General features: G+C 44.3%; 2 protein-coding genes across 2 annotated transcripts in view; one reads left to right on the top strand and one right to left on the bottom strand.

The window, feature by feature from the left end:
* The first annotated feature begins 12,246 nt into the window (after positions 1-12,246).
* On the top strand, positions 12,247-64,510 carry FSTL1 (follistatin like 1). Its single transcript, XM_028110708.2, has 11 exons — positions 12,247-12,354; positions 12,511-12,567; positions 45,661-45,765; positions 47,793-47,922; positions 49,227-49,259; positions 50,597-50,727; positions 54,479-54,597; positions 55,927-56,039; positions 56,366-56,476; positions 58,872-58,948; positions 61,826-64,510. The coding sequence occupies exons 1-11, from the start codon at positions 12,352-12,354 to the stop codon at positions 61,868-61,870; spliced, it is 924 nt and encodes a 307-aa protein (XP_027966509.1). The 5' UTR covers positions 12,247-12,351; the 3' UTR covers positions 61,871-64,510.
* A 6,115-nt stretch (positions 64,511-70,625) lies between these two features.
* LOC148165012 (V-set domain-containing T-cell activation inhibitor 1-like) overlaps positions 70,626-71,720 on the bottom strand; it is a 16,361-nt gene continuing 15,266 nt past the window's right edge. The window contains exon 5 of the mRNA XM_088022926.1: positions 70,626-70,825. Coding sequence (XP_087879052.1) covers positions 70,626-70,825 — 200 coding nt within the window. The remainder of the gene's footprint in view (positions 70,826-71,720) is intronic.

Here is a 71,720-nt window from a genome sequence, read left to right as displayed (position 1 = left end):
TCACTTATTTGTGGAACCTAAGGAATAGCAGGGAGGACATTAGGAGAAGGAAGGGAAAAATGGAGGGGGGGGAATCGGAGAGAGAGAGAGATGAACCATGACCAACATACGGTGTTGGTGACCAACATAACATAATAAAATAAAATTTAAAAAAAAAAGCTGGAAATAGCCCCAATACTAAAATTGGATAGTCCCAGACAACACTTACCACTTTTACTGTAGGAAGCTCACTAGGGAACAATCATTCCAGAGTAAGCATTCTCATACCTCTTAGCACTATCTCTGAACAGCCCCAAATACTTCAAGTACAACTGAAAGGTCACATGCCAGATAAAGAGAGGTTATCCTTTCCTTAAGAAGGTGACAGTGTTGGAACAAAACCATCCTTTCTAATCACAGTCCTGTCTCAGCCAAGGACATGTGAATGGGAGTCTCTGAAGTATTTAGCCAGGTGGCAGGTGGTGTATTCCCGACAGTACCTGCGCGTTCAAGGGGCCTGCCACAAGAACATCCGGACTAAGCAGTGTCCATGGAGTACACTTCTGATTACCTCATCCTTGCAGACTCCCAAAATGTTGACTCAAGATATATTTAACCTACAGACAAGTTGATAAATTCACTCTACTCCTACCCCTGAGCCTGATTTGGATGCATGGGTTGAATATTGCCTACCACTGAAACCATAAAGATGCTTCAGTTCACCTTTCCAGTCTGGTTTGGGGCTGCCAAGGCTCACATTTTCAGGGGCTGTTCTCAGCTTCACAGCCCCTGCTGGCAACCTTGTGAGGAAGAACCCTTGCTCCAGACCATCCTGGCTTCATCCTGCCCGGCACTGTATGTGCCAAGGACATGAGAGTTATGCCATCAAAGATCATCACTCTCTTGATATCCATCTCATAGGAAAGGAAATAGTCCCAATATATCAAATCTTTCCCAATGACTCCTTGTGACCCAACCACACAGATAATTTTTAAAGTGTTTCTTAAGCCTATTTATGTTTTCTATTTTTGAAAGAGTGGGGTGTGTCCTGAAACTTCCTTTCTGCAGTGTAATAAGGTACTATTTCTTGTTATTGACCTAAACTATACTCTTCCAAGTGTCCTTGGATGCCTCTAATACAACTATTGTCATTTTTGTTGTCAAATCCTTTTGTAGAGGGAATATTTACCTTGGTGTTAGCTAGTTTTATTCAGACTGCTTGGAAAAGACACACTCCTATTCATGAAGAAAATGTGTTCATTGCAAGGATATGGTAGAATTATCCATCCTGATGGTGTACCATCATCCATCTTGACCATAGACTTCCAAGACTGAGGAGCATACCAGGCTTCACAGAGACCTGGAACTCTAACTCAGCATTTGTTCTCACTTTGAGCATTAGTTACCCAACTTCCCTTTGTCCATCTAGCATTCATTATTCTAAAAACAGTAGCTTGCATCATTTTGTCACCCCGCACTATGGAGCTCCCCTACTGGTCAGGCTCTGTGAACTTAGTCTACATTATGTCTGACTATACCTCTTAGCTTTTGACTCAGGGAGAAATCCCTTATTCCATTATTCACGGCCAGGATAGCAGGATAGACACATGGCCTATAAGTATCATTTGAAAGAAAGCTGGGGGCATGAAAGACATTTGAGTCTGCATGGTGTATCTCCTAATTTATATTAATAAGTTCTGCTCTATAACTTCATGTTTTCTTTAATGCAGAAAATGCTATGGCCACTGGTAAACCATGGAAATTAAAGAGCATAGCAAGCCTGAGACTTCTACCCTTAGAAATCTCTGACCGGAAGCGTGGTGCATGGTTGAAATCAGAATGCTTAGATTTCAGGAAGGGATCTCACCATCCCCAGAAATAATGAGTATGGTTCATTGTGCCTAAATTGTGCAAAGAGGTATGGCTTATGCTGAACACTTGCTTTCCTTTTAGGAGTCTGGACTTTTAGTATGGATGAGGCAGAGTGCCTACATCACCGCCCCAAGAAAATCCATGGGCCCCAAGCCTCTAATGAGCTTCCCTGGTAGACAACATTTCACACACATTGTCTCAGGTAGTAACTGGAGAGATTAAACACATCCTGTGTGAGTCCACTGGGTGGCTGGATCACTCTTGGAAGCTCATGCCTGGTTTCCTCTGGTCTCTGCCCCCACTTGCCCTTTTCTTTTTATAGTTGCTGCTTTGAATTCTCTCATTGTAACAAATCATGACCATGAACACATGTATGTGCCCAGTCCCGTGAGTCCTTCTAGCGAATCCTCGAATCTGGGATTGGTCTCGGGGATCCCCAACGTGCAATCAGGTCCAGAGATTTTCATTCACATTAGAGTAGCACCATTTGTTCACATAAAAAATAAAAAAAAAGAAAAGAAACCATAAGTCTCTTCCTTGCAGAGATATCACACCCTCCTCCTCTGTACATCCATTACAGCTACTTAAGTCAGTAAGTTGAAAGAGTCAGCTTTCTTTGGAAGTAGCTGTAAGTGAATAAAAATTTAATGAGGGCAGAGAGGAGACATTGAGGGGGTAGGCCCAGCTGGAGCGGGTGTCCAAGCAACATCTCCGGTAGGCTCAATCTGAGTGGTAATTCAGCAGGTTAATGGCAGCATTCTATTTACTATGAAAAGCCAGTAAAAATAAGCATTTTCTGCCACGTCCACACATTCTTAATGAGCCAAATTATTCTACTGCATGACCTTCATATGCAGGTCAGTTCCTTTAAACAGCTGCATTTATTCATTTCCATTTTTAGCTTTTGCTGGTACATTAAAAGTAATACCTAGGGGTCGGAAAGAAGCCCAGTCACTGTTCAAAAGTGCTTGATTTACTCCCAGGGAGCAGCCCAGGCCCTGGGAGAATCTTAGTCAGTGAGGTTTTATGATAAATGTCAGTGATTATGCTGATAATAGAGTGTTCCACCAAAACTAGTCAGGGGAAGCTATTTTCTTTTCAAAGTATAAAAAAAAATTAAAAAGCATAAACTGCCTTCTGCAAAGCCTGTGGCTGGTGTATAAGCATCCTGCTTCTTCTCCCAAAGGTGGGAGATGAGAGAGAAGAAGAGAGAAAGAAGAGGGGGGAGGGAATTAGAGAGAGGGCGACTAGAAGGGAGAAAGAGAGGGACATGAAGTGGCCAGAGAATGAGGAACGACTCTCTTCAGCCTTGGGTTCTGGCCATGAAAACACCTCTCCCCAAGGACCTTCTCAGGAGAGCCCCAAACACTCCATAACCTGATGCTGCCAATTAACTTTATGGTGCCCCGTGGGGCCCCTGAGGCCACCCTCTTCTCCAGCCTAAACTAGCTCTATTCTGACAAGAACCTATAGGGACTGGGCCCATCCTTTTAATGAAACATGCAGCTTTTCCAGTCTCCACATAAATTCCAAAGGCAGTTGTTTACTTCTATGTCTGGATTAGAGGAGGGAACAGCCAGAGGAGGGAATAGCCAATGTCCCACATCTCAGGGACAAGTCTGTTTTTCTTTTGTTCACAACCCTACACATCCTCATGGTGTCCCAGGCTGGGAAAAAGCCCTGGAATCTGGCCAACTGCCTTGCAGTGTGTATTTGTTGTTTTAGTCTGCCCAGTGCTCCTTTTTTGGAAAAACCTCCTCCCCCATACCATGTGGTTTGTGAAGCTATCAATCAGAGTATGCTGCTTGTTAGAGGGGTGGTATCATGAACCAAACACAGCCAACCACAGGACCTCTCCCTCGTCAATATGCTTTGTCCAAGGAGGGTGGGAGGAACAGGACACAAAGAGGACCAATCAGAATCCTTCCCTGGCTTGGATGTATGGACCTTGGGAAAATAAACGCTTTCCTCTTGCCAAGGTTCTAAAGCTGGGAGGATGCAATTTTGGGACTTGCACTAGCCATCTCCTCAGCCATATGGAGAAACTAAAACTGCAGAATAAGCTGAGAGTCTAATGAGAGAGGGAGAAAAGAGAGAAAGAGAGAGAACTTATAGCATTGAGTCCTGTATTCATTTCCTGGCGCTGCCGTAAAAATATTACATTACAACATGGTGGCTTACAACACCAGAAATTTCTTCTCTCCCAGTTCTGGAAGCCAGAAGACTCAAATTAAGGTGTCGGCAGGGCAGCGGTCCCTCTGTAGACTCTGGGGGAGAATCCGTTTCTTGCCACTTCCTGCTTCCGGTGCCTGCCAGCATTCTCACGTGTTCCTTGGCTTGTGGCTGCCCAACTCGAGTCTCTGCCTCAGTCTTCATGTTGCCTTCTCTGTGTGTGTCTCCTTGCCTCTTCTGTCTGTGGCTAATATCCTTCTGCCTGTCTCCTATAAGGATGCATGCGATTGCATTTAGGGCCCACTTGGATAATCCAGGAGAAGCTTCTCCTGTCAAGTTCCTTACAAGATGTGCCATATAATATTCTCTTCTTTGCTTGTAAGGTAACATTTGTAGGTTCCAGAGATTAGGAAGTGAATATCTTGGCAAGGATGCAGTGAGCACATTTTTAGCCTACCATAAATCCCATTTAAGTCCCTGAGACCTTAGTTCCTGCAGATCTTCCGTTAACCCCATATACCCTCACCAGCCAGTAAGTTCTCTCTTGGCTTAGGCTAGGATGAGTTGAGTTTAGTAACTTGCATTAAAGATGTCTTAAATAATACACATGTCCATGTCTGCAGCAGGCTGGGGAATGGAGGAGGCAGCCCCATGCAGTGGACAGAATGTCTGCTATTCTGCAAGCGTTTGAGGAACTCATTTCCTTTCTCCAGCTTTGATGATTCATAACTCTTAAAAATATTAGACTTAAAGGACTGTCGTTTATGTTATTTTATTGTTTTAAACACTCTGTAATTATATTATTGGCTCAATGATCAGTTGGGATTTTTTTCAATTGTGACCCAAAGCACACAAACAAAAAACAAAAACCAGCTTAAGAGGCTTGAGCAAAAACAAGCAGACAACAAAGCTAAAGAGTCTGAGACCAATCAAGAATAGCTCAATTTGAGGCCCTGATGATATTATTGGGCCCCCTCTCTAGGTTCTGCCTCTTTAGAGTTGGCAGTATCTCTGGCCCCAGGAGGGGGCCTCCTGCAGCTTCAGACTCACACTGCCTTATACTTAGGCCAATGGAAGAGAGGGTTAGTGTGCCTATTGGATAGAACAAAAATCTTGGAATTGGATCTCATTGGCCCATAGGTCAATAAACACATAAATATTTAATAGATAGTCTATTCCCCCACGTTGGTAAGGAAAGCATCTTGTCACAGGTACTCTCGATGATTAAACAAAATGTCGTAATGAATTTGATTAATGTCACAATGAATGTGATTAGCAATAATAAATATTGTACTCAATTCTAGAAGTGTTCTTTTGGCGTGTGAGATTTGGCCTGACTTCTGTCAGATACCTACTCCTGAACTGCAACCGAGGGAATGAAATGCACTGATTGACTTACTCTAGATCACTGCTTTACCTCTAGGGTGGTGTTCACCAGATAAAGAGTGGAAGAGGAATGGGATCTTAGAGGGAAACTATATGATTACCCAAAGTGAAGTGAAAACATGCTGACTGCAAAAGGAGTAGATGTGTGCTGAATATCATGAGGATTTCATCATATAAAATTTTCATATTTATGCAAATTAATAGGCCTGCCAAACTCATGACAAGTAGATTGATTATTATACATCATAGTTTTGTCAATAAAACATGAAATTTTATACTATGAATTATGGAATTTTCAGAAATTAACTGGAAGGAGATTGTGTGGATCTAGCTCCTTTAGACAGAGCAGAATAGGCATACATTTAAATTACACATTGCTCTGTATATGTCAAAAAACATGTAAATATTTGATAAATACTTTATTTCCCTAAGTTGCTGATGAAAGCATCTTGTCACAGGTGTTCTCTATGATTAAACAAAATGTCACAATGAATTTGATTAATGTCACAATAAATGTGATTAAAAGTAACAAATATTCTACTCAATTCTGGAACTGTTCTTTTGGGCCAAAGTGTGAGATTTGGTTTTCTGTGGCAATGGTATTCAAATTTGATGGTCACATACTTCCACCAATAACAATGAGCAAATATAGTATCCATACTATAAAACATACACAAAATATAAAATAACAAAATGAGTTAAAGGTAAAATAATCAACATTTTAATAGCATTTCATTTTGCTTATTAATGGTCAAAAAACCTTTTTTGCTCTCACTGGAAAAAATAGTAGATTTAGTGAGAGTGATGTTTTTATTTCATTTGGAAATATTTGCTTAACTTTTTTGTGACAGAATTGAAGGTCTAAGTCTAGTTTATTTCGATATTTGGTTTTATGAGTGTCAGGGGTAAAAAAAACGTTAATTCACTGTAATAGATTGAATTGCATTTCCTCAAAATTTGTATGTCAAAGCGCTAATCCCCAATGTGGCTATATTTGGAAATAGGGCCTTTAAGAAGGTAATTAAGGTTAAATGAGGTCAGAAAGTTAGAGTCCTAATCCCACAGGACTGGTGTTCCTGAGAAGAGGAAGAACTACCAGAGATGCATGCACACAGAGAAATGGTCATGTGAGGACACAGTGAGGAGGTAGCCTTCTGCAAGCCAAGGAAAGGGAGCTTACCCGAACCCAACCCAGCCAGCACCTTGATCTTGGACTTCCAGCCTCCAGAACCATCTGAAAAATAAATTGCTGTTGTGTAGCCAACCAGTCTGTGGTAGTCTGTTACGGCAGTCTAGCAGACCAATACACTCCAAATATACATAGAAATTTTGTCAAAATTTATATTAAATGTCTAAGACTTTCTTGCACGCATGCTGTTTTTCCCTCTCTCTCTCTCTAACAAATAAATAAATCTTTAAAAAATGATATGGGAAGTAAAATGATATGGGATATGAAAATATTTTATACCACACTGACTGAGGCTCACAGATTACGTTGGGACAGAGGCCATAAATGTTGTTGAACTTGAAGACAAATCTTTGACAAAGAACAGCTCTTCCAAATTTGTTGTCTTTTTGTGTGATAAGTAGAATGCTACCTATCAGATTTTTTTAAAAAATCCACGCACAATCTACCACTTCAAGGAAAATTTATGATGCTAATAATGAGTGACAATGTAATTGCTTTTAAAAATAAACTTGTGCTGTGGAGAAAGTATTCTCAAATTGGATATTTGGAAGTATTTCATCATTAGGTGATTTTGTTGTCTAAAACAATAAAGATGTGGTATCCAAAAAACTCTCATATATGCACATTTTAAAACTTCAACAAAAATTTTGTCTGTTCAAAAATCTTCCACCAAATAGTTCCAGTGGTTTATTTACTTATTTGTGAAACATTGAGAGAAATTTTGTGAAGGATCGAAATGAATATTACATATCTTCAGATATCACCAAGAAAAAAAAGTAGGTATTTGTCTTTATATTCTGGATAGTTTCTAAAGTTCTTGTCAAACCTAAGTATTTTTAACTGATCTCTCAAAGCATACTTAGGATGAAGTTATTACTAGTAACGATGAATGTGAACCAATATTTCAAATAGCCTTATTGTTACTTCTGAGGTTTTTGACTGACTTATTGTCGGATATGATCAAGTTATTGCTTTTACTTTGTCTATGTGAAAGACAGCACTTCCCAGAAGTAGAAAACATGTCAGCTCTGCCCTTTCCTTGTTAATAGGAAAAAGCTGTATCCTCAATTTATGGTTTCAAAGCTAAAATGTTTTTAATCTAGTTTAATTAAAACTAAATAGTATAATATGTAAATCCATTTAAGTGGGCACACTGCAATATATTACAATATGTTAAAAGGAGCTAGCTGCTGTCAGTCCCTTTGTGTAGGAGAACACCCACTCTCCTCATGGTACTTGGCAATGGAGTATAACTCATGACTGTCTGACATATGGATTAAGTATGGGCGCCAGAGTCTATCTACTTATTTGCAAAGTCAATTTCTATTTTTGGATTGGAAATAAGTAAAAATAGAAGTTCTAATATTCTTTTCTCATGCCTTCTGGGGAGCCTACATCCCACTTAGGAGCATACTGGTTTCATAGTGTAGATTGGTGATTTGTTGCTGCAGTAGACATTGTTTAGCTAGTCTGAGCATTCAGTCCCTTCTTTTCCTGACATGAGGCTGATTTTCTTTTGGGTCATCCTTATTGGCTTAAGCCTATCAAGCCCAGCCCAGCCACCCAGTCACAGTGATCAGCATGAGGATATCAAGAAACTGGATTTAGGCTTTAAAAAACACAAATCCCAGGACTTTGTAGCAGCTCCCAAAAGAGGCTCTCTCCTTCATCCAGATGGTGTGGTCCAAGGGCATGAGGAGGCCAGCACTACAACCAGTTTCCCACCCTCAGAGCATAGACTGGAACTCCCAGGAGCCACTGAGTGAAACCCAGGGATAAAATAAGATTGCTTAAGGTAAAGGTGAGAGATGGCAAGAAACTGGATCCTTGGTGACCTTATTTGAGCTCTTGGATGAAGTCTTTCCTGAAGCCAAAACTACCCCCTGGATTTTTTAGCTGTATGGCCAATAAATTCCATTTATTTAAGTCAGCTTCTCTATTACCTGCAACCAAAAAAATTCCTCACTGTTACGGCTGTCAACTCCTTCATGCAGTTTGTTTTGTTGTTATTGTTGTTTGTTTCGCTTTTTGTTCATTGTAGAGAGTTACATTAACCATTCTGTAGCACAGAGTTACCATGAGTACCTGCAAGGACCTTCTATTGAGCACACAATAATTATAAGCTTGTGTACGAGGCATATTAAAAGTACTTGACACATATTTACACATTTAATCTGTACAATATCCCTACCCTATGAAATCAGTACTATTATTATCCTCACTTCACAAGTGAAGAAACTGAGATGCAGAGAGGTACATAGCTTGCCCAAGGTTACATAGTAAGTAGGTAAGCCAAGATTTACTACCAAGGCAATCTGGCTTCTAAATCCAGGCTCTTAATCACAACAATACACCAGAAAGACTGTACTACTCACACACTAACATTTAGCATTGTCCAACTGTCTAATTTTTGCCTCTGATGATTGTAAAGTATTGTTAACCACTTAATGTATAACCTTGGACAAATTATGTAAAATCTCTGGGTCTCAATTTCCTTACCTGTAAAGTGGAGGTAATAAAATAATACTGATTTCATAGGCTCGTTGTGCAGTTTAAATAATACCAGTGATTTTTGAGCATCTATTTGTTGGTCATTTGGGATTCCTTTTTTGGGGAACGGCCTGTTCATACCCTCTGTCCATTTTTCTCTAGGGTTCACAGCCTTTTTCTTACCGATTTGCAGGAGTGACCTTTATGTTGCACTTATGAGTTCCATGTCAGTTTTAGATATTGAGTATCTCCTTCTAATCTATCATTTTTTCTGTGGTGCCCTTGAGTGAACAAGAATCTGTAATTTTGATAAAATCAAATCCATTGATTGTGCCCCAAACATAGAGAGAATAAAGATAAACAAACAAACAAAAAACAAAACTGTTTATGCCCTCAGCATCTTAAAATCTAGCTGGAGAATCAAAAACAACAACTATGTGAACAAGTGTTAAACATTGCACAACAGTATGCAATAAAATGCCAAGTTGTAAGGCTGTATAACCAACTGTTAACCTTGGAAAAGTATCCAAGTTTTTCTGAGCTTCAGTTTCCTTATTTGGGAAATGGAAGCAATAAAAAAAAATGCCTTTCAGTTTGTTGTGATAATTAAATAAAACAAGACATGTTGAATGGCTCTGTAGTACCTAGTACACAGTACCAACAGCAACTCAGATGCAAAGCAGGGTCAATGAAATAATGGCTACCATTTATAGAGGTCTATTACTTGTCGGGCACTTTCTATAACCTACCACATTACACTTCACAACCCTCTGCAAGACATTATCATTGCTATCTGTCAGGTGCAGAAACCTAGCTTCAGAGAGTTTAAATAATTTGATGAAGGTCACACAGCTAGTAAGTGGTAGTGACCGCATTGAAAGCCAGATTTGTTAGACTTTAAACCTCAGGTCCACTATGCCAAGTTATTGTCAGAAATGGTGCTAGAGAAGCAAAGAAACTTCACTTTGGTCCTGGAGAGAGAAAGACAGACTTTGACTTTGAATAGATACAAAGAGGAAGACAGGAAAGGAGATCATGCCAGATTCTGAAGGGGTGCGGTTGATATGTGAGGGATAAAAAGTATTTTGAGTTATTAGAGGGCAGGAGCAAAACCTTATACCTCACATTTGCCTTCGATCCTAGCGCAGAGCCTGGGACAGAGGATGGGGAGGACATCTATTCCCTACTTTTCTTTTTTCCTTATCCAGGAAGCAGGAATGAGTTGTCTGACTGGTGAGCTTGAAAGAGGAACTAAGTATGTGTCGCTCTGACCCCTCAAGTTTGGGGAGCTCACCTGCCCTTGAAATCATGCGTTTTCTGCTTTTCCAGAAACTGTAAAAGTGCAGTCAATTTTACAAAAGCAGATTTTCACAAAAGGGATCCCTCTGCATCTCCAGCCCTCTCTATCAAGTCATGGGAAGTGGGGGGCGGTTCTGGCTTCCCAGTGTTACACAGCAAATTGTCCAATTCCTCTTGGGACTGCCAGGTACTACAAGAACCATTTAATATGTCTTATTTTATTTAATTCTGGGGTGAAGTACATGCAGATCCATTGTCCTCACAGATATAATCCATGGCCACCCTTCCAGTGCCCGCTCAGGACAAAGCTGAGATTTTCCTTTCCGTCAGTCCGACTCCAGGGGCTATCTCAATGGATCGCGAACCTGCGTGGGGAATATGGGTGCTATCTGAAACCCTCTAGAACCACAACAGTAGGCGCTCAACAAAGCAATGAATATGAGAAGTTCAGAGGACAATGACAATACTGGCTTGATTTGAGCAAAGGGAGGATATTAAGTAGTTGAAGTGCGGTTAGATAAATAGGTTGGCCCCAGTAATGGGAGACTTTGAGGAAAGGCTGAGAATTTAGATTCAATGTGGAAGAAGAGTGCTGAAAGTTACTGAGGAGGGGAAGAGCCTGAGGAGGACAGTGCTAAAATCAGGTAGTGAAAAGATGGCAATGGGTTGCAGTGGAGACTAGGGGAAGAGAGCCTGGAGCTGGGAAGCAACCAGAGGTGGTTTTCAGAATTCTGGAATGAGGGAGGATGAAGGTCTGGCCTAGGGAAGTGGAAATGTGAATGAGGTGAAGAGATTCATGTGAGATCTCAAAGGGAAAACTGCCAGAACACGGTGAAACCGGGGTTTGTGGGGAAGTGGGGAAATGTTTTGATAGCACTCCTCTGAAAGAGGTAGATGAGCAGGCCTGGGAGCTGGTGAGAAGCGGGGCTCAGCCTTGGGCATGTTAAATCTGAGGTGTCAAAGGGATTGTTCTCAGCACCAGGGACACCAGACACAAGGCAGGAAAGAAGCCACAGCTAGGAGTTTGGGGAGTTAACACCTTCAAAGAGGCAGCATACGTTGAGGGCCCCTGGGAAGAAGTTGGTGGAGATGGCAAGCAAGAATAGGGAGGGGACCTGGGACGACCGGGGTGGGAGCAAGGGCACAGGTGATGGGGGGGCAGAAGAGAGGAGGGGGACACCGCTCCTGGACCACAGCGAAGGAGGGGATGAGGTTGCTGGCAAACGCTGGAGTCAAGATCTTCTTAGCAGAGGGGGGCGGCTCCCACCTCTCCCAGAGGAAATTCACGGTTGAACCCAAATCAGCCTTTCCCATGCTGGCTGGTCTTCCGGGCCCTGCGCCCACTTCCTCGCGCTCTGTCTGCCGTGACGCCCTGGAGTCTGGGCCGTGAGGGTCCCTCTGCACCTCCGGCCCCCTCTCCATCAGTCGTGGGGGGCGGCTCCGGCTCCCCAGGCCGCAGGGCGCCCTTTCCTGCACGTTCCCGCCCCACACCCGGCCGGGAGCCCCCTGCGGCACCGCCCACCTGGCCACAGCCGCAGCCCGTGCCCACGGCCCGCCAGGGCTGCCGCAAGCCAGCGGGCCCTCCAGGGGGGTGGGGTTTCGGCCCCCCCCACACCTCTCCGCCTTTGTTGCAGCGCCCCCCGGACACCCCCTTCTCTGTCTCTGCCTCCGCGTCCCGGAGGCCTGAGAAGAGGGGGGTTCGAGCGGCGCCAGGACGCACGCGGGCTCCCGAGCGAGGGGCGGGGAGGACCGAGCAGAGCCGCGAGCGGCGGGGGCCGCTGCTGCAGAAGGGGAGGAGAATGGGGAGGAGCTGGGGGGCAGGCAGTCGGGGAAGGAGGGGTCTTAAGGGGCGGCGAGCGCAGGTCGAATTTCCTCGGAGGCTGCCGAGCAGCGGAGCTCCCACCTTCCCTCAGAGCTCGCTGCAGCGGCCCTGCCCCGCGCCCTCCGGAGACCGGGACGGGACCATGGTGAGAGCTGGGCGCGCGGCGCGGGGCGCGGTGGCCCGACCCCTCCGGGTGGCCGAGGATGACCGAGCGGAGGGGGCGAGTCTGCGGGACCCTGAGAAGTTTCCGGGGTGGGCGCGGGGCCCGGAGCCTTCAGTCTCGCTCTCCTCTCTTCCGCAGATGTGGACACGTTGGCTTGCGCTCGCGCTGGTGGCGGTCGCCTGGGTCCACGCCGAGGTAGGTGAGCGGCCGAGGAGGTCCGAACTCGGGCTCCGGGGCCATTTGGGTGTGCGCGCGGGACAGGCAGGGAGGGCGTCCTGGGGATGTTCTCCCGGGGTGGGACTGGGAGTTTCCATGCGTGGGGTGAGGGGGCGCTCCGAGCACAAATGCTACTTGCGAAACTTAAACCTCCAAATCAGGAAAAGTAGTTTGGGCCATAAGCTGGAGCCCCACCGCGGCTAATATGGAGGGAGAGTGAGGAGGGGGAAAGAGGCGAGCTGGGCGGATTGGGACGGAGGCTGCGACGAGAGCAGCCGCTGACTTCAAAAAGGCGCCTTTGAGTTCTTTCCTTTACTTAAGAGGAAATTAGGAATAGTTGGGGGCTTTTTCCTTCCAAGGCTGGCTCCTCGGGGAAAGGGGAGGGGAGAGATTCTTCCTTTAGGGCGGAATGCTTTTTTTCTTTTTTTATAAAGTAAAATTGATTCCCAGCATTTTTTTTCTTTCTTTATAAAGTGGCCTCGGATTTTGTGTTAATATCAGGGCCATATAACAACCTCTTTAAAAGCTCAATTTTCCCTTGATCCGGCGTTGCGCAAGTGTAAGAGATCCGTTGCTCTGCTCTTTGGGGGCTCCGCGTTTCCAGTCAAAGTATTTCAGCGCTTTTTTTGGTAATGTTTTCCTTTCAACTCCAGTGACCTTCCTGAGACACTACAAACAAACCAACAAACCCTTTACTCACAAACCCCTCCATTAACTCAAAGGTTTATGGACAGAAAATAAACAATTCCAAATTCCCTGGGCTCTAGTCTCCAGAAGAGCGAGGTCAGAAACCAAACATTTGATAATTATGGCAGGAAATGTGGAAGGAATTAAAAAGCATGAGGGAGAAGAAATGGAATGTACATTACAAAAGAAATAGCTCCCTGGTGGGTGGTTATTCTCCCTTTTTGAATTTTTTTTCTTCATATTACAGTTTAGCCCCACCCTTTGCATCACAGCTTGAGTCTGCCCAGAAAAAAATCATAAAAGCATGCAAGGTCTTCATGAGTTAAAAAAAAAAAAATACACATGTATTACTTTCAACTCATACATAAACTCCCCTTAATTCACTACTATGTTATTGTTTGCACTGGAAACACAAGCTCACAATGAAATTTAAAAAATAGCTAATATTTACTGGATATCTACTTTGTGTTATAATGAAACCCCCACTTTAATGAAGGGGAAACTGAGTCAGAGGTTATGTAATTTATCCAGTGCCCTAAGCTGTTAAATAGTAGGAATAGGGATCTGAACCCAAACAGTCTGGCATCATACCCCAGGTTCTTAACCACTATCCCACAGAAGGCATTCACATTTGGTACACTTCTTACATAGCAGACATTGGACTGCATATGTCATTTCTTTTCAATCTTCCCCAACCTTATGAGGTCAGTTTTATTATCCCCATTTTACAGAGAAAGAAAGAGGTTTAGGAGATAGATAAACTGCCCAAGATTACACAGCTAGTTAGTTCTGAAGAAGGATCTGAATCCAGCTCCCTCAATGTTTGGGGCCCATCTTGAACTCCAGATCTGCTTCTCATGTGTTTTGTTTTCCAGGGTTTGATTTTGAGGGAGGGATCTCTCTTCACTGGCTGATTTAGCCCTGGCTAAGGAACACCCTTCCATCCCTGCTGGGGCCCTCAAACGGCAGCTGCAGTCCAATGATGGATGAGGTGAATCCCTGGTTGGTTTTACGGCAGGCTTAGGAATTGCCAGCTAGTGTGTGAAATCACTCAGTGAACTGGAATGCAGATGTGAGGTATGAGGAGGCTCTTGGTTCCCGCACCAGGAGACTGAAGGCTGAAGGCTGAAGGCCCTGTGACCCAAGGTCCAGGATCTATTCGAGGAAGCCTGCGCTATACCCCTCCCCCCAACCAGCATTGCAGGGAAAAGTTTTGCTCTTATAGGAAGCTCCCCCAGCAGCAATTTCCTGCTTTGGGTAGAAGAGCAGAGAGTTCTCCCACCAAATTCCCAGACAAAATCAAGAGGTTCTGAGGCATGAAAACAGAGAGTTGGAGCAGAAAGTAGGCTGCGAACTCAGGGTACCTGAGGAGTAGGACGAGTAGGTGTGATCATGGTTACATTTCAGGGCTCCAGATTATTAAGGATTATCTTTTTTTTTTTTAAAGATTTTATTTATTTGAGAGAGGGGGGAGAGTAAGAGGAAGGGACAGGGAGAGAGAATCTGAAGCAGACCCCACACTGAGCGCAGAGCCTGACATGGGGCTCTATCCCACTACCACAAGATCATGACCTGAGCTGAAACCAAGAGTTGGACACTTAACTGACTGAGACACCCAGGTGCCCCAAGAATTATCTTTTAATCAATCCAGTCTCTTGATGTCTGGCCTGAGTAACACGTGGCAAGTTTTTAATCCATGTTTAATAATAATATACCTCTAATTCTTAATAAAAAGGTAAATTAACCCTAGCAATTCATATATTATTTTAAGTCTTTTGTCTTATAATTGTGCTTGCAATAGAATTTTTTTCCTTGCTAGCTATAAGAACATACAACAAACAAAGCCAAATAATGATATTTATAGCCTTTATTGACATGAATCCACTTTAGTAGACTTTAGGGCTATAGTTGTACAAATATTGTTGAATATTTTTAAAAATGAAATTTAGAAAATGAACTTAGTTTTCTTGGTGCTTTTTGGTTTAATACAAGTATTCAACTCAACATATTTTTTAGATATGTGATTCCCTGACAAATCATGTTGATATTGGAAGGAGCCAAGCCTTTGCTATAGTAGACCTCCAGAATCAGAGGTGTCCCAAGCTTGGGAAAAGGTGGTTGTCATCATTATTAATACCAGTCTGTAAATACTATTTGGTTAGGTTCGAGAAACTATTAACAAATCTCATTAAGGAAAGTGTTATATTTCAAATGTTTTCCATGGTCTCTTTCTCACTTGGCACTACTTGCTTTTTTGATTGTTTCCTCTCTTTCTTACTTTCTCTTTGTCTTAATACTCTTTATCACCAATGTATGCCTTCTGGCAGCCCCACCCCAGATTCTGCCCCGTCCACCTGAGCTCACTCATAGGCTCCTTTACAGTCTACGCTTGAGAGGTGGTATTGGGGAGTGGGGCACAGATCTGTTGAAGAGCATATATTAGCATCTGTATGGGTGAGGAATGGGGGTGGCAGCAGCTTGAGGGAGTGCTTCAACTAACAATTACAAGGCTACCCCTTTTCTAGTTCTGTTGGGAGGGGGCTGTGTGGACTTGCTCCTTCTCCTTCACCCATTCGCCTCCCACCGAGAATTACCGCAGTTCAGTGAGAGGTGTGGACAGAGGCTAGGAAAGTTTGACAGTCCAGGCATGAGAGCATGTGCCCTTGAGTCTGAGTAGGTGGATCCAAGTCCACTCTAACATGGCAGGCTGGAGGGGACCCTGTGGCCCAACTGCCTGCTTCTGAAAGACAGCCTGGCAAGCACCTAAGCACACTTCTGCTCTCCCTCGGTGGTTGTGTCTGCCAGCACTTGGATTGCCAGCATCCCAGGTTTATAGACTCACCATGATAAGTCACATGTGCAGGGGACTGATGCACAAGTCAAAAACTCACTCCAGTAAGGAAAAACTTGACCTACGAACTGTGAGTGCATCACTTAAGATGATAGAAGAAGAAGAAGAAGAAGAAGAAGAAGAGGAAGAAGAAGAAGAAGAAGAGGAAGAAGAATTACCCAGAGAGACGAGAGGATTATTAGGTCATTGTCCCTCTGAAGCCACATTTCTCATTTACGCCCTATTATCAACGTACAAGTTAATCAACTGCTAGGAGTTTTATTGGCTGATGTGGGATCTTCTCTATATCCTTCAGAATTATTCTAATGGTGGATTCGGGGAGGACCAGAGTCTGACCCACATCCTCTGACTCCTCCTTGGATCTGCAGCAGAACTAGGATTTTAATATCCATCTTGTACATTAACCACTAAAATAATATCTTGTTTATCCATTGGCAAATAAACTACTTGCTGTAATTCTCAAGACCATTGTCAGAAGTTAGAATGTTAAAACATAGCAGGGCCTCTGCTGAATAACCAAAACAGATGGGCAAGCACCCTGCACACTGAGGCCCCTGGCCACTGAAACTGTCTTTAGAAAGAGGACATGATACAATTCCCATAGAAATCTCTAGATTGGGCGATGGAAAGCAGGAGACAGTTCTCAAGCTCAGAGGAGCTGGTTGGGGAGGAGCTGTGAGGTGGCAATCAGAGGGCATGAGCTGCAATGGATATAATGTCCTGGAGAAGAAAATAAAGTCTTCAAAGTCAGTGAGTTGGAAAGATGTGTTTCTAGGAAAACAGAGAAAGAAAAAGATGAACTGTAAATACCAATGGTCACACATCATGAATTGAAAATGTCAGTGTTGTTTTCCTACTCCTCTTCAAATAACTGGACATCAAGACAAAATTTCTAGCAGCCATAAGTAGGATTAATGTAATGACACCAGATATTATAGGATTGAAGAAAACCTTACACTTAGATGGATTCATTTTGTAAGCCAGATGATTACTGTCATGCAAGTCAATGCATAATTTTCTCTAAGGTGCTGTCTTCTGGTGCCTGTGACTTTGGCTTGGTGTGCTTTCTCTAGGAATGAGTCATTACCAGCACATGCCTTCTCTTCACAGGGCCCATCAGCCAGTATCCCTGCCACGGACTAAGCACGCCCTACAGAGTCATGCATGAAGTGCAAGACATGATCTCTGCCCTCAGGTTGCTAGAATCTAATGATGGTCCAGATGCTCTAAACTGTGGCAGCTGTAATATCTTAACTACGTGACAAACAAATACCTGTATAATTATTGCTTTTTTTATATTAACAGAGGGCTTCCCTTGATTTTTAACGTTTTTTTTTTTACATTAGTACAATGCACAAATCCTTAAGGTATAGCTTGACGAACTTTAACATATGGCTACACCCATGTAGCCACCACCCAATCAAGACTAAGGGAGGGCACCTGGGTGGCTCAGATGGTTAAGCGTCTGCCTTCGGCTCAGGTCATGATCCCAGGGTCCTGGGATCGAGTCCCGCATCGGGCCCCCTCCTCCTTGGGAGCCTGCTTCTCCCTCTGCTTCTCTCTCTCTCTCTCTCTCTCTCTCTCTCTGTCTCATGAATAAATAAATAAAATCTTAAAAAAAGACTAAGGGAGTTGGTGCAGAAGGCAGGCTGTGAACTCATGGTATGTAGAAACAGTTACAATGAAACGAGTGAGCAGTAGATATGATCAGAGTTACATTTTATCACTCATCATTTAATTAGTCTGGTCTCTTCATGTCTGGTCCTAGTAACATTTAGCAAGCTTTTAATTCATGTTTTAACAATAAACCTTTAACAATTAATGAAAAGGTAAATTGACCCTCTCCATATGATAATTGCAATTTGGGTATTATTGTAAGCTTTTTAGCTTGTCCTTAACAGTGTTTATACTAGAAAATCATTTTTCTTGTTAAATACACAGACATATTGCAAGCACAGTTAAATACAGTCTTTATTGACATGAATCCATTTTAGCAGACTTTGGATCAGCTTTGGGGGAGCTGACTTGGATATTTTGCAGATGTATATTCTAGGGCTCAATATAATCTACACTGAGAAACTATATCAAGGAAAGAAACTCAAATAATTCTTTTTGACCACTTTGCCCTGGCCATTATTACTTTCAGAGGGACTGCATAAGATGTCCATTACATTATTTATGATGGCAAAAAACTTAAAATCTGTATATCCAACAACAGGAGAAGAGTTAAGGATTAACAACAATATGTGCCACTAAAAGTTGTGTTTACAAAAATTTTTAAATCTCTGGCAAATGATTATGATTTAATTTAAAAAGCAGAACACTCTCCACTCTGCATTATCCTCACAACTGTGTACAGATTTCTAGAGAAGTATAACAAAATGCCTTAAAATCCATCTTGAGGATTATTGTGACCCCTCCTTTTTTTCAGGAGGAATTTACCCTCCTAATACATGCTATTCTATTTAAATTAAAAAATGAGCTATTTTTTGATAAAATATGAAAATGTAATATGCTCATGAAAAGCTTAGAGAATATAGAGAATAGAGGAAAGAGTGAAATTAATAAAATTCTACTACCTAAAGATAAATCAGCACTTTATCCCTCCTTCCAGAGAAATTATCAATCAACAGATATATGTGGTGAACCTACTAGACACCGTAGGCAATAAAAATAAGTATCTCACAACACTATGAGATAAATGGCCTGCAGCGATGGTACAAACATGGCATGTGTGTCACCACTACCCTCTCCCTTACCCATGACAGACATTGCTAATCAATCCTAGAATTCTGTCCTCCTGAGTCTGGAGAAGGTTTGAAAATCCTCAGCAATGTAGTGGCTGGGTAGCCACTAGCAATTATTTAGTCTGTGTGTGAGATAAAAGATATTTGCCATTCCTTCTGGAAACATCAATCCAAACTGACAAACATTAGTATATCTTTAAGCAAAATTAAGGTGATTAGAAGGCAGAGTTCAGGACTATGTGAAACAAAGAAAACGTGGGGTAATAGGTGGTGTGATTAGGGTAGTGAATAGCTGAAACTCAAAAAGCAACAACAAAAACAACAACCCAGCACTTTATTCCTGGCCCAAGCTTTTTACTTTAGACAAATTCGAACATCTTAAAGGGAACCAAACCCTTAGAGGCCATTAGATGTTGGCCGTCAACAAGAATATGATAATGAGAATTTTCCTGGCTGTTCTGATGGAGTAAACAGTTGTTCTTGCTGAGGCTCTATGAGCTGCTACTGTCATAGATAACAGCTCCTGCATTAGCAGCCATCTGGCAATAACTTGCTAATAGAAAGCTCTTTGGGTAGTTGGAGTACAAAATATATCCTATAAATCTGCATTTTCTTCTGTGGTTGGAGGATTTCCATGAAATCTCTTCACAGACTTTTTATGTGCTCATTTGGAAGCCATCACCAATAAGCTATTCCCAGAATTAAGTCTGAATTTATGACCCTTAAAATGTTCCCTGAATAATCCCGGACACTATTTTTGACCAGCTTAACTGTTGCCAAAACAAGTCATGTGACACATGGCAAAAGCCATGACATGTTGCAGGCCCTGATTTATACATACATGTGTCATGGGATATTGGCTTGAATTGATATAAGGAAACTGCCTCTGTCATTACTTTTTACCTTGTTCAAGATTTAAATTTTTGTGTCTGAGGCAAAATTTGTCTTTTCCCCAGTCTTTGATTCTGTCGTTCAGTGATAGTAAATGAGTGTAATTTATTGATCTACAGAAGTGCCAGGCATTATGCCAGTCCCTTTGCCCATATGCTGCTATTGAGAATAATGTGGAACTAAAAGGCAATACCGTGTAGGTCCCTATTCTGAAGGAGTTGCTATTACCATAAGTCCTGTACGGCTCAAATGGACCTGGCCAAATTTAGGGGGCCAGGTTTATGGCTTTCACAGAAATTACTGCCCCCTTCCTCACCTCTGGCTGCTGGTCTGGAAAACCCTGAAATGCAGCAGTGGGATGAATGCCTTCTCAGAACTTGAGAGGCTCCACAGGAGTCACTGGGCCATTTGCAACCTGTCTACCTTGACCACGTCACCAGCCCGTCCAGTAGGTGGCAGCTTTCTGTGTGGAAATTGTTCCTGGAGTGCTTAACACTTTTCTCTTATATTCATGTCACTGAAGCCTTCCACGGAGTCCCTTTCTTCATTCTCTTCTCTTGTTCGCATATCTGGGTGTTTCCAAGTCTTATCTTTTACATGGACCCTGCTGCAGCACCTTCTCGTTACTAAGAAGGACATTATACAATAAGAGCCCTTGACTTCGAGGTCCTGCCCTGCCCCTTTCTTAAGCCACCTAATATCTCTGACTTGCAGCTTCTGTTAGGAGCAAGGGTTCTGGGTAATAAGCTGGGTTTGAGTTCTGTGCTTGTCTAGCTGTGAGACCTTGTATAAGTTACTTAACCTCCATGAGCGCACTTTGCTCATCTGTAAAATGGGAATAATGGCAATCTCTCTGCTATCTATCCAATTAGATAATGGAAAAGGTTTCCTCTACTCATGGAACATAGTCAACACCAAACACCTGCAAGAGAAAAAGTGCCTCTTACCAGCTCCTCCTAGGCGCTGGCAAAGACTGTTTTTGACTCTGTAATGATTTCAGTAAGAGAATTTTCAATTTACATACTAATATCCACTAGGTGTTGTCTATATTTGTACAACCTGTTTGCTGGCTCAGGTTGTCACTGTATTTCGTTTACTGGTTTATTCTTGAGAGGAAGTATAGCATAATGGTTTAGCTCTAGGACCTTGAAGCTAGATTACTTGAATTCAGTACTAGCCCTGTGATCTTGGGGAAGATACTTAACCTCTCTGGGCCTGCATCATCTATAAAATGGGCTTACTAGAGAGTATTTACTCCATAGGTTAACTGTGAGCATCGAATAAGCTCTTACGTGTAAAGCAATTAGAAGAGTGGCTCAGCACATAGAATGTGGTGTTAGTTATTAGTATCATTCTTGTGGCATCTATTTATTGGAAGAGCTCCAAAACCCTGGGGGTGTGGGTATAAGTGTGTCAAGGGACAAGAGTAAAATGTATCACAGCCCTGTTCTCTGTCAGGCACTAAGTTAGTGCTGGTGACTAAGACGCCCATGGCTTGCAGAAAACTCTCCTTGCCTCTTTTACTCTCTCCAGAGATTAAGGATCACCTGCTTTTTAAAAGACAACTAGGATATTTTTTCAGTGGGTGCTTTGACGCCCAGAATTTGTATCAGAGCCCTTGCTTCTACTGAGCCAAACTTGCTTTCAAACTTCTAGATAGGGTTTCCTCTGTGAAGCCACAACCCTATCCTTCCTGCAGGAAAAGAATTTAGGTACTCATTGAGCACCTCCTGTGCACCGGCTGTGGGCTGTGCCAACCAGCATAGGTTCTCCCTAAAGACAGAATGAATGAGGGAGAGTACCAGAAAGGGAAGAAGAAGGAGAAAAAAGCAGAAAAGAGGGACTAAAGCTCCTGGAATTTTTCCACATTCAGTTTTTCTCTCACCTGTGCCCCTCCTTCTTACATATGGAGGTGGCCACCAGATGTCTTGGATTTTTTTGTGGGATGGTCATTTTCGTATATTCTTGCTGTCGTCCCCATAGCACACCTGTTACTGGGCCACAAATTCTAAATTTGGGGTTTGGAAAATATGATCAGGCAAAGGAATAGAACCCTTTGCTTTTATTACTTGAAACATAAATACCTACTCTCAAAGATGGGGTAGGGGAGTCTTCCTGGAGCAGGCTGTGATTTGTCCCTTTGGGAACCAAGGCAACAACTCTAGGTGTTTTGCACACAAACCTGAGTCCTCTGCTGGGCACTGTTGTGTCTGGCAGCCAGCCCTGACTGCAGCCTCACGTGGCCACTGATCCCAAACCCCAGAGCTGGGTCTTTATTGCTCCCCGTGTTGCTCTTTCCTCTTCATCTCTCCCTTCTTCTACCTTCTTGTCTCTCCTTGTCTCTCCTTTTCTTTCTCATCGTCCTCCAACACCATTACAGAGAGGTCAGCCTGGAGGGTTCGGGCTGCCTCGGGAGCTGCCAAAACATTCACAGACCACCAGGTTCACATTTTCTTCGGAGACAACGCTGCATAAAGTTTTCATGCAGTATTTGGTTCCCCCATCTGGGACAAAGTAAAATTTCACAAAGGTACAAAGTTAACTCAAGGGACAAAGGTAAAATGTATCACAACCCTGTTCTCTGTCAGGCACTAAGTTAGTACTTGTGACTAAGACGTAGACCCTGTTCCCAAGGAGCCTGCAGTCCAGTGGGGGAGACAGACAGGGACAGAGGCTCAGAGTGATCCAGGGTGGTAAGTGCCAGAACAGGCCTGAGAACTTAACCCAGCACCGGGGAGTCTGGGAAGGCCTCCAAGAAGCCTCCCCAAGCTGCACCCTGAAAAATGAGTGGTAGTTAGCCAGACAACAGCAGGAGGAGAGGGAAAGAACCTGTCTTATTTAATTCTCACAACCTGATAAGAAGTTATTATAATCTTCATTTCTTCATCAATGAAGAAACCGTGGCTCAGAGAATTCAGTTAGTTACTCAAAATCAGCCACCTAGTAAAGAGTAAAACCAGGATACACATCCAGACTTCAGCTCTCAAAGCCCTTGCTCTGTGTGCTGGGCCCATTGTGTCTTATTTTTAAAAGGGACTCTGAAAACAAACCCAAAGCATTTTTTGCTAGGTAACATGGACACAATAAAAACAAACAAACAAACAAAACCCCAACCCAAAAGCCTGTACAGGCCTCTTCGTGTTTTGTTCGAGTAAGTGTCTGGATCCATGCTTCTGTGGACCACATAGATAGAGGTATGACCTCCACTTGGTTCCGGTTCAGCGGCTTCTCAAACATTAGAGCATCTGGCGCATTGTGTTCAGTGATTCAGGGGATGTTTTCAGGCAGAGTCTTTGTCCTTCACATGCATTCACAACTGTTCCACACTGAAGAAGCCCAAGCTGCAAGACAGCTCTTGAGCTCCAAGCTGAGCTGCTGTGGGTACGATTCTTCACGCTGCTGGCCAAGGAGAGTGGGGTGACTCCATCCTGCACGCTGTGCACCCTGGCGTAGAGCTTGTCTGTCCCCGCAGAGGAGGGGTTACCTTCTTTGTAACCGATACGTGGAGCTCCCCAAACCCAACATTTTCTCTCAGATGTGGGATGCTTATTGGACCATGGTGGCCATTTCTCCATCTGTACATTTTATAAATCGATATCAGTAGTCTTACAAAATTTTTGTAACAGGCCTCCATCAAAAGCCAGTTCTGTATTTTTGTGGGTTTTCCTCATGGATTTAGCTAAGATGAGACAGATGGAAATTTTTTTTAAAAATCTGTTCTTCTGTACCCACAAACGTGCTCCTTTGGGCTGTTGCCCAACTCCATCTAGTTTGGGAACTACGATTCCCCCAGGAACTAAGAAAAGCAGTCCCAGCTCCTCTCTGATCGCTGGATTGGCACAACTTCCCTCAGCCCACAGCTGAATTCCAGCCCCAAGGAAGAAATGTCTTAGACTGAGTGAACTCCCATCCCGGAGCCTGTCAGAGGCTGTGTCATGTGTTGGCATTCACTGAACAAAAAGCAAGCAGGCTTTCCGGCCCCACTTCCCCTCCTCCCGCACCCCCCTCTAGAGGGGCTGGTTAAAGTCTAGACAGTGTCTGCTTGGCACCGTGCCTTTTTAGCACGATCCGCACAGTTCTGTAGCTCTGACTTGGGTTGCCTCTCCTTGCTCATTTCCCCTGTTTTCTTAGTCCACCTCACACTGTCTGGGCGGCGGGGCCCCGGCGGGGGGGCGGGGAGCCTGAGCTGCACACATAAGAAGCAGGTGAGTGAATTATGAGACTGTCAGGTTTCAGCTGTCTTGAGCCGTTCGGAGTCGCAGAAATGCCAGCAGCGTTGGCTGAAGCTGTGGCTGAGCTTCCAGAGATGCTGGATGTGAGCTGGCTTCAGACAAGCCTCCTCTCGTTGGCTGGAGATGGGCTGGAGGGAACAACTCAGGCCGGAGAGGGGCATGCAGGTCAGGAGCCTCGTGCCCTCCGCTGGTAGTATGAATTTGGGCAAGTCACCAGACCCCTCCTCTGCAAAATACGGGGGTTGGAGCAGGGGAGCTCTAGAACCCAGCCCACAAATCCTATCCATAGGAAAGGAGGCAGACATGTGAGGTTGGATTATCAAAATATTCTTAATGGAGTTAAGATACTTGATTAGCTATTGTCTTAACTGATGGCCCAAGGGGGGACAGTTTGAAAAGAGACACTGGCCCAGGAATGGGAAGAAAAGAGTGACTAAAAGCAGTAGGTCTTTTGTGTCTCGTACTTCCTCCTGCGTGTGCCGAGTGCAACATAAATAGTGCAGCATGTGGCGCCTGAACAGTCTGCATGCCCAGGAATCCCAAATGCTGTTTACTCTATAGAAAGGAATCACTTGATTTTCCACTTCAGAAACCAGCTGCTCAACATTACACTGGGCAAGAAATGAAGGATGCTGGGTCTCCTTGGGGTTGAGCAAAGAATTTTTCTAAAATGGAAGCCAACTCAGAATTCTAAAGTGTGCAACTTTTATTGAACTTATTAAAAAAAAAAACTTTCTTCTGACCTTTGTAAATGTTCTTTTTAAAACTAATGATGCAGTATTGAAATGGCTCACAAAAATAGTTGTCTGGAAATGCAGTGTGGACCCTAATTCTGTTTTCTGGAATGAATCTTGCCTTCTCACCATGCTCTCTGGCCTCCTGTGACCAGGATCCTGGGCTTCCTGAACAGGTTTTGATGAAGTTGCTGCCCTGGTTCCCGTGCCCTTCTCCAAGTCAGTTCAGGGCTGTTACAGCTGAGGCCTTGACCTTGACCTCTTCGGCCCTGACCTCAGCAGGTAAATCAAGTGACCTGTGAGGGTGAACTCAAAAAGGAAACAGAGGCCAATACAGATGTTTTAGTCCTACTTAAAGACTTGATACCTTGACTGCAGTCCAAATCCGAAATCCTGCTAGATAAGCCCAGCATGCTACATTATCGGTCCTGCATGGCTTTCCTGATAAATCTACTTGTAACAGTGTCAGAATTGAATTAAAATTGGCTGTGCTGCAGAATAGACTGTATACACAGACACACACATAAATTTCACTACTTAATTGACTTAATTGACGTTACTTAATTGAGTTAGATTTCACTACTTAGAGAATAGGACTGTCGTCCTATAGCTCAGTATACTTCCCCTCACAAAAAGAACCCCAAATTCCTATCGGAACTTATGAAGAGAAGCATGTATATTATTAAATTTCCCTTAATGTGACTCTTTTAATTTAGTTTAGTATTTGATCTCCATTATACTGTCCTGATTCCTTTCTGAACCAAGGCACATAGAAAATAGTGATGAGGAGGGCTTATTTTTGTGGGTGGGAAGTTTGCTTGTTAATGAACATTAATGTAATCAATGTATGCTATTCATTTGTTCATTCATTCATTTCCTACCTCATTCCAAAAGTAAGAGATATATACCGTTTTTCCTTTCAAATCCCATAGCTAGCAACTCCTGCTAGCTTCTGTTAGTGTTAGGCTAACAATTTTCAGTTATGGAGAAGGACCCAAGTTTGTGGCATATTTGCAACAGAGAAAGATAAAATGGTGAAAGAACTCAATAACAGTCAGAAAAATTTCTGGTGATTCTCACGGGGATACCTGGCTCATCTAAAGCTTAGTAAGAAATTGATAAATGTGTGGAGTTTCTGTTAGAGCAGCTAAAAGCTGTTGAACTGAGCTCAGACTCAGACATACCTGAGTTCCCTTCATGGCCATGGTCCTTATCGGGAGGACCCAGGTAGGATTTCTGTGGTGGCCTGCCTCAGCTCACAAAAACCTGCTTTGGGATGCAGGCAGATGTCACAAATGCTCAAAATGCTCAGCTTCACTCCTCCAGGGGCGGCCTTATCTATGGGTCTTCACTATATGCTATAATTATGATAACTACAGTTGATTGGGGGCAGGCTGAGGTCTATGTCAGAAGCCGGAAGTTCAGCTGGCTTCCCCTCAGAGTCCTAAGAATCGTTCAGGAATGTGTCCATTTGTGCTTTGTTCCCCTACCCGTCTAGTCCTCTATCCTTGGCATTTTCTGTTTTCTCTCCTTTCTTATCCTGTGTGGCCTTAGCCTTGCCAACAGCCACATGCAGAGAAGCAGACTTCCTGGCTTAGCTATTTATTTTAAGGGTATAGCCTTCTACTTTATGCATTAATTGGTGTCTGCATCATGTTCAACAGAAGCATGATTTTCTGCATGGTACGAAGGGTTGGCTAATGGTCAAAGAAAACCCCCTCCTTCAGGTGTGAGTTCATTAGGGGTTTCTCAACTTCCTTTCTTGAAGGGACGGGACTAGAAGGGAGAATAGCATTGGGAAGTGTTCTGAGTAAAGAGGCCAGACACTGAAGTCTTTGCTAAATGTTGGGTATAATAAATTCAGTACTCACACTGCAGACTTATTTTCCTAAACTACTTGTGTATTGTATACACAATATACACAATATATACAATATTGTGTATATTGCTTAAGGACAAGTACCAAGTTAATACCTTTATCTCTGAGAGATACAACTGGGCACCTGTCTTTGTGTTTTTCTTTGTTTTCTGCAAAAGTACATATATGGGTAATGAGACTTACTGTAGGGATTATTTCATAATGTACAAAAATATCAAATCACTATGTTGTATACCTGAAACTAATATGTGAATTATACTTCAATAAAAAAAAACTAATTAAAGAAAAAAGCATGTACAATACAACCTGGATAATAAACTATAAAAGTTGTTTTTATGTGTGTTCATCACATGCCCTATGTAGGCATTCCCTTTGCTTAGACAAAAATAAGGAAACCATGAAGATGTGAAATCCTCTAAGAACAGCCAATGCTGAGGATTGTTAATCCCACTGTGTTGGTCATTTTACAGCTAGGTCATTGCATTTTCCCACTAATTTCTCTTTACACATTTGATCAAATAGAAGGCTGTTCATTTCCTGCTTAAGTTGCATCATTGAATTGCTGGTGGATTAGAGTGAGCTTCGATCTTCCCCAGTGGCTATATTTCAGTTGGTGATTGGGTTATTTTTTTAGATAATGCTACGAGTATTTCGCTCTGTGTAAAGTAAATAGCATTGTCATTTAGTAACCATAATGACTCGTGTTACAGTAGCCAGGAATGTAAAGACCTCCCCATTCCCCAGTGATCTATTGTTTAACTCCAGGAAAAGTCTTCTCTCTGCTGAGGTCGATGAAATGAGTGTGTGTGTGTGTGTGTGTGTGTGTGTGTGTGTGTGTGTGTGTGTGTGTGTGTGTGTGGTGTGTTTGTCTTCCAGATAGCTGAGGGTTATTATGGGGCAAGGGGAGAGAGAGACAGACAGACTCCCCGCGAGTAGGGAGCCCAACGTGGGGCTTGATCCCAGGACCCCGAGATCATGACCTGAGCCAAAGGCATATGCTTAACTGAATGAGCCACCCAAGCACCCCCCAGTCTGAGGGTTTAGATGTGCCAGCCATATTCTGAAAGCCATGACATTTTCTTTGAGAGAGAAACAGAAAGTAGGGAATTCTAAGCCCAAGGATGTTCAAAGCATGTGAACTGCCCCCAAATGGTTCTTGTCTTAGAAATAAGTGGAATAAATAGGAAGAAGGAAACTAGTGAAGAGGAGGCCTGAAGGAAGAGGGAGGCAGTGACGAGAGTGAGAAATTCTCACTCTTAATTGTAGTGGAGTAAGTAAATGAAGATGGGGCGATAAAGTGAAGAATTTCTGGTCTTTATATTAAGCGCTGCATGAGTAAATACTGTGAATGAACACTGCTGATTTATATGATCAGAGGAGATAATGTCTGCTTTTGCTAAGTGAACACATGGTCCGTAAAGCAAAACTCACAAGAACAAATGATAACATAAAAGCTATCAATTAAAATGGCACCTGTATATAGTGTGTGTAGCTAGGGAGATATTAATACACAGTACCTTCCACAAGGTAAGTGCTCGGTAAATAGGAGCTGCTCTTCTTGATTTTGCTTGAATTCCAGGGGACAGTCAGACTACAGGGAGAGACATACAGAGCCTAGACCCCTGTTTCTCAAAGTGTAGTGAGTGATATTAATCTATGTGCTAGGTTAAGTGGTTCTTTAGTTGCAGGACTTTTTAGAACTTGACAGTGTTCATGTGCATCATTTATTCTCTTTTCTAGGAGGAGAGTATTATAAGCAGTGTTTCCCAGACATTTCACCATAGGGCACCATTTCCAAAAATACTATAAATACTTGAATGCTGTGTTCCATGGAACAGTTGGGAACACGGATCAGTTCTGGACAGATTTTCATAAGCAGAGTCTATTTACATCTGACACCAGGTCTTAGCAGGCTTGCTGAACTCACTTCCTAAACTAATGCAGGTTTATCGAGAAGGCATGGGACTTACCTGGACCCCAGGGCCAGTCTGAGGGAAGATCCTTCCAGAAGTGACTCCATACTGGACCATTGGCATGGCCATGTCCATACCTACAAAGAACGGGCTGAGGTATTTCTTGGTTATCAACTCAAAGTACCCAGGAATCTTCTTTCGGTGATTTCACTCTTCCTATCCATTCCTAGTCCATCAGCAAGTCCTGTTGACTCTACTGTCAGAATATATTGCCTCCCCTTTGACGGTTCTCAGTCTCCATCGCCACCGCCCTAGACTAAGCCGCCATCATTTTGCACTGGACGATTGCAGTAGCCTCTTAGCTGCTCACCGCTTTGTCCTTCTTGCCTCTCTCCCTCTAATTCTCTACACAGCAGCCTGAGTAATCTTTGTAAAACACATGTCTGATCCCATCACTCTCCTCCAGTGTTCCCCATTTCATTAAGAATAAAATACAAAATTCTTACCAGTGTGTACAAGGTCCTACACGCTCCATGCCTTGCCTGCTTTCCCCAGCTAACCTCTCACCACTCTCCCTGCTAGACCCTGTGTCACAGCCACACTAGCCTTTTTCTGTTCCGGGAACATAACAAATTCTGCCCTGTGTCACAACTTTTGCATTTTTCTTCCGGCTGTCTGAACTGCTCCTTTCATCCTTAGGTCTCAGCTCAAGAGAGCATTCCCTCATCCAATCTAAGTGGTGTCCCCTCTCCCAGATTTCTCTGTCAAACATATGCTATGTTCTTCTAAATGTACATCACAATCTGAAATGATCTTGTTAATTGTGTTTGTTTTCACTCTCCTCTCTCTAGAATATGTACTTCTTCAAGATGTGGTCCTTCTCTGTCTCATTCACCAATGAATCCCCAGCACCTAGAACTGGGCTTAGCATATACTAGGTGCTCAGTAAATATTTGTTGAGTTGATCCACCAGTCAAATGGGTTAATTAATGAATCCAAATGTCTCATATGTCATATGAGAAGATGCACAGTATCTTGCCTATAATCTCTGGTCTCTATATCAGATTCTGCAAGTATTTGTGTACGTGGGAAGATGGTTGACAGCATTTGCCCATCAACACTTTGCTTAACCTTGGACATGGTAGTAATGCTGGGCTTGCTTAGTCTGACACCTGGATTCTGACTCTCTCAGCTCCAGGTGAAGTTGGAATTTAAGCAGAGGCTTACTAAATAGTAAATATTTTTATTCTTTCCTCCCATGAACAGCAATTCTGATTTAACTGGGCATCGTTCCCAGAGTGAGCTAATATCCCAAGGAATATAAAATAAAGCATTAAATTAAATTCTGTTGTTGGTGATTCTTTGCCCCAGAGCCTCTGGTCACTTTGTCTTCTGACTATCATCATTTACTGAGACCTTTATTTTGGGGGATCCTTTCTGCTCTTGCTCTGTCTCCTGTTCATTTGAATGGCAACTCTGATGTCACCAGTATGGGAAATACAGTGTCACTGGATTTGCACGTTAGATCTCAGAGGTATCTTTTATCCTGGGGGAAGTTCCACCAATGACCCAGTGATTAGCAGTTGGTGGGGTTTTAAGGAGCAGACATCCCTACTTACCTGCCCCCTTATTCTCTTAACTCCCTTACTGTTGACCCATAGACCAGTTTGTTGACTTCCATAACATGTTGCTCCACTTTTCAGTGGAGTCAGGGTAACCAAAAGCAGTTAAATATGTGGCATTTCTCTAGTGTTTAATCAGTTAAAGAACAGAGCTTTGAGAATTAAACAGCTACATAATACTAAGGAAGTGTTTTTACTGCAAATGATAATCTGTAGCAACTAAGCTAGTAGGTTTTTGTGTAGAGTTTCTAATGTAGTCCTCGGGGGGGGGAAAGCAAATTGAACAGAGAAAGAGGTCTTTGTGCATTGTTGGTACAGTTTGAAGGTCTCAGAGGATTTTAATCTTTGCAAAAATAGGGAGTTCTGCTATTACAGTGGAGCAGAATACGTGGCAGTCTGTCCTTGGTGGGTCTCCTGACTCAGATAAGGCTGATTGGCCAGCCTGAGTAAGTTTTACAGCTGCCCCCCCCCCCCCCCCCCCGCCGCCGCTGCCCCCGCCGTGACTTCCCAACTGCTCCAAGGAAAGAATGCAAGGCTGGAATGTCTCAAGAATAGAATGTGCATATTTTCATTGAGTTTAATCTCAAGGTACTAAAAGTGTGTGTGTGTGTGTGTGTGTGTGTGTAATATTATTGAAAGTTGGCAGCAACAGGGTGTAGCAGTTGAGCCAAGAAACAGAAAAAAAGTTTTGAGAAATATCCACTATATTGCCAAATTTGTCCATGGGCTTTTTTGCAAAAAAAGTAAAAGTATTTAAATAGTTAAGGGAAGTTTCAAAATAAGTAGTTTGATTAGCCCCTTACTGCTTTATGAGATAAGCCATACAAAGTACTAAAGGAGGTGGCACCTATTTTATCTTACGGAGGAGACTAGAAGGGTGACTTGTCCATAGGCATTAAAAGCAGAGCCAGAATTAGGCTTAAGTGCCCAGGACACCTGCCTGTGTTGAAAGGACTGGATATTCATCACATCAGTATCCTGGTCCATGCAGCCAAGCATGCTGCCTTACCGAGGTGTTCAAATAGCTGTTGACTTCAATTATATACACCACTATAAGACATTCCTAGTTAAAGAAAGTCTTATTCTTTCTCCCTAAACTCTCCTCCTCAATTCAGCCCTCAATAATATGTCAGCACCCAGAACTTATTAGAGCTGGGCTGCTCAGTAGGAAAAGCCATGAGCCACCAGTGGATATTGAGCTCTTGCTGTGTGGCTAGTCTCATTAAGATGTGCTATAAGTGAAAAATGCATGCCAGGTATCAAACACTTACTATGAACGAAAGCATATAAAATGTCTCACTGATGCTATTGGTTACAAGCTGAAATGGTAATATTTTGGCTATATTGGCTTATGTAAAACAAATTATTAAAATAATTGTTTCTTTTGACTTTCTAAAATTTTACCAGAAATTTTCAAATCCTCTGTGCGACTGATATTATATTGCTATTGGACAGTGCTGCTCTAGACTCTTGTCACTTAACCACAAATCACACTGAGCTACACATTGTCTTGAGTTTTCGCTTATTAGATTGTGTTGGTATTTAAAATTCCATGTATTGGGGTGCCTGGGTGGCTCATTGAGTTAAGTGACGGACTCTTGATTTTGGCTCAGGTCGTGATCTCAGGGTTGTGAAATCAAGCCCTGCATCAGGCTCCATGCTGGGTGTGGAGCCTGCTTGGGATTTTCTCTCTCTCCCTCTCCCTCTCCCACCCCCTCAACTCCTCAACTAAACTGTCAGCAGCTTAGGGACATGGACTGTGCTTTATCCTTCCTTGAGCCCCCAGCATCCAACTTGATGTTTGGTATTCTTGTGCTCGACTACTTGCTTGGAAATAGGTTTTGTCCAATTCTACTTTGGACAGTGATAAGGAAATGCAGATTCACTTGTGCTTGCAGTGTTGTTGTTTTTGTTTTTGTTTTTCTTTCAAAGGGATTGATTTTATCAAGTTCTTAATTTGTTCCAGAAAGGTTAATATCTCTCGAAATTGGACTATTAAAATGCAGGGGACCTGCAGTGGGTGTCAGGACTTCCCAGCATACACGCTTAGCAGAGAGCCATGGTGTTAATTGATGCTTACAGGTTGTAAGGAGCCCTTTACTGCCACCCAAAAATCTTGGGAAAGCTACACATTAAGTTCAGAGTTTTGCACCCCAGTATCTAGAACCTGTCTGCATTTAGGTGCAGGTAAGTAAGGCAAGTTGGCCCCAGTGGTTCCCAGCCTTGAGCCAGGGTTGAGAGATGAGGGCCATTACTAGTCACGGTTGTCAAGGAACTGCCAGGAACTTTTATCAAATGGCTCTGATTCCCACAGCCTTTGAGAAAATACTAGGGGATGCACCCTGGGTGGGCCTTACCCTCTGCACATCCCATCGTTCTGTAACGTAGCTTGTGGCTGAACCACATTCTTATAATTTCTGGGCTGGTTATGTTGTGCCTAAAATACAGTCATTTCTGCTGGTTCCCTAGGAGAGTCTAGCCTTTCCCTGGGTTTTGGGACCACAGAATCCCTGAGCCACTGTTTTTGGTTTAGTTGTTAAGGAATGTGTAAGAATGTACACCTGGAAACCTCCACTCGTCAGGGGGAGATTTATTAGGTCTCTCTGCTGTGGAATGATCCCACTCTATTGACCACATTATTGCCATAAATCCGTAGACAATCATCCCTCTTTGGCAACAATGTGTGAAATGAATGTTTCTCTCTTTAGAGAAGCAGTTGGAAGGATTTGTAATGACCGAGATTTTGAAGGAAAGTGGTCCCGTCTGCCCAGATTCCCCAGTTTTGCAACAGCAGAACACCATGAATATCCTCATGTGGCAATTGAATCAAGAGATTAAGGCAGTTCATGCCCGGAGTAGTACTTTCTTTGAGTTTCTCATCTTTCCTAGGTTATGCTCTAGGAAAATCCAGTCCCAAAATCCATAGCTGGGTTTCTGGGGGCTCATAGACACCAGGTTAGACTTTCCACTCCGTAAAATAAAAGTAGTAATTTTCCCGTTAGGTAGCCTGTTAATTGAGGTGACCAGATGTCACAGTCTCCGCCTGTTGTCCAAGTATATCTATTTTAAAGGTCTCCTTTTACTTTCAAAATGTTCCAGTTTGGCTGATAAATGCACGGCTGCCTACTAAGAGCAGACATCCTCCTGCTCAAGCTCACATACCCCTACTTGTCCTATGGTGCCCATCCAGCATCCGCCTCATAGAGGAACTGGACTCCAGAGTGATATGTAAATTAAGCTTGCAGCTTCCCCTCGTGATACCCACACTCAGATCTAGAAAGCCCCCGGGACCAGAGACTGCCCAGAGAACAATGTCTCCTGAACGAACTCTCCCAAGATTCGACTTCTCCTTAATTCCTGCCTTTGGATGCCATCTGAAGGGAGTGCTTCGTCTGCATTTGGAGTTGCTCTGAGTGCCTATCTGGGGCATAGGAAGTGGGGATGAGGAGGAATTGGAGAGGGAGGGTCCCCAAGAGTGTAGGACCGGGCCGGGGAGCGGGGGAAGAAGCCTTGTCTGTGGAGCCTGAGGATGATGAACACCACCTGCCTCTGGCATTTCCTTGGAAGACTGTATTCCTCGGACTCCAGGTTCTCCTGGCCAACAGTTGCCATGGCAACACAGTGTCTTAAGAACCTCTAATTACATCTGTCTGCTTCTCCTAGAACCATACGGAGCCACACATATGGTGACTTCATTTAGCGTGGAGTTGCTTGCTGCGTTTTAACCCCTCATGCGTGCCACAGGCTGGAGAATAATTGCTGGGATGCTAGAAACTTGATAGCTTTGCAGCCACACTGCCCCCGGAGTCCCAGGGCTTTGTCTGTGTTTTTAAAGTAGAGATTCACACTGTTATGCTCTGCTGGGTCTCTGGGGTCTCTCCGCTCCACTTTGTTCCAGTCAACCCTCACCTCCCTGCTATCTTGCCTCCTTGCCCCCTCCATCTGTCACATGGTCTCAGCTCTTGGTTGGACATCGCAGTCCCTTTCAAGATGCCCAGCACCCAGCAAATAAAATGCTTGGGCACAGCAGAGGCCTAGCCCTTCCCTGGCCACTGCCATTTCAGTGTATTCCAGCCCACAGTAAGGTCAGCCTAGTAGATGAGCCAGAAGGGAGTGCTTGGAGACCCGCAGAATCTTCTGCACATGGGGGAGGGGCTAGGATAGGGCAGTGGCAATGTATTCTTCCTCCTGTCTCTGCAGACGGACCATGATGCTCCCTACTACTGCAGACAGTGTAGGAGCAGGGTTCCCGAGAAGAGTTAACACAAAACAGCTACCTTGGATAATAGGCCCATTTTCACAATTTCTCTTGGCCCCTCTTGCTTATCTTTGTCTCTCTCTACTTCTCCGTTGCAGAGGCCTTGTTGCAGAGGTCACCAAGGCGGCAGGCTGCTCTCTGGCGACCTCCACCCTACACTCTGAAGTCCCACCCAATTTTGCCTCCCTGCGAGGTACCCTGCATTCCCACATTGCCTCCTCTTCCATCCTTTCCCCTTTTCCCATTCCCATTCCCTCGTCATGTCTGCAAGATTATACATTAATTGTGGACAAAGGAAATGACTGAAAGCCATTTCCATCCTCCATTGCTCTCCTGTCCACCTCACCTCCCCCCCCGACACACACCCCCCAATGTCTTTCTGTGGGTCAAAGACAATCTCTCATTCGGGAAATTACAGGCTGAATATTTATGGCCTGGTGGAGAAGGGAGGGGTCTTTAGGCTATTCCCCCCACCCCCCCAAAAAAACTGATCCTGAAAGGAGGCAGCCCCAGGAGAGGAATTGGCCCAGGGGGCTGTCTTTCTGCCCCTGCTCTAGGTCCTTAGGGCAGTGTGGCTCAGTTGCTCTTAGATACTTCCAACAAAGGTTGATGGTGTGGCACAATGTACTCTGCCTGGACCTGTGAAAGACTTTAGAACACAGACTTTAAAGCCTTGTCCTCTAGGAACTTACAGTTCATCTGGGAAGACAAAATCTGCATAATCAATTACATTTTTAAAAAAGTGACCAAATGAGTTTGTACAGAGAAGAATGAAAGTTTAGAGATGGAAGGAGGAGCTCATAACACTCAAGAGGAAAAGGTCACTGAGGATGGAGTTGTGTAACTTGAGCTGACCCTTGAAGGACAGGAAGAATTTGTGTAATTCAGACAATAAATCAGACTTCCCAGATGGTGACATTGTTTTTTTAGCTGGTCTTGTGGGACATTCTCTCATTCTTTGCCCATTTTAAAGTTAAAGAAGCATCTAACAATACTTCACGGTGCTGACATTTTCAAAGGGTAATGAGTTTTCATTTCAAAATGTAAGACCTCAAGAGCCCTGTGCCCTTTATTTTAGTCTGCTGCAGTTACCTGCTCTACTCACAGATACCTCCTGAAGTGAGGTTTACTGGAGGTGAGGAGGTCAAGGATCTTGAGGCCACATAAACAATGAAATCACCCAGGACACAGGAAGACTGAATCACTGCCAAAGACCTTGTTAAATACGGCCAAGTAGATGTCATAGATGACAGTGTCAGGCATCTGAATCAGTGCCAGGTCATGTGAACCACCTTGGGGAACAGTGAGTTAACTTTCAGTTTTAGGGGGAGCCGTATGCAAATTGGGATTATGGAAAGGAGCGGTATACATGGAGACTGTTCTCCAGCTTGGGGCAGGTACCCCCGTTCTCTGCACACTGGATTTCTTCCCTAGTATGTGATATCAGGAACTACCCAGAGTCTACCTAAATTCAGTAGAACCCAGGGCAAAAGGGGTGGAGAGAACTTGTAGCTCTTAGCCTATATCCATCTCTTAGGCCTTCTACCAAAGCATAGAAGGAATAAATCCTACATTCCACTCAGAAGTTCAAAGAATGTGAATCGTGTTTGGTTCAGTGCTTGGGGAAGCTTGGGGAGGTGGAGGGCTGGCTTGGGATGGAGTGCTGGGGATGTGTGGGGATGTGTGGGGATGTTGGTCTGATGTGCCTGGCACTATAGGGGACATTTCCAAAACGTTTTCTCGGAGGTCTCCTATAGCTGCCCTAGAGCTCCTCCTTCCTTAGTGGAGGGTCCTGGGATTTAGGTGTGTGGGTATTGTTTTGTTTTGTTTTTAACTTTTAATCAACCATTTGCCTTGAACTACATGTGGAAATAATTAGAGCATGGATGCTGAGTAAATGTGAGCCCTGGCAGTCCCAGACATACTTCAGTGACAGGTTCTTGGCAGGAATGAAGAATTGTGAATCTCATGTGAATTTCCTTTAGCCATTCTCTCCCTTTTCTTCTTGCAAGGCAAACACAAATAGAATAAAAATGTCATTAATGGCATTCAAAAGGAGTAGAGGGTTCCAACCAGTCAACCAAGAGTGAAATCAGGCCACTCAATTGGGGTCCCATTACGGCTCCTCTGATTTCCTGTCATGACCCAGGAGGGAATGAAAAAGCATTGCTTATGAAAATTCTTTGACTGCAAAAGCCAACTTTAATTCCACCACCAAAACTCAGCAAAAACCTGAAGCACTCAATAGAAGGCTCTATACATAACCAATCTTTAGTTTGGGGGTCTAGGTTAACTTCCTTGGGAGATTAAAGTTTTAATACTCAAGAACATCTGAAATGGCAAATGTCTGTGCTTTCTAGTTAAGAGACTCTTAATAGTTTAAGGGACTTGGGCATCATCTACAATTCTTTCCTTTTATAGATGGGGAAACGGAGGCCCAGAGAAGTCGGGCACCTTCCCCTAAGTCACACAGTGTGGAGGCAGAGAGAGATATGTCCAGGGCCTCTCTCCAGGTTCCTGTATCAGTTCTCCTTCCATAGGACCTCACCGCCTCTGTCTGGTCTGGCTGTTCAGGTTTCGGCAGAGGTTTAAAAAAAAAATTTTTTTTTTTTTTTTTTGCTGTTTCATCCCAACATTTGCCAAATCATTTCTCATACAGTGGCATTCATCATCCATTTCTTGGAGCTCTCTAGACATCCTGATTTTGCTCCTAGTTTTCTCAATGTGCCTGCCCTGCTTTCTTGGCTGCTTTGCCCTCAGAGTCCTCATAACAGTCGTGCAGGCTGTTCACTGCTAGAGGAGGTGAAGGGGGCTGAAATCAACCTGCGCTGCTTGCTGAGCCCTGTAACCTGGTCCGGGTTCACATCTGCCTAGAGGGGAAGGCACCTTTGCTGGCTTGCAGAAAGCCCCCAGGTGGTCTGCTGGCAGCCTCTTCTTCCTGCTCCTTGGCCACCCTCAGCCCTCCATTCCCACCCTTGCTTCCTGAGCTCATTTGTTCCCTTGACCCTGTTTCTCACTCTGACATGGATCATGTCCAGACGTGCTTCTCTAGTCGTTTATTTTCAACTGTCGGTGAGATGTTGTACTGTCCCCCCAGACTTAAGTCCGTTACTGACTCATCATCGCCGACCCCTCCCCCACTCGGCCTCTGCCGGGTCTCTGACTCTGGAAGACACACTGCCAACCTTCAGGCTCTCAAAGCCAAGGATCTTGGCAGTTCCCTGGATTCTCACCTTCCTCTCTTCTATCTGGTTTGTTGCCAGATCTCATTCTTTAGAATTTTCTCCTGAATTCCCTCCTTTCTCTGTATCCATGCCACTACCATACATGAGACTTTCATCATCCCAGGCACTTTCTACCCAGTTTCCTTTTCCTGCCAGTTCTGCCTCACCCACTTCTTCCCATGTACCACTGCCGAACTGGTCTTGAGACCCTCCTGCTCAAAAACCTACAGTTTTTCCATCCAGATCCTACCATTTTTTAGGGCTCAGCTCACGTCCCCTCTCATCCATGAAGTCCCATCTCCTGGAGTCGGCAGCCCCCTCTACTCAGTATTGCACTGATCTGCGTTTGTGAGTTTCATTGCCCCGACGAGGTTGGAGACTCCTGAGAAGGTAGAGGCCACATCCTGTCCTCCTTTCAGGTTTATTACATGAAACTTGCATCACACTATTCACAGGCTGTTATCATTCATGATTTTTTTTTTAAAGATTTTATTTATTTATTCATGAGAGACAGAGACAGAGAGGCAGAGAGAGAAGCAGGCTCCCAAGGAGCAGGGAGCCCGATGCGGGACTCGATCCCAGGACCCCGGGATCATGACCTGAGTCGAAGGCAGACGCTCAACCATCTGAGCGCCCTCAGGCGCCCTCATTCATGATTTTTTTTATAGGCATTTATCAAATATGCTGTCTAGTGGATTTTAATTCCTTGCCCTGGCCTTTACTGAAGAAGACTGTAAGACTATCCATACCCCCTACATTGCCCTTTAAAGTGGACAAATCATAGGCAGATGGTTGGAGAATGGAAAATGAATACCATGATCAAACCTAACAGACTAATTCAGGGCAAAAAGTGGTTTGACTTAAAAGGTCCCACCAAGGAATTCTAAAGAAACTGAAGGGTAAAACTGTACATAGGGGCCTTACCAAAAGCACTTCCTAGGAAGACTGACAGGATATCTTGGAAACTCCAGGGATCACTGTGAGAACTGTAGACAGATCCTGGGGAGCCTGGTAAACCCTGTCAGTGTGGTTTCACTGATGTGCCTAAGTTGGGGAGACAGCATGGCACTCCACAGGGACACCAAGTGCATCACTGTGACCCATGCTCTGAAAGCATGAGAGCAGAGGCGCCCTCCTGAGGTGCTGGAGTCAGAGCCTCCTCACTGCCAACAGGGATGAAACCAGACCTCATAGACCCATGTGCAATTTTTCTCAGTCCTGGGTGAAAGGGCCTAACATATTTCCACCTCTGTGTTTACTAAATGCTGCGGTACTTCTACTATGACTAGCCAAGTCCCTCACAGAAAACTGAGCTTAGCCTTACATAAACCAAGCATCTAGTTTGCCATGCTGGGGCTGGGCCACCTCAAGAAAGACCTAAGTATATGGAGTGGGAAGCATTCCAGAGATGGTGAATGTGCAGCTGGGAAAGTGAGGGAACTTCCCTATGAAGGTGGCAGTTTAGATCCTTCAGTCTGACAAGGCAAACACAGAGAATGCAGAATCCTTAAGACAATGGTTACGGTAAACAGCCTTGTCCCATTGGAAATTTGAAAGTAGTAATTTCTAGACACACAATACATTATCACGTAATGAGAAGAAAATGTCAGGAACATGTTAATCCCATAAGATAGAAGCTAAACATAGAAATTATATAAAAGGGACTCCTGGGTGCCTCAGTCGGTTAAGTGTCTGCCTTCAGCTCAAGTCAGGATCCCAGGGTCCTGGGATCGAGCCCCGCATTGGCTCCCTGCTCAGCGGGGCGTCTGCTTCTCCCTCTGCCCCTCTCCCTACCACTGTGCTTGTGTACTCTCTCTCCCTGATAAATAAATAATTTTTTTTAAAAAAAATTAATACAAAGGAGAATTAGGTAGTTCTTAAATCCATAATAGATTTTTGATTTTTTTTATCTTAAAACTAATCCCCTTGGGGTGATTCATCCCTTATTTTGATGTCATGAAAGCCAGCCACACATTCCCCCAAACATCCTGAGTGCCACTGTCACTGGTTGCTGACATTGACACTAACTTGAATTCTCCCCACCCCTGCAGTGAAATTTAATGTAAAAAACATTTATTGTGGATTTTCTCAGGCAGGGCACTGTGGTAGGTGTGTCAGAAGCCAAAATGTGCAGGCACTTGGAGTTCACTTGAGATAAGCTATATGTGTATAAAACATTAAAGAGGGCTCTAATAGACTAAAGGCCGCAAAGCCTTCTTGCTTATGAAGAAAATAATAGGGTAGGTGGAGAGTCAGATTTATTGTGAGCTAATTAAGCTTTAGTTTCAGACCTTACTCACAAGGCCAGTTTTGCAGTCATAATCGTGTATTGTTTTTCTCAGGAGGGCCCCTCAAATCGTTTAAGCTTCAGGGTCCATTGGACCTGGATGTGGCCCTGGTGCATTCTCCTTGAGGTGAGGGACACATCTAGGGATGCCCACTGACCCTGCAGATGCAGAGGCTCCTGTCACGTGCTTCAGAACAGCTGCTAGAAATCGCCTTCCACCTCTTTCCTTAGCGCAGGTGCGATGCAGCAAGATACTCCTTTTCAGAGCAAAAGAATCAGAGAGACTGGAACAAGGTCACATGGCGCTCCAACTAGATCTCAAGGTCTGGAAGAGGTTTGGCGCTCTCACGCCTGTGCTACTGGGTTCCAGTCCAGAATGCCGCCTGAGAGCCGCCAGCGTCCCACCCTGGGCCCCACCCAGGCCTCCCCCGGCTCTCCCCAGTTCTGTGAATTCCTTTGTCCCAAGCTCCAGCGTGCTCAGCGTATCTGAGGGGCCCTGGTGTTCCTGTGAAGTTTCCATGACTAATTCTGGCAAAGCAAGGAGGGCCTTTCTCCTGTCAACAAAGCCACTTGTCACAAAATAGTGCCCAGTGGAGCCAAAATTCCACCTTGGCATAAGTAAGGCGGTTCTGTTTTGTTTTGTTTTTTTTTTTTAAAGAAAGTTGGGAAGGAGGAAAAGGATGGAGGGTACAGAGCCGATCCAGTTCACTTTAGTGAAATGATGATATATTAAGCTGACAGTTTTATGGTTTTGCTTATAAGCTCCCTCCCCTGCCAAAGCACACTGTTCTTCCAGAAATTGTTTGACTTTAGAAGACTTTTTTTTTTAAACATTCTAAGTGTAGTTTGTGTTCAGACTTAATGCTGGTCGGCCCGGAGACTCAGACACACCATCACCTCTTCTGGTGGTTTTGCAAATAACTTGCTTTTCACTTTGTTTGCAGAGGATCTTTTTTAATTGCAAAACTAATTTATTTTTTTAGACCTTGGATCCATAGCAACACCTTTTCTAACTTTGATTTGTAATGAGGCAAAGTAGTTTGTGGAAAGAGGGGTGGAATTAAAGTCTGGAGACCTTAGGCCAGGACCCAGCTCTGCAACTGTGAGTGCTTGGACCAGTCACATGTAGCTCTGAGCCTCAGTTTCTTCTTTATCATTGGATGTTAAGTCTGGAAGTGCCTTAGCGGTAACCCCTGCCTGCTTATCCTATTAAATTAAAAATGATAGTGAAAATTACAGACTAATTGAAATTGCTGTACTAGTATAAAGTATTATTATCATGCAATGGCTAACAGTTGCTCAGGGAGAAAGTTTTTCCCCTAGTAAAAGTTAGCAATGTTCCCAGTCAGTCTTTTACCACGGGGAGTTTGCACTGTGAAGTTTAACCATGAAACCAAAGCCCCAGAGCATGGTTTGCAATGTGTAATGAAAATGACATAGAAGCAGGTCAGAGAGATGGTGCAGAAAGTCAAAGCTGGAAACCCAGTGTTTCTCCACTGGAAGCAAGTATTTTGTTGACTTCTATCAACATATCAGTGTCCACACTTCCAGAACAGGCCCGCCTCCCCAGCCCCATTCAGTTAATCACATTTTCACAAGTACCCTTAGACTTAGGGGTTTGTACACCTGTGACCTCCCACTCCTAGAGCAAATTCATATGCCAATGTGGTTATCTATTCATAGATGACATTCTCATATAGCCCTGGGACCTAATTCCTAAAAGCACTGCCTTGCGCTGGGGCCTCTCCCCGGCCCCCGTAGCTGTCCCCTCTGCGCACAGCTCCCTCCCTTGACTGTTCCCTGTAAGGGAATACTGAGGCCCCAGGCTCAGGTCCTGACTCCGCTCTCCCCCATTATGTGGCCTCTGTATGTCACAGAGCTTTGCTAACTCTCGAATTCCTCCCCATCTGTTAGATGGGACTAAAAATATGGAAACTTGTACAGACGTTGTGAGGACAGAGATAGCTGTGAAGAGCCTCACTCAGTTGTAGGGGCTCTAATTAGTATTAGCACTGGACCCTAGGCCCTTGTGATCCCCACTAGATCATGACCTTCCACCTGGCAGGTTCCCCTGTCTCCAGCCGCTCCCATCCAGGCTGCCCTGCACTTCGGGTCAGAATTTCTGAGGTGGAAGGGACCAGACACAAATTAATATTGCAAAGCACCACATTCTCCATGTCACCTGCTGTCCTGCCTCTTTTCCGCCTCACTCGCCACACCCCTCCCCACAAGGCAGCCACTGATTGCCCCGTCCCTGGAGCAGGAACATGTTTATACCATATGCATCTCCTCTCAAGATGTTCTTCTCCTGCACTCAGCAGAGGGGTAAGACCACCTACCATGCCAGAGAACTTTCTAGGAACCTCAGGGGTGCTCCTGACATCCTATTCCCCAAGAACATAGGGCTTGGAGAGGGGCTTTCCATGGTACAAAAAGGCCACCTCTAGGTAGAAAATGTTCATTGTTGTTTTCCGTGTGAAAGCATGCCTGTGAATGGGAAGAACTGGGGAGGTTGGAGGGTTTCAGGTAGAGCATTCTCTCCCAAGTGGGCAAAAATCCTGCTGCCTGTGGCTCTACGGTGCTCGCCCACCTCCTGCCCCACAGCTCGCAGGCTGGGAGGGTGGAGCTGCGGGAGTCCAGGCGGCATTTCCGCATTGCGGCGTCGGGTTCTGCGAGACAAAGAGAGAGATTGCCACCTATCGACAGATGTGCCACCTGCAAAGAGGGATGCCTGTGTGACTAGCGCGGCCCCCCTTTCTCTCTGGTCTTAAACGGAAGAGGAGGCGGGTTGTTAGCCCTTGGTTTTTTCCATTCAGTCAGACCTCCCGCTCTCAGTATTATCATTTCGGGGTAACAGAGGCTGGGTAGGGACGTGACATCCGAGGTGGGAACAGCGCTCAGTGGGGAAATTGAATGAGAGGCAGTAACCACGGCAGCTCTCAGCTGTGGGGCGGGCACGCTGCTGCAGGCAGTATATCTCCTTTATGGGCTCACACACCCCTCGCGGGGATGAGTGGTCCCATTTCACACGTGAGGAAACTGAGGTCTAAAGAAAGTACCTTGCCCATGGCCATGGCAAGTAGGGAGCCGAGGTGGGATGTAGGAATTCAAATCTAGCTCTCCGACACACTTGGAAGCACCTTCTCACATTTGCTAGTTATGCAAATCACATCACTATCATAATCTCCTTAACCTTCAATTTTCTCACTATGAAAGTAAATCAAATATGAAGGAACTGCTTTCCCTTTGGTTGGGTGGGTTCTTAGCTCTGGCATGTTCTAGTTATTTAACCTCTAAGGCTCAGTTCCCTCATCTGTGAAATGGAGAATGTTATGATGTCTAACTCATGGTGTTATCCTAGGGCTTAAGTGAGATAACGTATAATCCAGATCATCTAGAAGAGTGCCAGGTATTGATAAATGGGAACTTACTCATCTGTTGTCTGAAGGTCCAGGTTGGAATCCTAGCTCCTCTCAGTTTTAGCTTTGGGACCTTTGGGCAAGTCACTTGACCTTTCTGATTTTCAGTTCCCTCTCCGATAAAATGAGGTTAATAATCGACATGTCCTTGCAGGGTTGTTCATACAGTGAGATGAAATCGTATGTGTGAAAACATTTTGTAAATTTGAACTGGACTGCTCAAATATGAGGCCTTATATTTTAAATAAAGAGTATCTGTTTCTTCAAATGATTTTGGAGAACTATTTCTGGAAAAATGACTTGGGTTGAATTCAACCTGGAAGTAAATTCCTCTTTATTATTCACTAAAAACAGTAACAGAAGGTAAAAGGAGCTCTGTGCGTGCCACAGGCTATTCTACAAGAAGCTCTGCTTGCTTTCAGTTTATGATGCCCTTCCAAATATACCGTTTCATCTTCACAAGGCAGGGCTGGTATTTACCCCTATTTTACAGATGAGGAGACTGAGGTTCAAAGAATTAAAGTGACTAGTTACAGATGCACAGCCAAGTGGTAAAAGGTCTGCCGGTGGAGCTGTGTACTGGTGTCTTTTGAGCGTAGGCCTGTGTCGGGGCATGCCTTTTTATGAATTTATTTGTCTGTATCTCTTGATTAGAGTGTTGCTTCATGAAGGGGAGAGAAGGTGGTCTTATCTGAGATATTTTACACTGGTCAGCAATAGCCTTTTCCTCTTCCTTTTTAGAACTGCTTTCCCTTCCCAGGCGCAGTGAGGAGGGCCCTGCCCGGAGAATATGCTTGATTTTATCTCCACTCCTGGTTTAGGAAACAACAGCGCTCCAGTCACCCCAGCATTCTGGGAATTACTTCCTCTTTTCTTCCCTGCTTGCCAGCTTTTTTGAAATCGCCTTAGCAACATCTAAAGAAGAATGGGTTTAGCAACAGCCTATGAACCAATGAAATGTGAGCATGGCCCGAGTTTCTGGACCAATGGGATCCTTGCATGACAGGCAAGATGGCTGAGGAGAGACAATAATAACCTGGAGTTCGCAAAGCAGCCTCCAGGTGGCAGCAGACCGGCTGTATTGGGCACAGCCCTCGGCTCTCAATATCTATTTTGCTTTTTGTTTTCTTTGACCTCTTCTTGGATGTGAAACATTTACCGACTAGGAGAGTTTTAGTATTACGAGCTTTGTGGGTGTGAGTTGTCTGCACGACATGGTAGACATGGTCTGAAGGGTGGAATCTGAGGTCCCCCCTCTGTCTTTACTGACCCCTCCACAGCTCCTGCCATCTTTGTTGGTTTTGTCAGTTAGTGCTACCCCGGTGGGCGGGGGCGGGGAGGCCTGTGGTGACTGCCTGCTCAGCAGTCAGAGGCTGGAGGAATCACATTCTCCTTTGTTCAACCACCACTGCTGCTGGCCTGCATGACACCTGAGGTGGGGCTGCTTTTTAGCCACCAATTAATGTGAGAGAAGGAATGTGTCACCGACAGATTAGTGCCTACAGCCAGTCTCATTTCAGTGCAATAGACTGGGACCATTCCCTGCCTGCAGGTTCTGCTGAGGACGTCTAAACAAGAATGTCTGACCACAAGTGGTTTGAGGATAATTCTACTGTCTGTCGGGTGGTTTGGCCCTCTTGGTCTTGAAGCTAGGGGCAGATGTGGACGGGGGCTGAATAAGACCATACTGAATAATAGCAAATCCGTGTTCCCGATGGTTTAGCTATCCTTCTTTTGCCTTTCGAAACACCACCCAGTGAGATTTTGGTCCTTCCGACAGCCATGTTTCTCTCACGTGTCTCTATTTCTGTCTGGCTTACTCTTCTCATCCTTCAGGAGTTCGTTAAGGCATCCTATCTTCAGAAATCCTCCCTTGATTCTCGCCCTCCTTCTCCCTTCCGGCTCCTGGTGTTCCTGTTGCTGCACCTCCGTGTTGCTTTCTAAATCTCTATTTGGGAGCTTCCTCAGAGAGTCGCGGAGCTTCTTGAGGACAGAGTCTGCCTTTATAGCTCTTTACTGTAGTGTTGAAATATCAGGGGTGTTGAGTAACCATTTTTAAAAGAAAGGAAGCACATAAGAAAGAGTCTCTTGCTCTTTAAGAAACGATCTGAGGGACTCCGAGGTAGCCGGGCCTGGGCCGGAGCAGTGCTAGCAAGTCCGGGGCTGGCTCTTGGGGATGGCTTCTAGCTGTTTCAGGAACTTTCAACAACCATGAGCTGCAACTCCAGACCAAGACCTGAGTCTGGAAAGTAACTGCCACAACCATTGGCTTATGCCATGACAGGCTCTTCTCCGTGACGTGGTTTCCTTTATGATTTTGTGTTTTAGGACGAACTCAGGAGCAAATCGAAGATCTGTGCCAATGTGTTTTGTGGAGCCGGCCGGGAATGTGCAGTCACAGAAAAGGGAGAGCCCACCTGCCTCTGCATTGAGGTAAGCCCTGAGATCAGGAGCCAGAGGACAATAGCCAAGGCCAAATGGCTACCTTGCTGGAGCTGCTAGTCAGCAGGGCAGGGCCAACAATTTCATCACCTTTATAAAAAGCATACCATGTCTATCTGAAGAACAAGGGATTTTCATCCCAGAAGTTAAAAACCAAATGTGAATGCAGGGATATTCTTTTTTAAAAAGATGTTTAGTTTTAAGTCAAAATTTTAATAATGCTTTATATAAGTCAAATAATACAGACATTTGTATAAACATAAAATTCATAATCTTCCCCATAACCCTCAAATCCGATTAGTCTGAAATGACCAGTGTTAACAGTTCAATATATATTATTCCACTTGTTTTTCTATGCTCCTATAAACATATAGGGTCCCCCCTATTTTATACAAAAATGGAAATAAATATTTTGTAATAGCATCATGTTTATGTAGTAATTTTCCCATAGGTGGACATTTAGGTTGTTTCCTGAGTTGTTCGCCACTACAAACAATAACATCCTTGTGCAAATATCCTTACATGCTGCAGCCTTTATTTCTATAGGATTGATTCCCACTCAGGGCTTGCCAAGTCAAAGGATATGCACGTTTTTAGAAAACTACTAGATGAAATGAAGTTTTTTTAGGAATTTTCGTTTGTTTGTTTTTAATGAGGTTTAAAAAGCAACGTGAGCTTTTGAGAAATACTTTTTTTGTAAGCAGGTTTCTGACAACTTCTCACTCTTCAGACAAACATAAATACCTTCCTTCCCCTTTCTGTCAAACCAACAGAAGCCTAGAAATATATTTGCCTTTATGCAAATAAATACACCTAATGTAGTCCCCAGGTGAAGGATCTGATCCATTGTCTCAGAAGGGAAGTCCCCCAACTTAGAAACATGAAAACCAGATCCACTGGGAACCCTAGGAGGCTCTCCCCAGAGGTGTCGCTGTCCACTGTGTGATGACATGAGCCTGTACTTAGAGTCAGGAAACCTGCTGTGTAGTCTCACCTTGACCACATATATTTGTGTGATTTCGAGCAAATCAGTTTCCACTGGATGCTGCAAAGACAAGAGACTATGTTTGCCCAGCATGTAGAACTTTTAGTAAGAATTCAGTAATAAATATTGGTTAAATGAAGTTTGTCTTCCTAAACATTGGTATTTTCATCTAAAATTTTCATCTAAAAGCAGGGCTGCCTTCCAGCTCCAGTGTTCTGTGTTCCTTCTTACCACATCTGGTCTTTCTGGCTTTGGTGCCTTCATTAAGGCTGAGCTGAACTTGCTTCCCCCTTACCATCTTTCAAAAACCGCAGACGTCTAAAGAAACCAAGCTTGCCTGTGACCATGGTCCTTTAAATAGCCAGCATAGAACCGAGTTGCCAAGTGAACTTTAGTCCATTTCCCTGTCCATAACGATTCTCTGCAATACTTCACAAAGACCAGCATCCCCAGCCCTGCCTCACAACAGCCCTTGCGAGATCAGGAGGAAAACAAAATGGCCCCCAAATACTACACAAAGTGAGAGAGCAAACATCCTCCTAGTTAAACCCCAGAAGAACTGAAGCACTGGGTGTATGTGTGTGTGTGTGTGTGCGCGCACACACACGCACCTGCCTGTCATTCTCCACATCCCCCGCTCTCAGCTCTGGCTCTTGTGTCTTAGAATGTTGGTGTTTTAAGGGACCTGAGATCATCCAAAGACATCACATGACTTTCTCCAAAGTGAGCTTTAAAGTACTTGTCTAGAGCGTCCAGATTCCTGACTTCTAATAAAATGCCCTTCCTGCTGATTCGCTAGGGTCAGGGTGGTCTACTCGAGTCTTCACTGAATGAAAGAGATGGCCCTGAACCGGGATCAGCACAGTGGGCCATGCAGGGCTGTAAAATGATGGGGTGCCTCCAAGGCTGCACGGAGTAGAGTCACTGATGCCAGAGCTGAGGCTCCCTCCAGGATGTAGCCACAAGGTGCATGTGCGCGCGTGCGCGTCCTGGCACCCTGACCACAGAGACCTCCTCCTCGGGTCTGTTTCAGCAATGCAAACCTCACAAGAGGCCTGTGTGCGGCAGCAACGGCAAGACCTACCTCAACCACTGTGAGCTGCATCGAGACGCCTGCCTCACTGGATCCAAAATCCAGGTCGATTATGATGGACACTGCAAAGGTAAGGAGTGCTGTTACCACCATCTCCCAGCTCCAGCCAGAGGAGCCATGGGATGCAGCAGTGTGGCCTGGCTTCCCACACTTCTTTCCACTGGGCCACAGCACCCAAAGCCACAGAGACCACCCAGCTACTTGGAGATGCATGCTCTTGCGCTCATGAGCCTACTGGCTTTGCCCTGAATCCTGGCTTTGCCCAGACCTGTGCCCAGGGTTTCCTGCATCAGACTCCCAGGGGAGCTTCCAGTACTGTCTGCAGTGCATAGGGAACCACATCAATAATCAACAATAATAAGGAAATGTTTAAATGAACTCTATGCCTTTTTAAAAAGCAGGTGAATTTCACTTTTTTTTTAAAAATATTTTATTTATTTATTTGACATACAGAGAGAGAGAGAGACAGAGTGAGCACAAGCAGGGGGAGTGGCAGGCAGAGGCAGAGGGAGAAGCAGGCTCCCCACAGAGAAGGGGGAGCCCGATGCGGGACTCGATCCCGGGACTCCGGGACCATGACTTGAGCCGAAGGCAGTGGCTTAACCAACTGAGCCACCCAGGCGCCTGTGAATTTCACTTTTTATTTATTTTTTAAAGATTCTATTTATTTTAGAGCGAGAGTACGGTAGGGTGGGGGCAAAGGGAGAGGGAGAGAGAGAATCTCAAGCAGACGTCACGCTGAGCACAGAGCTCGACACGGGGCTCGAGCTCATGACCGAGATCATAGCCTGAGACAAAACCAGGAGTCGGATGCTTAACCGACTGAGCCACCCAGGCACCCCAAATTTCACTTTTTAAATTTGGGCACCTCTCAGCTCTGGTCTATATATTTCCCCTATTTTGCACTCAAACCATTGCCAGTAGGGTAAGAGGGAGGGGGTCTTAAGCTCATTGCTAATTAGACACAAGCTCCCTGCCGAGCCACAGTCCCACTCAGCCCCTCCCAGCCTGAACTGCCCTGGTGAAACAAGAAACTGTTTCCACATGTGGGTCTCCACTCCATTTTCCTCTCTGTAATGATTCCATGTGAATTCTCAAAGTCCCAGCCACCCATCCCCACCCCTCAACCTAACAGGAGGAGGTATGAGACCAGGAAGGCTGACTCAGTGGCCCAAAAATGTCAAATAGAGCCGGGAAGAAAAGATCTCCATACTTAGGCCCTGGAAGAAGGAAAGGAGACAGGGACCCAGGACAAAATGATGAAAAGATTGTAAGCGGCCCCCTTAACGTGGGATGATTGTAATCCGAGCAGAATACACAGAAATGTTCTTTTGTCTTCACTTGGCCTTACACATTTTCTCCTTTGTCTTGCAGAGAAGAAATCCATAAGTCCATCTGCCAGCCCAGGTGAGAGCCTGTTTTTTTCTCCAGGGTGCCTTTTAGGGAAGAAATTCTTTTTGTGAGGGAATTTTGTGTTTCACATTCCTTGCTGAAGCTCACAAGATGTGTGTGTCAGAACTTGTGACCCAGAACTGGTCACTCCTCAACATAGCTCAGAAAAGTGGCAAAACTGCTTTTTTTTGTGTGTGTGTGTGTGTGTGTGCTTGACATTTGAAGTGGCTGGTTGAGTCAGAATGTTGGCTGTGTTTTCCGTTTTTGCTGAGTAGTGATTGCATTAAAAGGACAGGAAAGCCACTGAATCCTTCCTTCGATGCTCTGTAAGATAGGCTGATGGCACAGGACTAGCAGAATCAGAAGGCACAACTTTTTTTTGAAAGGAGATAATTGGAAATGCCAGTAGGACTTTTTCCATGGTTTTCCATGGTTTTCCATGAATCAAAATTAAAATTTCATCATTATAGTTACAGAACCTCTAGCATATGCTTTTCCTTAGATCTTTACAATAATCTTGTGAGGTAGACCTTATTGTAATGACCTCATAGATGAGGAAATCGAGGCTCAGAGAAGTTAAGTGAATTTCCCAGCATTAAACAGCTTGGAAGTGGCAGCCCAGATTTCCATTCCCCTGCTCAGGGCCCTTATCACATCCCACTGTGTGTTGTCTTCTAGGAATCTCCACTTGCCAAAGCTCTTCCTTCCCTGTCCCCCATCTACCCAACTCTCAGTCCCACCTGTTACTGCCAAGTGTCTTGAAACAGCTGTCCAGAGCAGGGTTTCAGCATGGCCCTTTCTTGACCTTGTTTTCTGTGTTTTAGAACAAAGGATAATTCAGACAGTGTAAAATTTTAAGTGGGAGAGTTTTGATAGACCCAGTTGGTAAGAGGAAAAAGCTATAGAGAGAGAATGTAAAATCTGGTGGCATGAAGGATTATAATGTGCTCCTTCATGCACTTACTATTTCAGCTCATCTGTGAGCCAGGAGAGCTGTTTATTGATTGATAGATTTTTTCCCCCTTAGCTTCCTGAAGTTAATGAAAATGTCCTTTATTTTTCTGCCGATGTTTTTCTCACCTAAGCAACATAGTCTCTCTTTTCAATATTCTCAATTCTTACAAGTTTTTTAGAAACATAAGCTTGAATCCTGGTTTGGTCACTTTCCAGTTGTCTATCTATCCTGGGTTGACTCCTATAAAATGTGTGTGATAATTTTGTGTCCCTGGAGTGCTGTGAAAATTCAATGAGCTGTCGCATGCAGAGCCCCAGGCACTGAACCTCCCATGTAGGGATGCAGGGTGACCTTGGGGTTCTCACCACTCAGCTGATCTCCCTCCCCTTTCCTGCAGTTGTTTGCTATCAGTCCAACCGCGATGAGCTCCGGCGTCGCATTATCCAGTGGCTGGAAGCAGAGATTGTTCCAGATGGCTGGTTCTCTAAAGGCAGCAACTACAGTGAAATCCTAGACAAGTACTTTAAGGTAATCCAGAATTGGGGTCAAAGACTCTTCAGCCACAGACAAAGGGAGACTTCCTCTCCCACTGCCTGATCACATCTTCCCACCATTCCATGAAGCTATGACATTTGCTTGCTGACCAGCTTGACCAGTGGGATTCCAGCAGTAAAGCCTTTGGGACCTAATGCACATGTATATGGCCAGGCTGTATCCCCCTACCCCATACGTATCTCCCTACCCTCTACCTCACAGAGCTGGCTGTTGATACAGTGTACCTTCTGATCTCACCCAGACCCAGGCATTTCCCACCCAGCTTGACATTTCTCCGAGTCCTTAACTTGATCGTCTCTGGCCTGTGGAGCTCCTTATCACCTGAGAAGAGTCCACGGACTGGCATTCCATGGGTCCAGGATTCTTCATGAACCTAGATATTGCTTGTCCCATCACTTAGTTTAAGAGACAGGTTGTTCCAATTAGGGGCAGGAGAGATGCTGCTTTGATAAAAGTCGGAAATAGTAGTTAGCAATGAGTAGGGCTTGCATGGCATGGAGATTTTTCAGATAGCCTAAGACATTGTTAGAAGAAGCAGTTAAGGACACTCTTCCAGCTGACTGACAAGACACAGACACACACTTATGTACATCACACCCAAAGATAAAAATACCATAAGCAGAAGCATGCACACCACACACACATCCCACATACAGAGATGCACACCCCACACAGAGACACAGCCTCCTCATAGACACACATTCAGATACCCACATTGCCACAGAAGTAAAAAACCCCCTTTACTTACAGACACACATCTCTAGGTAGATGCCCTCAGATGCTCACCCACGGATGGACATGTTCCCACGTGTCTCCAGGGCCTCCTGTCCCAGGCCATAACCAGCCTGGACTCACAAGCAACCCCAGACACATAAGGGATTTCTCGGTGGTTCTGTGGCCATCACATGTGGTCAGAACCAGGCTGGTCTGTGGATTCCTCTTCCTAACTGACTTTATGGACCCCACAGATGGAGAAATACTGGATTGGGTATTTTGGTCATTTAAGACTTCGCTTGTGTTCCTGTCTTTAGCAAGTTGTTTCTCCTGAGGCAGAAAGTATGTCTCTCTGGGTTCCACATGTTTGAGATCACACCTGGCACAGCTCTTCTCAGGCTATCCTCTGTCTCACTCCACCAGCATTACAGAGCCCTTGGGGCAGAGGGTAGTTCCTCATCTCGAGAGAAACACATGATAGTGCAAAGACAGGAGAGTCACACAAGAGCAGAAAGTAACTTGAAGAAAATGGATTTTCAGAGCAGCACCTGCCAGGTTGTGTGCAGTGACTTGGCCATGGCTGCTAAGGCCCAGGAGACCCAGAACACTCTTTCCAAGGGGCCTCTTGGGACCTTGTAATCATTCCTAGTGGCCCCTTGGAGGCACCCTGCCTCAGGCATCAGTGGAACCTGCTACTGATTTGATTCCCAAGTACCTGGGCCCCATACCCCTTTCACACCTCTCCACCTGCTCCAGCAGTAACTTCTCCAATTGAGACCCCTTGAGAAAGTAGTTTCCTCTAGGGCATTCTCACTCCTAACCACAAAAGCTTGATCATGACTGACTCATACAACGCTTGCTTTTCCCAGACACTCTGGCAGTGTCCTCTGAGAAAATAGGGGTTTCACTATCCACTTTTTGGTGGTTACTGGAGTCCTGTGTGGTGCAGTCTTCAGAGGGAGGTTCCTTCTCACTAGGCAGATAACTGCCTGTTGGTGAGAGATGTGGTATCTCACAGAAACTGTTTCTGAACCAGGGACTGCCCTCCAGCCCAACTGGTATTCCTTACATCAAAATTAGTTGGAAAGAAAATCTAACCAGAACTGAGATAAGACCAAAACCAGACTCTCACTTCACCTGGTGATTCATTCATGATTTCTCCAGTGAAAGTGTAATACACCCAGGTACAGAGAGCCTGTCATGATCACATCATAGACACACGCTGGACTCCTGGTGGCAGACCCCCCCTTGGTGGCCAGGGCCACAATCGGAGCCAGATTTCTTACCTCCCTTACTCTGGGATCATGTCCCCCATCACCACAGCTGCTGTGTGTGAGCGACTGCAGGCCCCCAGGCAGTCCAGGATATTTCTGGGGCAGGTACCAAACCTCTGTTTTCCTGTGGATTCCACATACAGAGCTGGCCTGGGGAGGCCTGGTTGGTCCCTCCTGAGATGAGCGTGCAGACTGACTGGCTCTCCCCTCAGCTCCAGGCCTGGATTCTGGCCCTACTGAATGTGCAGTGTGGGCACCTAGCGCTGCCTTTTGGGAGCTGCATAGTCGCAGGTTCCTGGTGGGCCCAGGGGCCGTGTGGCCCTGGGTCTGCAGCCATGGCTGCGTGACTCTCTCATCAGGCTGTGATGGTGTTGGGGTCTGTGAGGGTTGCTTCTGTCTGTCCAGCATGTGGAACATTTAGATTCAAGAAAGTCCTGCACTGCTAAGAATGACCCCTGGCCAACCTTATTTCATTTCTCTCCATTAGTTAATCAAGCCTTCACACAGTGAAAGGCGGTTTCCTCAGGGTGGATGTACAGGGACTAGAGAACATCTGAGACCTGTTGCTAGGAATTGGGACAAGAATGACGAAAAGGCCCTAAGCAAGGGCTAGCATAGTTTTATACACACCCGGCATTGTATATACCATGGAAAGATTTACAACCTTAGAGTAGAACACATGTGACACAGGACAGTCATGGAAAGAGAGTCCCTTCTACCCGGAAGCCTAGACAGACTTTTCTTCCCAAAGCCCTTACACCATCTGGGGAGCCACCTTGAAAGTAACACGGGAATGCTGATTATTTCCCAAGGCAGCAAGACGAGGCAGCCTAGGGGAAGAATTTTTCAAAAACATTTTTCCCCCATTGGAACTATTTAGGAGAGCAGCAGTATCAACTTAGAATTTGGTAAGACCTTGACCTCGACACCCTCCTCCTGCAGTGGGGGCCTAGGCATGTTGAATGGTCCCCAAAGGCTATGGTCTAGGTTTAGCATCTTGCCAAAGAGGGGATAATGCCTGAGCTCACTGTACCCTCACCTTGTGCTCGTGGGACGTCAGCTGGGTCTTGAGGACAGCCTGTGTTCTGTAAGCCAAGGACCGTGCACACATCTGCAGTGCGGCCCCCAGCTCAGAGCAGAGGGGTGGCGGGGGGGGAGCTTTGCACCATCTCTGCCTGCAGGTTATCAATTGGGGGCCTATGCTTGCGACTTTTCACTGATGTGCTTGGTTAGGGTGCCAGTCTGAATGTTAAGCATGAGAGCAGGCCAGGGAAATCAAGCAGCAAGAAGTGGTCTTGTGACTACCAGAGTGAGCTCTGAGGGTCACCTGCATTGTTGTTCTGAAGCAGCTTGTTAGAAATATACACATATACCTGGGCTCTGCCACAGATTCTGATTCAGAATGTTGTTACATGTCCAGTGAGGTTTGAGAACAGGGTCTGGTGGCTGGCCTGCACCCAGATGTTATGTGGAGAATGTCTGCAGGGCAGTGTCAGGGATGAGGCTGCAGAGCGCCCACAGGGACCCCAGCTGCTTGCGTAAACACAGGCCTGTATCCCAGCTGCCCTTCTGAGCAAGGTCTGGGTTTGATAGGCCCTTGGTGGCCTCTGCCCACACACTTGCCCTCTCTCATCTTGGGGTGCAGGTGCCTTCTCACATCTTTAAGCGAGGGGTCAAGCTGAGAGGGAGACAGTTCTACAAAATGTTCCTGAAAGAGCTCTTCATCCCCTTTCTAGAACGTTGATAATGGTGACTCTCGCTTGGACTCCAGTGAATTACTGAAATTTGTGGAGCAGAATGAAACTGCCATCAACATCACTACCTACACAGACCAGGAGAACAACAAACTGCTTAGGTGAGTGGAGTTGAGGGGTCAGGGAGTGGTCCACGACGCGAAGGCTGGTTAGGAAAGGGGATTTGAACCCCTTCCTCCCTACAGGGAGCAGTCAGTGCAAATGAAAAGTAAAAAGCAAAATAGGAATTCTGTCCTGGTCTGTTTTGTGAACGTTATGAACTAATATATTGAGCACCCCTGGTATCTGATCAAATAGTTATTGTTTTTGGCCAGAACTTGCAAGCAATGGAATGTAATCTTAAAATAAATTATCAAGGTCACATCAGAGCAAAAGTGTTTCTGAGTACCATGGGTAATGTTTTAATGGTTAATTTTCTGAAGGAATTACCCTACTGTATTCTTTAACTGCAAGTCTAAAATAGCTTTAGTTCTGATTTTTAAGATAATTTCACATAGAGAACCCTAATTGTCACAAATGAGAGCACGTCCCTGTTCTTTTCTGATATTATTCCGGAGTAAATATTAATAAAAATTAACCCCTAAGAAACTTCTGGTGTGGTTCCAGTACATCAGCAAGAATTAAAAATAGGAGCAGCACCTCTTTTGTTCAGAAGAAATAGAAAGCATGAAGCCCAGATTCTGGAATGATTCTTTCTTAGTAGTCCAAGACCTTACAGTATAATATTTGAAAATCCTTCATATTTTGATAATTTGAAATTAAATAATATTTTACAAGTTCAATGTTTGATCTTCCTAATATCCCAGTGAAGGAGGCCTCTCTGTCCTCATTTTCCAGATGAGAAAACAGGCTCAGAAAAGTTGAAGAGCTAGCTCAAGGCTGTTTGGGTAGGAAGTGATTGAACTAGGGCTCAAATCCAGGCCAAGAGGAGCATGAGAGAACTGGGGTTCCATAAAACTTTTCCGAACATACGTTTATCTTTCTAGAATAGTGATAATGACGATGCCTGCTTGAACTCCATCACACATTCCATTCCTGTCATCTATTCAGCTCCCTTCTGTTTTGATTTCCCTAGTTTGGTTGACTTAACCAGTACCATGGGGAAAGGCAGTTGCTCATGGAAGGTGCATTGGCAGTGAGAACATTTGTCAATCAAAGTGGACAAAACCATTCAAGAAACTTTAGTCTTCTTGGGCACATTTGAACAGTGGGAATAATCTGACATCAAGTATAACAAAGTAAAGGTTGGATGCTCACAGGAGTCAGGATGGATGATGCTTGTGGGAAGGCAGTGCAGAAAGTTCTTCAATTAACAGTCGCCCCCTTGGCCTCCTGGAGGTCCCAGATGTGTGTGATTCCGATGTTTAGTTCCTTTCTGTGGGAGTGATGCTGAGGTCTTGCTGACACATTTCTCCTGTATTTTGTTCCAGAGGGCTCTGTGTTGATGCTCTCATTGAACTGTCTGACGAAAATGCTGACTGGAAACTCAGCTTCCAAGAGTTCCTCAAATGCCTCAACCCGACCTTCAATCCTCCAGAGAAGAGTATGCTTAACCTAAGAAATATGAAGCTGTAGGGAATGGGGGCCTTTGGGGAGGGCCAAGATAAAGATACTTGATGGAATTTTCCAGAGCTTGCTAAGAAAATTTCCTTCCACAATTCTAGACTGGGCCCTAGCCCATCATCTACATGCCGAGGTTAGCGTCCAGAAATCTTTGGATCGATGGCATCATTTACCCAGATATGTTGCCTCTGAAGGATAAGCCAAAGCAGGGCTATCTGGGAAAGGGGTAAAGTACACAGACGGTAGCCAGCAGGTCCTGTTCCACCCTCACCCTAAACCGATGCCCCTTATTTCTGGTCCCAACAGAGTGTGCCCTGGAGGATGAGACGTACGCAGACGGAGCGGAGACCGAGGTGGACTGTAACCGTTGCGTCTGTGCCTGTGGAAACTGGGTCTGCACAGCCATGACATGTGACGGTGCGCTGTCCCTCAGTCAGGAGGGAGGAACGGCGGGGAGAGAGCGTCCTTTGTGAACTCAACATAGGAGAAGTCGGGGTGGGGATGATGGAGAAGAGTGCAGTGGCCAGGAGCAAGGAAACTGGGGAGCAAGTCACGGACTCCAATGTGTAGTGTCAGAGCGCCCAGTGGGCAGCATCGAGGGCAAAGCACTTCTGCCAAATGCATTAAGGTCACTACTCATTCCAGAGGCTTGGCAGAAGAGAGGTTTAAGATGCAGGGCAAGGTCAAATGTTGATATGAGATTGGAATAATAATAACAGTAACAATAATGATAATGAAAGCAAATACTTAGAGCTGTGTGCCAGGCACTCTCCTACGCACTTTACCCACTTAATCCTTAGGACAGCTTAGGAAATCCTCTATGTAAAACACTCAGGTGGTTGGAAGACAAAATGACTCCTCCTTGCCATCCATACCCAGCAGAAAAAAGAGAAATGTTCATAGGCCCTCTTTGAATTAACAGACTTGGGTAATCCCTAAGGAAAAAAAAGTTGAGACATGGTCAGTGTGGGTTGAGGAGATAGAGATGTCAGAGAGAATTTGGGGGACAAGTGCAGAAACCACATGGCATGTTGGAATGATGCCAGAGATCAAAAGAAACTCTTGAATCAGAGCCAGGTCGTAGGAAAAACACAGGCACCCATTCAGATTAGAGGAAAGACAGTGAAGGTGAAGCCAGGTCTAGAATGGAGAGTCACATTGGGTTTGAGAAGAAAGGTGAGTTGGCAAGAACCAAACCCAAAATTTACGCCAGATGGGGTGAATTTAAAATTAAATCTTAAAAAAACTGAGACCAAAAAAAAGCAGACTGGTCTTAGGATCATGTTCAGGGAGGTCAGATAAGATGGTAACTGGGAGACAGAGGTCAAAGATCCAGAAGGGGTGATTCTAGATAAGAAGCCTAGGCAGCAGCAGCAGTACAAATGGAACTCAGTCCTACCAGGGGATCCCTAGTCTGTCACTGCCCGGGACCAAGTTTCTTCTCAGTGTGGAAAGGCAAGAAGCCAACACAATTCCGGAGACAAATGAAAGAGCAGGAAGAGGCTGTTTAGAAACTAGAAATTGCTGGAAGTCAAAACTGTAAGTCAGGGTAGCCAGGCTAAGCACACAGTAGCTATTGAAGCCAAGAGAGAACATCTCAAAATAGGACCCAGAATGCCTCAATCAGGGAGCATCCTGTATTTATCTTCCCCAAAACCCCCTGTGGTAGTTCTTCACACCTAACTGTGCCTGGTCTGGCTTTGTAAGGGTAGCCATCCATTTCTAAGACACAGATAATTGTTAAATCGCTGGTTTACAGAATAAGCATGCCCATCTGGATAATGAGCCCCATCACATGCATCCGACAAAATCCAAATGATCGTCTCCATGAGACAGTGCCCATTTCCACAGCCATACTGGACAACTCGTCCTCCCTCTCTGGATGGCCCAGGTTCAGGGCCCTCTGTGGGTATAAAGAGCACCAGGGATGGCAGTGCCCCAAGGTGAACCTGTCTTGGTGGGTGGGTCATGGATCTGAGAGGACATTGTAGAGGCCGTATTCCAAAGTCAGTACCTGAAAGGCAATCTGGTCTTAGATCACAAATCCCAATGGGACAAAGAAAAAGGGGCATCAAGACATGAAACCAGGTGGAGCTAGAGCTGAGGGAAACTGCCGTGAGGGGCAGAGTAATGCCAAACTCGAGAAGGCATGGTGGAGTGGTGTTTCCTCACAGCAAACACTGTTCTTGGTAAATGTACAGATTCCCTCGCAAACCTACTGAGTCAGAATCCACAAAAGGGCAGCCCGGGAACCTACGTTTTTAGGATATATTCTATGATTTTTTTCTAGCCACACTGTAAATTTGGGAAACATTGCTAGATGCAGTGGTTATCAACCCTGGCTGCACATTAGAATCACCTAGAGCCTTTATAAAATCCTGGTGCCCAACAACAATTAAATCAGAATCTAAAAGTAGAATTTAAACAACGGTATCTCGAAAAGTTCTATAGGACATTTTGTGGGTGTGGAAATGGTTGAGAATCACTGGCCTAGAGGATCTTCCTGAGTCAAGACCCAGATACTCCCCATAGCTTTCCCTGCAGGCCCTGCCCCTGGCATGGCTGCGCTGGAGGGGGGAAGGCTCCCCTGAGGCCAGAGGAAAGTGAAGGAGATTGCTTTGTTCACAGTGTGTTACTTTGAAGGTGTCCATTGCACTGGGACACTTCATATTCACAGAAATGCAGGCAGTTCACCCTTCCTTCCATAAGTTAAATGGGAGAGGAAATTGAGAGCCTACAAGGTAGCTATTGGTGGGAGCCTGAACTGACTTCCCTCAGTGACCACTGCTGTGAGCTTTGGTTCTTCTTGCAGGAAAGAATCAGAAGGGGGCCCAGACCCAGACAGAGGAGGAGATGACCAGATATGTCCAGGAGCTCCAGAAGCACCAGGTGAGTTGCCACCTCCATGCTGGCTCAGGATCTGCTGACCACTAGGCCCTTCCCCCATTCAGATACTGCCTAATGCTGCATGAGAGCAAGGGGCCACTCTGGTCCATACAGTAAGTCCTGAATGGTAAACCCACAGTAGCAAACCATGATATAGACAGTTCCTGATGGAGTCCTTCCCGGGTCCAGCAGGTCCCAGCAGATGAAGGCTACAGCTTGGTAAATGGCTTTATAGGTAAGAATTAGGCAGGTGGCGATCTGCAGATAGGTTGGCAGTGGTTTGCAAATGAGCAGGGTCTAAAGCCGTGTTACTGTTTCCTGTCACGAGCGGTGCCCAGACCCGAACACTAGGAGCTCCTTGGGGGCAATGAGCAGGAGATTAGTGAATGTGGACCACAGCAGAAAGGATCTCGGTTTAATGCCAAGCTGGTTAGAAAACAGCCTGGGATTGACAAACCCAGAGAACTTAGAGGTTCTGCTTCCTGGAGACTTGAGAAGATAATAAGAATTCTGTTCAGGTTCTGTGTCATTAAGTTGAAGGCCTTCTTGGGAAAAAGGCTCTTGGCAGAATAGCGATTCACTGACATACTTTGGTAAGGGCTGGAGAGAAAACCCGGATATGCAGGCTATAAGGGCCTGTCTTCCCGCTGCCTTATCATGTAGTTACAAAGGATATTGGGCCTCATGTCACCTGTCTGCAGACTGGGTCTGGTATGCACGCCTTCTCTCTGACTTAAGTTCTGAGGGAATTTAACAGTCACAGAGCTGCTCAACTATTGAGATGAAGTATTTGACTCAAAAATAATTATTAAGTGCTCAAAAATAATAATTGCTCATATTTATTGACGGTTTTTTATACGCATTTTGTCATTATTGTCACTGATAACGTAGAAACCTCCTGTCAGTTTTTTAAGCCAAAGCAGAAGCTCCTAGCTTTCTGTTTTTCCATATTTCATCAGCCTTGAGTCTCCAGATGAGTCTGACCACATAAAAGAAAAAAAGAACTTAATAGGAATTCCTTTCCTCTGGGGTGGGGAAATGATCAGAGTAGACAGTGGGGAGTGAATTATAATAGGTAACAGTTTTATGCGTTTTATGTGAGTTCCCTCAGAAAGCAGACGCTAAGGCAAGGACTCAAGTACAAATAGTTGATTTAGCAATCCTAGGAGACACCAGAAGGGGAGTTGGGAAGCCAGCCCAGGAAGGGAAGGAAGCAATAAAGAGTGTATATCCAGGCATGTTACCGCTGGAGGCATGTGGAGCTTGGTGCTGCTGTGGAGGGCTGGGACCAGAGTTCGTGCCTGAGGGGGAAGGGAGCGGGGGTATTCCTCCACACACTCCCAGGCGCCATTGGCGAGGGCCACCAGCAGCAGCATGAACTCCCGGGCATCTCTGGCCTGCCAACATGTGTGGGCAGAGCCGGCTCCAGCAGCCAGAGGAAGTCTCAGGCAAAGAGGTGCAGGTGTTGGCAGGAAGAAGCCATGCCAGTGTCCTGAAGTGCTAAGGGGACTACGGATGGGAAACCAACAGTGTCTGCTAGATGCCAGGCACTGTTGGTGTTTATTTCCTAATTAATTTTTTATTGAGATACAATTTATATACCATAAAATTCACCCTTTTAAAGTATACAATCCAGTGGTTTAGTATAGTATATTCACTAAGTTATCAACCATCACCACTGCCTAATTCCAGAACATTTTCATTATCCCAGAAAGAAACCCCAGGCCCATTAGAAGGGACTCCCCATTCTCTCTTCTCCCAGCCCCTGGCAACCACTCATCTACTTTCGAACTCTACAGGTTTGCCTATTCTGGACATATACAAATGGAATCATACACTATTTGGCATTTTCTGTGTGACTTCCTTCACCCAGCGTAATGTGTTCAAGGCTTACCCCTGTTACACCATTAGTCCATACTCCATTCCTTTTCATGGCTACATAACATTCCATTGTATGGATTTGCCACATTTTGTGTGTCTGTTCACCAGCTCATTTTGGTTGTTTCCCCTTTTTGGCTATGATGAATTATGCTGCTGTGAACATTCTTGTTCAAGTTTTTGTGTGGACATACATTTTCAGGTCTCTGTATATACCTAGGAGTGCAATTGCTGGATCATATGGCAACTCTGTGATTAATCTTTTGAGGAACTGCCAGACTGTTTTTCAAGTGGTGGTACCATTTTACATCCAAGCCAGCAGTGTTCCTATTTTTCCACAAACTCACCGCATTTGTTACTGTCCATTACGTTTTATTTTAGCCATCCCAGTGGGTGTGAAGTTGCATATCTTTGTAGTTTTGACTTGTATTTCCCTAATGACTAATGATGTTGAACACTTTGTCATGTGCTTACTGGCCATAAGGAAGAATGGCTTCTTTGGAGAAATTTGACATGTTGTAAGACGTGGTGCTTTATTACCCTCATTTTGTAGATGAAGACATTGAGGCACAGTTTTCACAATTTGCCCGAAGTCCCCCAGAAAGTAGCACATCCACGATTGAAGTTCAGACAGTCTGCCTCAAGAGCCTGTTGCACTTAACCCCTCTCTGGGCTGGAATTTTTGGAACATCTTGTAGTACTTGCATCCTTTTCTTCATCTTTAAAATGGGGATAATCATGTCTGACCTGTGGTTTCATAGGCATTCAAATGAGCTCAGCTCTTAATTCAGTGACAGCCCCTCTGTGACCATGTCACAAATAAGACGTGATCTTTGCCCTCAGGTTGTTCTCATCCACAGGAGAGACAGACAAGTAAACAGAACTAAAATTAGCAGAAGCATGTCTCTGTGGATGCTATATAAAATCTTGAGGACTAGATAGATGCCAGTGATTTTTTTTTTTTTATAATTCACAATGCTTATTTTCTCCTGCTTCTCAAAGGAAACAGCTGAAAAGACCAAGAAAACGAGCACCAAAGAGATCTAAAGAGGAGGCACCTGGGAAGGGTGTCCAGAGCTGGCACCTTCTCTTCCACTTCAGCGCTGAGTCCAGTATATGCAAGTGTCTGCTGCAATCGCCCAATCACCAGTATTTGCTTGTATAGCAATGAGTTTTTATTTTGTCTATTTGTTTTGCAATAAAGGAAATGGGGGTGGCTGGCTAGGAGGGGAAGGGCCATAGCCTTCATTTCTAGGAGTGCTTTGAGAGAAACTGTACATGGTGCTCAGGGGCTGGAGACAAGTAAGGAAACTGCATCAGGCTTGGGAGAGGGTCAGTCCCAGATCTGAACCCCAGTCTGCCACAGCTATAAATATGCTGCCGGGAGTGCAGGCAATGCCAGACAGAACTTTGCAGGCTGCCCCAGAGGAGGGGTTTGGGAAGCTCAGTGGAGAGGAACACATTCCGCGTCCAGCCCTTCCTGTTGCCATCGGCGTGACAGACCGCCGGCGTCTGTGCCTCTCATGGCTCCAACCACTGCCTCTAGCTACACAGCCATTCTTGTTACCTGGTGTCCCCTAGACTTGGGAGTTTCTGGGAGGGTATACACAAATGATGCAGATACTTGTATACTTTGAGCCCCTTAGAGACCTAACCAAATTTTTAAACTTCTTACCAAAGGTGCTATTTTTCTGGAAAACTTTTTTTGGCAAGTTGACTTCATTCTTCAATTATTATCATTATATTATTGTTGTTTTTTAATATTTTATTTTCTTGACTAGAAATTAAGCTTTTGTAATTATTTTTCAGTAGTCCTACCATTTCAGGGGTGGGAGGGTTTGGGGTTCTTTCGGGTGCAGGGACCGCTATAACCCAGACTCCACCCACCCTGCCACATACTAGATGCAGCTCAGAGTTTTGTCCCCCTGGCTTCCAGTGGATTAGCAGTCTGCCAGCGGGTGCCTCAGGCAGAAGTCAGGGGACTATGAAGCGTCTCCCTACAAAGCTTTTAAGGTCCAAAAAGCTAATTTGTTTCCATTTATTCTGATAAGTTCATGCAAATCAGTATTCCAAAGGATGGAGACAAGTATAGCCAAGCAAGGCTTAGCCTATCAATATGCTCTTTGAGCCACCATTAACTAGGAGAGTGACTTTGGCCCTGTCTCTTCCTATTTCTGGGCCTCAGTTTCCTCAGTGAGCGAGTAGGAATGCATTAACCTTTCAATTTGATAAATTATAAATTCTGTGGTTCAGATAATCGGTCCAGAAGGATACAGGTTCCTATGATTTTCCTTCTCCTTAGGATAAATTAAAACTTACTGTTACAACGAAAGGGTCAGATGGCTAAAAACAAGATGACCAAATCTGACCTCACTCCAGAGGGCTGCACGGGTTGTGCTGTGATGTAGAACCCTCTTGGGTAAAGTCTATCCAGGAAGAGAATGGGAAGGAGAACCACTTCACTTTGCCTTCACTTTTGCGCTCCATTCTTAACCTTCTTGGAAACAGAAGTAGCTTTCCCTTTCAAGATGAGGACAAAAGATGGTTTCACATTTTAAAGAGGTGGTGGGGTTGGGGGGGGGATAGAAATGGAGTCTTCAAACTGTGATTGGGAAGAAATTTATCATTCCTATCTTTTGGACTCTGTGATTATTAACCCCACTATTTATCATGTTTAAGATGCACTTGGAACAATAAAGATTAAACACTTGACGTAAGATCTCATTTTCACAAAGCAGATTACAGACCATGAGAGGGAAATTAGGTAGATTGCACTGCCCAGGAGACTCTGAGAAAGTTGTGCTTGAATGTGGAATTCCTTCTAAACAAGTTTCCTTGTTCTTTGAAAGGAGAACATCCCATTTTGTTTAGAATTCTGAGCTTTTATATACATCCCATCTCATTTAAAAGCTCTCTTCAGGCCCCACTTGTGCACACTGAAATGCACCTTCCTGTCCAGTCGCCTCGGAGAACTCCCAAGAGCACACCTTGATTGAGTTTTGCCAGCCTTTGGACACTGAGAGAGAGCGCAGGAGTACCAGTTTGTTTAAAGCTAGAAGCCAGAGTGTCTCCTCACCAGTTACATTCAGGACAGTGGTTGCCATCTAAGACTACCCAACCCTGCAACATGGAATTCCCAAGAGCAAATCTGCATTCCTCCTGTAAATAGGGCCGCTATTGTCTGCACCATAGAATCACACAATCTGATGACCATTCATGGAAAGCTGCTAAATAGCCTAGTTTGGGGAGTCTTGCATAGAGCTTTGCATGGAGCAAATAGGATTAAACCAGGTTCAGTTCCTCCAGCTCTCTACAAGCACAGGGCTTAGACTGCAAGCTTCCTTGGGCTTTCTCAGTGTGTGTATGATTTTATTAACATATTATGGCATCTGCTAAGATTTCAGTGTTCATGGAAACCTTCTCACATGCCATGACTCTGGACTCCATCACTGTTTTTGGAAAGCAGGGCTCCTCCACCTGCTAATAATAAGCCCATGTGGACAAATCTGAATGTCTTTCCTTTACACTTAAGTTTTTGAATAATCAAATTTCAAGAAGCAAATTTGAACAGGTTTCTGTTGCCTATGTGTTTGTGAAATGTATTTGTATTAGTGGGCTTCCATATTGCATTTAACTTGTTTTTGTAACTCCTGATTCTTTTTTTTTCCCTCCCCCCCCCTTTTTTGGATACTATTGATAAATAAAGAAATTAAAACAGTCATTGTATTGTTTTCCTCCCCTCACCCCCAATTAAGACCAAATAAAGTTGTGAAAACGTTAACCATTTACCTCGTAAAAGTGGATTTGGCCTTCAGGAGCCTTAAAAGAGGCCTGAAGAGTTTCTCCTAATAAAATCTGGGACTGCCACTGGGAGGGCAAGTTCACTCAGGGACCGACAGAACAAGTTTACTTAAAAGAATCCTGGATGGTGGGTCTGGAGTAGGAAGTGATGAGAAGTCAGGAAGCATTCCTGTACTGGGAAGAGGTTAAACTGAATGGCTCCTAAAGCCCCTGAAGGTCTTATGAGACTGGCTGTTTCTTATGAAACCAAGAAGCCAAGTAAACCTGGGAAAGTGACACAGGGAGCCAGGCTCTGGCCAGACAGCCTTAGTGGCTTTTACCCGATACATACCCCATAAGGATAAACATTGCTGAGTGAACTGAATGTCGCCTAGTTAAAACCCTCTGTTCTGCTCCATCTTGGAGACATATGACCAATACTTGCTTTCCACCTCCCTGTCCAAGTCATACAGCTATTGTGCACTCCATAACCCCAATAATTCTGTCTCCCAAAACAGCTCATTCCAGTTGATGAGGCTTAAGCTTTCTTCATTTCAGTCCTCTATGAAGAAGACTTACTCTAAAATTACAGCCAGACTACCTTGATTGGATGTGGGGTATTACTCAAATGCTAATCAAATATTAAAAGGCAATCTCTGGTTATATTATTGCTATAGATTACTGGTCTCACTAATCAACTTGATTCTTCAAATTTTTATTCTCAGAAGGAAATTTTAAACGCAATTTGAAGAGTACCTTGTCCACAACCACTTTTAAATCCTGGCTGGCCTCTCCCAATCTTCTACCATGTTCTGGGATCACTGCTATTACAGTACGTATGTGGTAGGAAGTGAAAATGAATTAAAAATAACCTGGGGCGCCTGGGTGGCTCAATAGGTTAAGCATCTGCCTTCAGCTCAGGTCATGATCTTGGGGTCCTGGGATCGAGCCCCGCATCAGGCTCCCTCCTCGGCGGGGGATCCTGCTTCTCCCTCTGCCTGCCGCTCCCCCTGCTTGTGTTCTCTCTCTCTCTCTCTCTCTCTCTCTGGGTGTCAGATAAATAAAATCTTAAAAAAAAATAAAAATAGCCCTTTTGAAAGAACCTTAATTCAAATGGTAAGTGTCCTATAATCAAAATGTAATATTATGAATTGTGCAAATTAATACAAATTACTTTGATTAGCTTTAGTTTTAGAGCACTTGTATCAAATCCCCATCAGTCCTCTCCAATTATCTCTGAAATAAGGGGAAGGAGGGAGGAAAGAAAAAGAATGAATGAGTGGATCGCTCCAAGCAGATGTCATCAGAGCCCTGGAGTAAATGCAGCATGGATGTGTGACGTGATCATCTTGCATCATGAGAGGGTCTTCCTGTCAACAGAAGTTACTTTTTAAAATTATTTAACACATTTCTTATTGAAAAAGTAATATATGCACATGGTAAAAAAAAATAAAATTGTGTCAAAGAAAATACAATTAAAACATCCATCCTCTTAGAGGGTGTGTACATTTATAAATTTGCTTAGAATTACCGATTGTCCTTCAAAGAAGTTGCACCCATTTACATTCACACCAAAAATATAGACACTGATGTCTATTTACCTACATTTTTGCAAGCACTGTGTCTTTAAACTTTGGGCCTCTTATAGAAGAAAGATGGTAATTCATTCTTGCTTTATTTTAAATTTATTTTATTACTCCCTTTGTGAGATCAATTTCATCTTTCTGTGATTTATTGGTTCTTGCCCTTTTCTTTCATACCCTTTATTCCTTATTCTATTGGCTTTTCATCTTTTTCTAATTGGTTTGTAGTAGTTCTTCATATATTGTTATTAGCCCTTTGTCACAAGGGTGGCAAGACCTTGCTGTAGTAGCTTGGATAGAAGGCTACTTCAGGAATGAGGTGAGAAATATGATGATTTGAATTAAGATAATGGGAAGTGGGGCTTAACAGAAGGCTCAGGAGTTAGTTGACTAGTTATGGGAGTTAAAGAAGAGGTAACAGTCAAGAATGACCCCAAGGTTCCAGCTTGGACAACTTGGTAGATAGTCATGCCGTTTACAGAGATTGGTAAGAGACTAGGAGAAGGCACTTAGCTGGGGAAGGAAGGAAGGAATGGAAAATGATGAATTAGATTTTGCATGGGTTGTATCTGGGTTGCCTTAAGACATCCAAATAGAGATACCTTGTGAGCAAGGTGGACAGAGAGTTTCTGGAAGAGCTCTTGGCTGGAGGTACAGATCTGGGAACAGACTGTGTAGAGATAGTATTCCTTTGTGTAGACAAGATGGTTTATGGAAAATGTATCAAGTGAGGAAAAAAGGGAAAAATATATTGAGTTGGGAGGGTCCAACATAGAGAGAGAGAACTCTTTTGAAAAACTCTGGGTTTGTCTATTTCTTCTGCTTCCTCGTGGCATCATTAACAAAAAGTGTACACAGTTAGAAAAAAGGTATAATGGGCAGGACTTGTATATGAGATTCATATATACAGCGTGTAGACAATTCAGATGGGAAATGATACCATGGATCCCATGGAGAGATCAAAACTGAGAAGGAACCACCATGCACATATGAAACGGAGTAGTACAACTTGCCAGGGTACGGGCCATATGAATGTAGGAGAATGGAACAGGAAATGCACCACGCTGGTTATCACTGGAATGCACAGGTTTTATCTGACCTGCTGTGGTCAGATATGAACACCCAGAAACTGGACAATTAGGGCCTGTAAAAATAATGTACTGTCAGGAAAATAAGAGACAAGATTGTTAATGAATAAAAATATAATATTTAACCAGGAAAATTGGATAAAATTGTCAAAAGGATGAAACATCAAACAAAAGGAAATTTTTGCTTTCTAGAGAAAAGGGACTCTCTATCCTTCTAGTTCCTAGCCTAGTTTTAAATTATACAAGTTAGCAGAATTTGTCATTTTCCAAGGAGCAGGGACAACTCAAAACAAAATGTCTGCTCCAAAATTCTTCCACCGGACTCCACAGTTAAAGCTGGCAGCCAGTAGTGTTTATATTCTCACAAACTCTTTGTCTTTCATAAATGCCAGTCATCCTTAGTTTCATGTTTCAACTTCTTTCTAATTGACCTGTATCGAAACAATGTTCTTGCGATTGATACCTTATTGTGAAACAATGTAATATATGTTTAACAGCCAGGCTTCCTGGGTTTGAATCCTGGCTCTGCCTGACGAGGCCTTTTATATTTCTGGAATTTATTTAACCTTTCTGTGCCTGGTTCCTCCTTAAAATGGCATAATAATAGTATTCAACTCAACCTTTTTCTTTTTTCTTTCTTTCTTTTTTTTTTTTGAGGATTCAATTCAATGAGTATACGATTTTTTTGAATAGTCTCTGGCACAAAGAGAGTGCTACGTAAGGGTCAGGTAAAGAGAGTGCTACATAAGGGTCAGTTATCCTTTTTATTATCAATTGTTTTCACCTGTTAGATATTCTTATAATTCTTACAATGACCCTGTGAAAAAGCGATTTTACAGATAAGGAGCACACAGTTCAAAAAATTTCAGGAACTTGTCTTAAGACCACACAACTAGCAAGGAACAGAGTCAGGATTCAAAGCTGGGTCCTCTCATACTCATTCTACCTTGCTGCAATGTTTCCCTTTATTTTAAAAACCATCACATCAATGTGAATCATTAATTCCTAATTAGTGTTCTCTATTATGTAATTGCTGAGCACATATAAGTAATTCATAAGTTCATTTAGTTCTAATAACTGTCTGCACATCCTTTCAGTTTGTTGTTTGTTTGTTTAAGCGGACACGTGAGTGCGGTCCAGGCCAGGCCTCTGAAGTTCCTGTAAATGTGATCCCCAGTCCAACTTGGTCTCCCCAGAGATGATACAGCCAAGAGTCATGCCAGCCATTGTGGGTCCCTCACAACCTCCAGCACACATCTCAAAATTTTGGCCTGGTGAAAACTTACCTTCAGAATGCAGATGTCAATCTCCTTGGTGTGCCTGCTTCCTGTGACATTCTACACAGAGGTTTTAGAAGCAGATATACATCTTATCTCCACTGAAATTATTTTATCACCCCAATCCACTGATTCAAGAAAATTGGGCTGTGAGCCAATTAATGTCTGGTTCTTAGACAGTTTTCTGTGTTGGCTCTTCTCTTACGTGCTTTTTCCTCCTCTCTCCCATAACCTAATCTTGACTCCTACAAGGCCCAGGACAGATATCATCCTCCAACCCATACCACTTCCAAAAGAACAAAGGGGGAGAATCTGTGCAAAGAGCATAGCGAGAGGAGAGATTTGAAGGTGAGGTTCAGGAATAAAAAAGACTGAAATCAACTGGGCAAGTTAGAGAATTTCAAGAGTTAGTCTCACTTTCTTTGACTTTCCAAGATTTCCATAGCCTTTGCCCAGTAATACCCAGAGAAGGCTTTTACAAATATAATGATCCCACCCATAACCAGTTTTAGGAAGATGTCCCTTACTCGGGTCCTGCTTTGTTATCAGCAAAGTGCCCGTGTAATATCATTACCAAACAGGAAAAAGTGGCTTAGAGGAAACCCGCTCTGCCTGAACTCTCCAACAGATTGTCACTGAAGTACCACATCAATGAAACATATACAATATAGACAGCTCATCAGGCTTTTAATCCTTTTTTTTTTTTTTTTGCAGTTAAGATTTTTAAATTCTACTCAGAGCATTTAACATGTGAGAGGCATAAGGTCAAATGAAAGTAAATCTTATAGGGGCACCTAGGTGGCTCAGATGGTTGAGCGTCTGTCTTCAGCTCAGGTCATGATCTCCAGGACCTGGGATCACTGGTGCTGCTTAATGTGGAGTCTGCTTTTCCCTCTCCCTCTGCCTTTCCCCCTGCCCCTGCCCCTGCTCATGCTCTCTCTCTCTCAAATAATTGAGTAAACTCTTAAAAAAAAAAGAAAGAAAATATTATAAATAAAACAGAATTAGAGATAAAGAAACAAGACTTTGACATTTAGGCCTAAGAGAGACAAAATAGGGGAGCTCTATAGTTTCAGTCAACATCCAACACACTGGACCTGTTACCTCCTTAATTTTTCTGTGTATGACAGGTGCCTGGAATAAAAAAGAATATCATCCACAAGAGAAAAACAGGAGCTGGCTAAAGGCAAGGCAGTTTGGTTTTTAGGCAGATGCTACTCAAATCTCTTTATAGTAGTCATATATATGGAGATACTCTCTCCCTGTAAAAAAGAAAGAAAATGTGGTAGGCTAGGGTTTTGTACTAGAGGCAAACCCTGCATTCAGCTACAGTGCATCTCTGAAAGTCTCACAGGAAAGAACAGTTGAGAAAAATGAATTCTCTCTGTCTCTGTTCCCCCTGAGAACAGTAGCGTTCAATCCCCATTCACCATAGCAGTTCTCCTTCATTTGTAAGGCAAAATTCCGATTTACTCACTCATCAATTCAACAATATTGTTTAGGGAACACTTAGAGAAGCAAAAAGAGAAAAGGGAAGTAAATAGGATATTTCCTACCAACTTTCGGGGCAGGGGGGGAACAGAGGTAAAATAGGTGTAGGGCCTTGAAATGGCACGACTGCGTCCGTTAAGTTTGTGGGACTGAGACACATGTAAGAAGAGCTGACGTCATCAGTCAGCAAATCCCAGCACATTTCAGTATCCTCTGGAGGGAACTACTCCCGGGTGGGGTCTGTTTACCTGCCAGTGAGTCCACAGAGGGAGAACAGAGAAGGATGCTCCTGAAGTGACCTGAGGAAAGGAATAAAGGGGTCGCACATTTCCATATTAAGGTTCCAAGTTATCTTGCATCTCTGGAGCCATGATGATAAGACTTGGGAACTGAGAGCTAACACCACCGATTCCAAAAGCCTACTATGTTTAAGGGGCCAGAAAAGAGAGAGATGGTTCCTGCTTGTGAAGGATCATACCTTGAGACAAGATAAATAATAACAAATCCCAGCAGTGTTAAAAGTTTACAAATATAATGTATCTCAGGTGCTGTGGAGAGTGTTTTTTTCCAGGGCACTCACATTTCACTCCTCCTGAGTGTCAGTCACAGTAGAGTCTATGTAGATGAAGTACCCTTGACTTGTAATATGCACAACCGGAGCTACTGCATATGGTTGTCTTGCTTCTCTTTCTCCAGCTTCCATGCCATCACCCACAAGAATCAAAAGGGACTCCCAGAGTTCCACATGCTGCAGATAAGTCTGTTCCACCCTGGCCTCCATTCCTTCATCTCAGAGAGTGAAGAGGGGACCTCAGAACTCTGTGTGTTCCTAACAACACCCTCACCCTCTTTCCTTCCACAACATTCACTGCTTTGCCATCAGGGTCTGTCTTGAGACAAGCATATCTCATCTCATCCTATCTTTTTCCCCATTCATATTTAACACAAGAAGCCCAAGACCCCCAGCATATCCTCACTCTGAGCCCCATGTGGCTCTTAACCTCCTTTTTCTGACCCTATTTCCAACCTATTCCCAAATTCTGAATCCCTTCTACTGTGCCCTCTGGAACTTGCTATCACTCATCAGCAAAGCCCGTCTATTCTCAACTTCTGTTAACATTTCCCTCACCTTCCTGCTCTAACTGAAATCTAGCTTTCCTCTGAGGACACTTCTTCCCTTATAGCCCTTTCAAGTGGTGCTGGTTTTCTTTCTAACATCCTTCATACACATGATGTAAGTGAATTCCTTCTCATTATGGCTTCCAGATCATTCTCTCTCCCTCCTCTCTGCACACTTCTAGCTTAAAATCTCATCCCATTAGACTTTTCTGTTCACTACCCTTCCATGTTACAGTCTTTTACTGTTCCCCACCACCATTCCTTGATTTTAGCTGCTGGTCAGCTAATGTTGCCAAGCTGTCCAACATTACCTCTGTCATAATTCTTAGTATCACTATCTCATGTATGATCAACACATTGACCTTCTTTGGACCTGGACCTTCTTTCCTCCAAGAACCTAGTATTCCATTTTACCTTAGCCACCCTCTCCATGGTTAGAGCTTAGATTTTATCATTAGCAATAACCACAATGACTCTATTATCTCAATTTCAGGCGCTGAAACTCTCCAACCATTACCTTCTATCCTGCTCACTATCTCTAGTACTGGACTTGAAAAAT

The sequence above is a fragment of the Eumetopias jubatus genome, unplaced genomic scaffold (genome assembly GCF_037043125.1).
Source record: "Eumetopias jubatus isolate StellerSeaLion01/CBP00866 unplaced genomic scaffold, mEumJub1_p1.0 scaffold_1, whole genome shotgun sequence".
In the NCBI taxonomy this organism is placed as follows: domain Eukaryota; kingdom Metazoa; phylum Chordata; class Mammalia; order Carnivora; family Otariidae; genus Eumetopias; species Eumetopias jubatus.
Note: the sequence above shows the minus strand (reverse complement) of the source record. Positions and strands in the feature narration are given on the sequence as shown.

Coding starts and splice junctions, on each gene's coding strand:
- FSTL1 (XM_028110708.2), top strand. Junction 45,766..47,792: donor CCACCTGCCTCTGCATTGAG/GTAAGCCCTGAG, acceptor GGTCTGTTTCAG/CAATGCAAACCTCACAAGAG. Junction 49,260..50,596: donor AAGTCCATCTGCCAGCCCAG/GTGAGAGCCTGT, acceptor CCTTTCCTGCAG/TTGTTTGCTATCAGTCCAAC.